The following is a 72,089-nucleotide window of genomic DNA, read 5'->3' as shown; positions in this document are numbered from 1 at the left end:
CTGAACTCTACTGTACTGTACTGTACTCCACTGTACGCTACTGACCTCTACTGTGCTGTGCTTCAATGTCCATACTTGTGAAACATAGACGTCTATGATTGGTTTAAATTTGGTCCCGTTTGGACCAACCAAATATAACTTTTGTTTGGAGGTGGAGCTCATAAAAAATAATAGCCAGTGTGTAAATAATACCTAAATATGCAAAGGAGGATAGTGCATATTTCTACCTATGTGTACCTATTTAGGATACCTCACCATGAAGAGAATGACATTCCTATCCATAATTATGCATTTCTGTGTAGTACTGTTCATAGACCCATGATGAAATTCCTTTATCGCAATTCTGTTACCGGGTGTAAAAACTTAGCATCTGCACAGTTTTCCCAGTAAATATGTTTTTGTAAGATGTTCGGAGTAAATTCTTAAAGCTGCTATTTTTTGGGGCAACCTGACCAAATTCACATAGAAATTGGAGTTATAGATCTGTCATTCTCATTGAAAGCAAGTCTATGAAGCGGTAGATCTGTTCTCTCTGCGTTATTTCTATGCTTCCCATTCTTAAGTTTAGTTTTTGCATATTTTACTTTCAGTTTTATACACCAGCTTCAAACAGCTGAAAATACAATACTTTTGGTTATGGAAAATATTTTTCACAGCGTTTTAGATGGTACAATGATTCTCTACACTATACTTTCATGTTTTGTCACAGAAACTATTAGACTATTTCTGCATAGTGCATCTTTAAAAGTAGTTATTGCGCATAGAGTTGTTTGTTAAACGTTGAAATCAATGGTTTTTGTTCGGCAAACATTTTAAGTGAGAAATCTGAGTCTCAGCATTACCATGGAATTGTCCATTCACAACTATCTCCCATTTCACACTGACCTATTTCACACTGTCTTTGAACCTGTATGCATAACGGGTTCGCTCGCCGAGTGTGTGATGGTGTGCCTCTACAGGTTTCTACCTCAAGTAACATCCACACAGGGAATATCCTGATATCTTTATTAGTCCTGGACTAGTCAATAGTGAGGCCCATCAGGTGGATTCCTTGCAGACCACAAATCACATTTCATTCCCTTTTTCAATTACCCAGCAGGCAGCAGTCAGGCAGGCAGGTCAGCCCTGGTGAGTGGCGGGCCAGTTCTGATGATGTGGTTTCCAGCTCAATCACAGACTGTTTGTAGGAGGGGAGGGAGCTCAGGCTGCCTGCATGCCAGATTAAACACATCGTAATGGCTGCCCTAATGTTATCTGTGGTTATGCTGGGGGAACGGAAAGCAAAACAATAACTATCCTTAGAGAGAGAGAGAGGGAGAGAGAGAGAGAGGGAGAGAGGGAGAGAGAGAGAGAGAGAGAGAGAGAGGGAGAGAGGGAGAGACAGGTGAGATAATGTGACTCATGGAACTCCCTCTTCCTGATTCATATAGGGAGCACCTGAAAACATCTGAATTGTCATCGCTTCAACAGCATTGTGCTGCCAATCACCCATGGCTGTACTACAAGTACTGGGAAAGCATTCACACCAAGCAAGGTTAGGTATTACTATAGTACAGCATTTATATATCATGCATTGTTATTGTTAATTGGTGCATTGTCTCAGGGTGTTAGTTGCTTTGTATAGTACCCTACCCACCATCAGCCATGGTTAGTCTCTCCATCCTTCAGACATGCAGCAGTCAAGGCCATTGTCCTTCTGCTCTCTGTAAAACGTTTTTGTCAGGTTCCACCCTCACAAGGGGCGATCGAAAAGAACATGGCATAATCAAACAATGAACAGAATGATAATTCTGACTGAGAGATGAAGGTAAAGGTCAAAGCCAAAGCCCGGGTGGGAACTATACCATGCTGGGGTCAGTTCGCTTACAGCATCATTCCACTCATGGAATATTTATCGAGGCAGATGCTTAAATCCAAAAACGTGTGTATGCTCCCTGCATCTGTGTTTGCTCTGTGTGCCATTCTCCATCCTCAAGGTAATACAAATAGATATTAACACACAACACAGGCATTGTTGGAATTCCTATGTTGTACAAAGCGCTGGTAGCCTGTGAGGAGGAATGGCTAGGTGATGTTACGGAAGTCCTGGAAGTGCATCCTAAGCTCTTTGAAATCACATAATATTTCTTGTTTTATCTTGAAACGCCAGATGGTATAGCAACGGTGCAAAAGGGAATTGAGGAACAAATGCAATTTGCCGATTTATTTCCCTTCACAAAATCCCCCACTTTTGAATGAGACGGGCACATGCATGGTGCACTCACCATAGAAATTATTAATTTAAAAACAACATTTGAATGCGTGTCACTAGTTCCACAGCTTTGCCAGGTTAACCATAAAAAACATTCCAGATTGTGTGTACTGCAATGTAAAAACACAATCAAAATCAGGGAGATGGTATCAAACATGGATGGAAGGAACCCACTGGGCACAGTTCAAAGTCTAGTTTTGATTTCGATTTACATTTGGTTCAGTTGTCAACTAATGTAAATTCAACGAGAAATCAACTAATAATGTCACCATGTCATTGGATTTAGGTTAAAAGTTGGGTGAAAAAAAATATGAAATGGCCTTACTTTGATTACTTTTTGCCAATCCAATCAGTTTTTCACATTGATTTCTTTGGTTGAAATGACGTGGAAACAACGTTAGGTCAACCAGTTTTTGCCCAGTGTGGAAGCATGGAAGAAGGAAGAAGCTAACGGGCAAACATTCATACGTTCTATTATGGTGCTTATTAACGATGGTAAAAAATGTGTCTTGGCTTTGTATGTTCATGTGGGGGTGGAGGTTTGTAAATGGATTCTATGGAGTGGAGATTTGTGTTGTGTTTTCTAATATCCTGTATTTTCAAACATTGTACTTGTAAAGTTGAAGTTGATGTAGCGACAGGTATTTGCACCGTTCAGTCCATCCAAGGAATGAATTTGTCACAACTTCATTCTAATTCTGAACCCAACATTCCAGTATACAGACAGTGTTTCTGTAATCCTGCATCTGTCACAGTGTCTTGTCGGGAATTTTCCATTACAATGTGATCTGACTACATTTCCCTGGCTGTTTACTACTGGGCCCCGAGTGCTCCTCTCATTTGAGTTTGGAGAAACAGAGAGTGGATGGAGAAAGCAGCATACTGAATTACTCATTCCTTCCTCAGGCTCGATGATGACACTGCCTTTACGTTCTCCCCAGGGAACCCCTTCATCATCCTCCTCTTGAATGTTAAACATGAACCAAAGCCTTTTCTGAATGAAAGGGTGTATGGTAGATCTCTCCATTACATGGAGATAAAGAAATGAGAGGTGGCACAGAGGGAAGACAGATACTGGTGGTGGTTAAAAAAGTACCAGGTAGAAGGTTGATTAATGAACCACCTATCAAAAGGTGTGGGCCTGTGAAAGATGTGTAATGAACTTGTATCCAGATTGAATCACTAGATTACAGTGTTTTTCCGAACATTGCAGTCACATGTCCTGTTACTTAACAATCTGTCGTGGTGATGAGGAGACGCCAGCTGTGTCTATGAGGCTCTAATAAAGCTGCAGTTTGTTACTCTAAACAAACTTTAAAAGTAACATCCCTGGGGAGCGGCTGAACTATTTACAGGGAACTTTAAAGATATGAATAGACAAGAGCAGCAGCCATATTCCCATGACAGCCAATTGTAAATAAAAGTAGGTTTTCGGTGCCTTGGACGAACTGACTTCAAACACCGAATGAGTGAGATTTCTCAGGTGGCAGGTGGTACTTTCAAACAAGGCTGATCATAATCTTAGATAAAAGCAGCCTCACTAAAAATAAATGATTAAATCCATAACTTTTTCGCAAATTCATGCTTGACAAGGCCCCTTCATTATAATTTCTTGGTAATAAAAGACTAAAGAGAGGAGTAATTAGTTGTTAAGGATGCATATATTATATTTACCACACATAGAGAGGAAAAACAGCAGTTCAAGCTGCTCTGAATATGATTACCAAAAACTTAAGGGGAAACTTTTAATGCTATTCAAAGCATTTTCTGAGTTTGAAGCAATTAAGTTATCGACACTACACGCCAGGGACCTAATTTATAACCGTTGCTTAAATTTCCCACTAAATATCTGCACGTGCCATTTTTGAAAATGAGTAGCCTGCGTTAGAATACACATATTGAGAATGGTAAACTTGGCGCAAGCTACTCATACGTACGTATGTTTCCCGTTATAAATCAGACCTGAGCGTCAGACCTCAGCATCATCACTCCGCCTGGAAAACGTCCTCCATTCACTTTTTATGGTGACAACAACGCTGTATAATTTGGAACTATTGGAATTAGGCCACAGCAGTTTCTAAAAGAAAGAGCAATGGCAAATTTTATCAAAAGTTTTTGGAGATGTTGGCAGAATCTTTTAATATTTTGCACTAACTTATGCTTGTATCTGGCAAAGGGCTGTGACAGTTTCTGTAAGAAAAAACAATAACAAATTATTGTGGACCTGTCAGCAGAACGTTTCAATTCAATGTTTTATATCGACTGCTCGCAAATTCTGAAACATTGTCTCGGCTCCTCATTTAAAAAAAAAATGACAGTACTTATAGTAGGAGCTAGCTGCAGCCTACATACTTCAATGTATAGTAGGAGCTAGCTGCAGCCTACATACTTCAATGTATAGTAGGAGCTAGCTGCAGCCTACATACTTCAATGTATAGTAGGAGCTAGCTGCAGCTTACATACTTCAATGTATAGTAGGAGCTAGCTGCAGCCTACATACTTCAATGTATAGTAGGAGCTAGCTGCAGCTTACATACTTCAATGTATAGTAGGAGCTAGCTGCAGCTTACATACTTCAATGTATAGTAGGAGCTAGCTGCAGCCTACATACTTCAATGTATAGTAGGAGCTAGCTGCAGCTTACATACTTCAATGTATAGTAGGAGCTAGCTGCAGCCTACATACTTCAATGTATAGTAGGAGCTAGCTGCAGCCTACATACTTCAATGTATAGTAGGAGCTAGCTGCAGCTTACATACTTCAATGTATAGTAGGAGCTAGCTGCAGCTTACATACTTCAATGTATAGTAGGAGCTAGCTGCAGCCTACATACTTCAATGTATAGTAGGAGCTAGCTGCAGCCTACATACTTCAATGTATAGTAGGAGCTAGCTGCAGCCTACATACTTCAATCTATAGTAGGAGCTAGCTGCAGCCTACATACTTCAATGTATAGTAGGAGATAGCTGCAGCCTACATACTTCAATGTAAAATATCAACTGTCTGTTCACCTGTTAAATTCGACTGTGTATTATAAGCGTTTCTCTATGGGATTGCATACAGCAAAACCTTAAATACATAGCCTATTTACTAGGCTACTATGCCCAGTTAAATGAGAGATGTGCATAGAAATGTGTTATGTGGCTACTTCAGGAATATTAACTGATCCCGGACAGAAAAGGGGAGGAATTTAGTCTGCAATGGTTATGAAAATAAATAGGAAAAAGATTCCCATGTCTAATTATTTTAGACACGCATTGGGGCAGGTAGCGTTCTCCTGGTATCCCCCAAACCCAGATTTGTCCGTCGGACTGCCAGATGGTGAAGAGTGATTCATCACTCCAGAGAACGCGTTTCCACTGCTCCAGAGTCCAATGCCAGCAAGCTTTACACCACTCCAGCCGATGCTTGGCATTGCACATGGTGATCTTAGGCTTGTGTGTGGCTGCTCGGCCATGGAAACCCATTTCATGAAGCTTCGACGAACAGTACTTGTGCTGACGTTGCTTCCAGAGGCAGTTTGAAGCTCGGTAGACGATATTTATGCGCTACGTGCTTCAGCACTTGGCGGCCCCATTCTGTGAGCTTGTGTGGCCAACCACTTCGCGGCTGAGCTGTTGTTGCTCCTAGACATTTCTACTTCATAATAACAGCACTTAGAGTTGACTGGGGCAGCTCTAGGGGGGCATACGTTTGACCAACTGACTTGTTGGAAAGGTGGCACCCTATAACGGTGCCACGTTGAAAGTCACTGAGCTCTTCAGTACTGGCCAATTTACTGCCAATGTTTGTCTATGGAGATGCCGGTGTGATCAATTTTATACACCTGTCAGAAACGGGTGTGGCTGAACTGGCCAAATCCACTCATTTGAAGGGTTGTCCAAATACTTTGTATATACTGTATAGTGTATATAAAATAAAATAACAATAACAAGGCTATGTACAAGGAGTACCGATACCGAGTCAATGTGCAGGGATACAAGTTAGTTGAGGTAACATGTACATGTAGGTAGGGGTAAAAGTGTCTAGGCAATCAGAATAGATAATAAACAGAGTACCAGCAGCATATGTGAAGAGTGTGAAACAGTGTGAAAGTGTGTGTATGTGTGAGTGTGTGTATGGTAACAATATGCATGTATGTGTAGGTGTTTTGTGTGTGTGAGCGTATGTAGTGTGTGTATGTGTGTGTTGGAGTGCCAGTGTCTGGGTAGAGTCCAGTGAGTGTGCATAGAGCCAGTGCAAAAGAGTCCGTACAAAAAAAGGTGGTCAATACAAATAGTCCAGGAAGCCGTTTGATAAACTAACTGTTCAGCAGTCTTATGGCGTGTGGGTAGAAGCTGTTCAGAAGCCTTTTGGTCCCAGACTAGGCACTCCAGTACAGCTTGCCATGTGGTAGCAGAGAGAACAGTTTATGACTTGGGTGGCTGGAATCGTTGGCAATTTTCAGGGCCTTCCTTTGACACCCCCTGATATAAAGGTCCTGGATGGAAGGGAGCTCGACCCCAGTGATGTACTGGGCCATACACACTACCCTCTGTAACGGCTTATGGTCGGATGCAAAGCAGTTGCCATACCAAGCGGTGATGCAGCCAGCTCTCAATGCTGCAGCTGTTGAACTTTTAGAGGATTTGAAGGCCAATGCCAAATCTTTTCGGCCTCCTGAGGGGGAAGAGGCATTGTCGTGCCCTCTTTGCGACAGTGTTCTTAGTGATTTGGACACCGAGGAAGCTCTCAACTGACTCCACTACAGACCCGTCGATGTGACAAGCACAGATGTGACAAGTGAAAACCAATTAACAAGCTAACTAGCTAGCTGGCATAATGTTACGCATGATGAGCTCACCAGTAACGTTTGTTAGACTTGAAATTGGCATGCCGATGCAGTCGTGGCCAAAAGTATTGGCACCCTTTAACTTTTTTCTAATAATGCACATTTCTTCCAGAAAACTGTTGAAATAAAAATATATTTTGGTGTCCATGAATGTATATGTATGTTTTTGGTTTGCAGTTGAACCCCACAAAAAAATCTGAATAATTTACTAAATGTTAGCTTATTCCACAAAGAAATACTAAAGTGGCCCGGACAATTTTATTGGCACCTTCTAGAAGTAGTTAGTGTCATGTGTGCTCCCTCTCCGGCCTCTAGGTCATCAGGCTGCTCGTTTATGGCGCACACCTGTCACCAGTGTTACGCACATTTGCGCATAATGACACTCACCTGAGCTCCATCACCTCCTTGATTACCTGTCCTTTATTTTTTTACATTTTTTATTTCACCTTTAACAAGTTCTCATTTACAACTGCAACCTGGCCAAGATAAAGCAAAGCAGTGTGACAAAAACAACAACACAGAGTTACACATGGGACAAACAAACGTACAGTCAATAACAACAATAGAAAATCTGCATACAGTGTGTGCAAATGAAGTAAGGAGGTAAGTCAATAAATAGGCCATAGTGGCAAAGTAATTACAATTTAGCAATTAACACTGGAGTGATATATGTGTAGATGAGGATGTGCAAGTAGAAATACTGGTGTGCAAAAGAGCAGAAAAAAATATATATATATGGGGATGAGGTAAGTAGTTGGTTCGATGGGCTATGTACAGGTAAGCTGCTCTGACAGCCGATGCTTGAAGTTAGTGAGGGAGATATAAGTCTCCAACTTCAGTGATTTTTGCAATTTGTTCCAGTCATTGGCAGCAGAGAACTGGAAGGAAAGGCGGCCAAAGAAGGTGTTGGATTTGGGGATGACCAGTGAAATATACCTGCTGGAGCGCGTGCTACAGGTGGGTGTTGCTATGGTGACAAGTGAGCTGAGATAAGGCAGAGCTTTACCTAACAAAGACTTATAGATGACCTGGAGCCAATGGGTTTGGCGACAAATATGTAGCGAGGACCAGCCAACGAAAGCATACAGGTCGCAATGGTGGGTAGTATGTTTATATGTCACTCCCTTTGGTTTCTTCCATAGTTGTCATTGCTTCTGTTCCTGAGTCATGTCTGTACGTTGCCCGTGTTTCTTATTTTGTATCATGTTGTGTTTATTTATTAAAACATTCACTCCCTGAATTTGCTTCCCGACTCTCAGTGCACATTGTTACAGAATGACGACTCAACAAAGGGAAGCATCAGGGAGTTTTTATTACATTTTTTGTGTTGGGGGGGGGATGTCGGGTCTGGGTGTTGAGGCGGAGCTACCTGGGAGGCCTCATCCGGTTTGTAGTCTCCCATGCCTCAGCGGGTTGGATTGGCTCTCATTCCTAAGCTGGATGAACAGGTTCCCATGCATCAGCTGAGGCAACGGGGGAAGTCTCAGCCGGCTCATCAGGCTCTTACTCCTCAGCCTGTTCATCAGGTTTCTGCGCTTCAGCGGAGGCGACCGGTCCGCTCCGGATTCCCGGGATCGTTCCTGTGGATGGCGCCCAGCAGCTGGAGCCGAACGCGCCGGGGAAGGGCTACTGTCATGTGTGCTCCCTTTCCGGCCTCTAGTTCACCAGGCTGCTCATTTATGGCACACACCTGTCACCAGCATTACGCGCATTTGCGCATAATGACACTCACCTGAGCTCCATCACCTCCTTGGTTACCCGCCCTTTATATGTCACTCCCTTTGGTTTCTTCCCGAGTCGTCATTGTTTCTGTTCCTGTGTCATGTCTGTGCCTTGTCCGTGTTTTTTGTTTTTTATTATGTTGTGTTTATTTATTAAAACACTCCCTCCCTGAACTCGCTTCCCGACTCTCAACGCACATCGTTACAGTTAGAAATTATTAAGCAGGTGATTCTCCTTTACTTTGCAATTGAACTCGCCTGTGGCGAGTTGAAGGTGCCTGCAATGTAAAAATGACTAATTCAACCAGTTTGAATAGCGAAAAGGACTCTGTTTTGTGTCACGACAATGAGCATGGAGAAAATAAACAAAACAAGAGAATTATCTCAGGGATACAAGTCCATCTCCATAGACCTTAATGTTCTTGTTTCCACCGTACGTAACGTTATCAAGACGTTTTAAGGCCCACGCCACTGTAGCCAAACTCACTGGACGTGTACGCAAGAGAAAACTTGATGGAAGATTGCAGAGAAGGATTGTTCGGTTGGTGGAGAAAGAACCTCGATCAACTGCCACACAGATTCAAGCTGACCTTCGGACACAGGGTATGACGGTTTCAACTCGCAGCATCCGTAGCCAACTCAATGAAAGGGGGTAAAATGGTGAGAGACCCAGGAGGACGCCACTGCTGAGAGAGTGACATAAGAAAGCCTGACGGCAATTTGCCAAAACACACCTGAACATGCCAAAATCCTTCTGGGAGAATGTCCTCTGGACATTTAAGACCAAATTTGAGCTTTTCGGTAAAGCACACCATCTCTATGTTTATAGAAAACAAAACGAAGGCTTCAAAGAAAATAACACCTTCCCTACAGTCAGTCATGGAGGATGTTCAGTGATGTTTTGGGGTTTCCTTGCTGCCTCTGGCACTGGGTGCCTTGAACCTGTGCATTGCATCATGAAATCAGGAGTGCAATTTCGGACCAAGTGTCGGAAAGCCGGGTCTCCGTGTCAGCAGGACAATGACCCAAAACACACTTAAAAAAGCACTCAGGAATGGTTCGAGACAAAACACTGGACTGTTCTGAAGTGGCCTGCAATGAGTCCAGATCTAACTCCCATTGAAAACTTGTGGGGAGATCTAAAACAGCAGTTAGGAGAAGGCACCCTTCACATATGGGAGGACTGGAGCAGTTTGCACAAGAGGAGAGTGCCAAACTGCCAGTACCGAGGTTAACAAAGCTCATCGATGGCTACATCTTCAAATAATATTTTTGCAGGAATCTCCATGTGAACGATTTTGCCGAAGATTGTATCCCCGCTGGGCTGGGCGGAGCCAAAGGCTGTGCTATCAAACAATAAGTCTTGGGTGTCAATCATTTTCTCAATGCCATTTCTGATTTAAATGGATATGAAGTTCAAAATCAAAAACAAAGGTTTTGTAATATTAACAGTGAAATAAAGAATTATGGAGACCAAATACTTAGGTCAATTTCAACTTATTTTTAGGGAAAATTGTGAGTTACTTGAAAAACGTGCAAGGGTGGCAATATTTCTGTCCACAACTGTAGTGTCCACTAACTAGCATCTAATGGAACAAAAAACAGAGTTGTGGATTGGGCACAGCAAAAGAGACATGTTTTGTTGTCCTACCAGATCCACAAGAAGGTTCTAGATAGTGTATCCCTCTGTCCTTCAACAGTTCATGGATGTGGATATCCGGTTCAAGTCCCAGGCTCCCAATGACTGTCATGATGATTTATTTATAAGTTCATTGCAATTTACTCTTTAGCACCATCTGTTCAGTATCTGATAGAACAGACCCAGAACCTGGGCATTCATTTCAACGACCCAAGACGGTCCATTTACTTAGTGCTGTGAAAACCATGTCATGAAATCCTGCAATCTCATTGCTGCAGCCCCCCCCCCACCCCCCACCCAATAGCAAGGAATGTATACTGTAGTTGGCAATGCAGTCCAAGCGCTTTTTTTACGTGTTATTTCTTACATTGGTACCCCAGGTCATCTTAGGTTTCATTACATACAGTCGAGAAGAACTACTGAATATAAGAGCAGCGTCAACTCACCATCAGTACGACCAAGAATATGACTTTCCCGGAGCGGATCCTGTGTTCTGCCTTTCACCCAGGACAACGGAGTGGATCCCAGCCTGCGGCCCAAAACAACGACGTCGTAAAAGAGGCAAGCGAAGCGGTCTTCTGGTCAGGCTCCGGAGACGGGCACATCGCGCGCCACTGCCTAGCATACTACTCGCCAATGTCCAGTCTCTTGACAACAAGGTTGATGAAATCCGAGCAAGGGTAGCATTCCAGAGGGACATCAGAGACTGTAACGTTCTTTGCTTCACGGAAACATGGCTCACTCGAGAGACGCTATCGGAGTCGGTGCAGCCAGCTGGTTTCTCCACGCATCGCGCCGACAGAAACAAACATCTTTCTGGTAAGAAGAGGGGCGAGGGCGTATGCTTTATGGATAACGAGACGTGGTGTGGTCACAACAACATACAGGAACTCAAGTCCTTCTGTCCACCTGATTTAAAATTCCTTACAATCAAATATCGACCGCATTATCTACCAAGGGAATTCTCTTCGATTATAATCACAGCCGTATATATTCCCCCCAAGCAGACACATCGATGGCTCTGAACGAACTTTATTTGACTCTTTGCTAACTGGAATCCACACATCCTGAGGCTGCATTCATTGTAGCTGGGGATTTTAACAAGGCTAATCTGAAAACAAGACTCCCTAAATTGTACCAGCATATTGATTGCGCAACCAGGGCTGGTAAAACCTTGGATCATTGCTATAACTTCCGCGATGCATATAAGGCCCTCCCCCGCCCTCCTTTCGGAAAAGCTGACCACGACTCCATTTTGTTGCTCCCTGCCTACAGACAGAAGCTAAAACAAGAAGCTCCCACGCTGAGGTCTGTTCAACGCTGGTCCGACCAATCTGATTTCACGCTCCAAGACTGCTTCCATCACGTGGACTGGGATATGTTTCGTATTGCGTCAAACAACAACATTGACGAATACGCTGATTCGGTGAGTGAGTTCATTAGAATGTGCGTTGAAGATGTCGTTCCCATAGCAACGATTAAAACATTCCCAAACTAGAAACCGTGGATTAATGGCAGCATTCGTGTGAAACTGAAAGCGCGAACCACTGCTTTTAATCAGGGCAAGGTGACCGGAAACATGACCGAATACAAACAGTGTAACTATTCTCTCCACAAGGCAATCAAACAAGCTAAGCGTCAGTATAGAGACAAAGTAGAATCACAATTCAACGGCTCAGACACAAGAGGTATGTGGCAGGGTCTACAGTCAATCATGGATTACAAAAAGAAAACCAGCCCAGTCACGGACCAGGATGCCTTGCTCCCAGGCAGACTAAATAACTTTTTTGCCCGCTTTGAGGACAATACAGTGCCACTGACACGGCCCGCAACCAAAACATGCAGACTCTCCTTCACTGCAGCCGAGGTGAGTAAAACAGTTAAACGTGTTAACCCTCGCAAGGCTGCAGGCCCAGACGGCATCCCCAGCCGCGCCCTCAGAGCATGCGCAGACCAGCTGGCTGGTGTGTTTACGGACATATTCAATCAATCCCTATCCCAGTCTTCTGTTCCCACATGCTTCAAGAGGGCCACCATTGTTCCTGTTCCCAAGAAAGCTAAGGTAACTGAGCTAAACGACTACCGCCCCGTAGCACTCACTTCCGTCATCATGAAGTGCTTTGAGAGACTAGTCAAGGACCATATCACCTCCACCCTACCTGACACCCTAGACCCACTCCAATTTGCTTACCGGCCAAATAGGTCCACAGACGATGCAATCTCAACCACACTGCACACTGCCCTAACCCATCTGGACAAGAGGAATACCTATGTGAGAATGCTGTTCATCGACTACAGCTCAGCATTTAACACCATAGTACCCTCCAAACTCGTCATCAAGCTCGAGACCCTGGGTCTCGACCCCGCCCTGTGCAACTGGGTACTGGACTTCCTGACGGGCCGCCCCCAAGTGGTGAGGGTAGGTAACAACATCTCCACCCCGCTGATCCTCAACACTGGGGCCCCACAAGTGTGCGTTCTGAGCCCTCTCCTGTACTCCCTGTTCACCCACGACTGCGTGGCCACGCACGCCTCCAACTCAATCATCAAGTTTGCGGAGACACAACAGTGGTAGACTTGATTACCAACAACGACGAGACGGCCCTCGGAGTGTGGTGTCAGGAAAATAACCCTCAACGTCAACAAAACTAAGGAGATGATTGTGGACTTCAGGAAACAGCAGAGGAAACACCCCCCTATCCACATCGATGGAACAGTAGTGGAGAGGGTAGTAAGTTTTAAGTTCCTCGGCGTACACATCACAGACAAACTGAATTGGTCCACCCACACAGACAGCATTGTGAAGAAGGCGCAGTAGCGCCTCTTCAACCTCAGGAGGCTGAAGAAATTTGGCTTGTCACTAAAAGCACTCACAAACTTCTACAGATGCACAATCGAGAGCATCCTGTCGGGCTGTATCACCGCCTGGTACGGCAACTGCTCCGCACACAACCGTAAGGCTCTCCAGAGGGTAGTGAGGTCTGCACAACGCATCACCGGAGGCAAATTACCTGCTCTCCAGGACACCTACACCACCCGATGTCACAGGAAGGCCATAAAGATCATCAAGGACAACAACCACCCGAGCCACTGCCTGTTCACCCCGCTATCATCCAGAAGGCGAGGTCAGTACAGGTGCATCAAAGCTGGGACCGAGAGACTGAAAAACAGCTTCTATCTCAAGGCCATCAGACTGTTAAACAGCCACCACTAACATTGAGTGGCTGCTGTCAACACACTGACTCAACTCCAGCCACTTTAATAATGGGAATTGATGGGAATTGATGTAAAATATATCACTGGCCACTTTAAACAATGCTACTTAATATAATGTTTACATACCCTACATTATTTATCTCATATGTATACGTATATACTGTACTCTATATCATCTACTGCATCTTTATGTAATACATGTATCACTAGCCACTTTAAACTATGCCACTTTGTTTACATACTCATCTCATATGTATATACTGTACTCGATACCATCTACTGCATCTTGCCTATGCTGCTCTGTACCATCACTCATTCATATATCTTTAGGTACATATTCTTTATCCCTTTACAGTTGTGTGTATAAGGTAGTAGTTTTGGAATTGTTAGCTAGATTACTCGTTGGTTACTACTGCATTGTCGGAACTAGAAGCACAAGCATTTAGCTACACTCGCATTAACATCTGCTAACCATGTGTATGTGACAAATAAAATTTGATTTGATTTGATTTGATAGCGGAGCAGTAGGTAACTAAGCAGCTTGTTTTGAACTATATATTTTTGAAACATTAAAATGTACAGAAATTAACCACACTTTTATGGATATTTTAAACATAATCTTTGAATGATATAATATATATTTTGATGAAAAATATATGCTAAACTTTTTTTTGACCAATCTCAAGTGGGGCACTGCCCTTAATACCCTAATGGACGAGTCGCCAATGCTTGCAATACAATACGTTAACCACTAGAAAATGTATGCACACATGGTCTAAAGTTTGAGTGGAGCTAAGGACATTCTCACTCGAAGTTCAGTTTTTATAATTGCCAACTTTTGCGGGAAAGTGGCGCATGCATGGTTTGGGGGATATTTTCTACGTACCCAATGTTTATAAATGAGGCCCCTGATCACTCATAGTTCAGGTTGTGCCCTTGTTGTTCAATGAGTTGCAAAACATAACGGATTTGTAACATGCTGCATAAGAAAGATTAATTTAGCCTGAAATTTATGAAATAAGACCAGGATATGAACCCAGATTGTCACATTTGCAACTGGTCTTTTATCAATGTCCTTTTTACAAATAGGGAATTAGAGTACATTGACGATTGAACTCACAATAAGTAGTAGGTTTGGTGTTACAACAACCATTTCGTCAAGTTTAAGAAAAATACAGTGGTGAACTGTGACTATAGGACAGGAACTAGGCATTCAGAGGAACCAGAAATCTTCCAATACCTTGTATCAAACTCAAAAATCAAGAATATAACAGAAAACATAGCATCACTGAATGCGTCTCACATTATGTCTTCTGTAGTCGGACCATTCTAGTTCTAGCGAAAAAAGAGCAATGCTTTTTGATGACATTATGAATGAATCAAACAGGCCTGGCTATGCCTCGGGCTGCCGCGCACACAGAGACAGAACCAGCATGGACACAAAGCATAAAATAGCAAAGCAAAGAACACACTGTTTAAACAACCTGTGAATCACATCAACACCAATAGCAACAACAACCGTGTCACCTCAAAGGTGACAGGCTCATGGTGCTGAAAGGACAACGACCGTAAAACCTGTACACTCCATGGCGCTGAAGGAGAGACAGATAAACAGGCGACAGCAGTCACACACAGCATCAAATAATGTTAAAGATAAGCAGCCCATTCACTCTAGTAGGTCAAAATGAAATGAACAAATCAGCTGTTACTTCCCATTGCAAATATATTTTATAATGTTCATTCCACTCAACTGTGATCTAACGTTTAAATGCAACAATGTTACATTACTTTCAAAGGGATAGCTAACAGCATGCGAGCTGCAAAAAACAAACAGTGCCACTCACCAAATGATGATCATTTGTAAACTACATTTGAGAGAAGTGTGAGAGTTAATCGTGGAAAGGGTGATGCTAACAAATTAGCAACAGCATCCACCTTGAAGTTGATAACAGCTGTTGCAGCCGCCATCACCACGGTTACACTAGTACAACACAAGCTAACTAACATTGTCACACTACTACAACATAAGCTAGCTAAAGTTACTAGCTCAGGAAATCTACCGCTCGAGCCACTGATTATTTTATCTTGCGCTGTCAGTGTTGAATGGCAGAGGCCTTTTTTTCCAGCCTCTGAAGGCCTAGTCAATGGCTGGCTGAACTAGCTAGATTTTTCTACCGAAAGACCCCCAAAGAAAATCCTGATTGGATATTTTTTCCAGTATTAACCCTTCTCTTTCCAACACAAACTGGAGAAACGAAATCAGAAGATCATAGCAATTATTTGTAAAGATGAAATAGAAATACAAAAAATATATTTTTTTTAAATCATAAATCCTTAGACGTCGGAAGGCCTAGAAGGCCCTCGCGGTTCCCCGCTGGAAAAATGTAGTAATGGACAGAGCCTGGAGAAAAACTCTTGGTAAGGTAATGGGAGAGGAAGATGATAACTGTTATCTTATTATGCCCCTGGTTTCTATGGCAATATATGTACTCAATGATCTCCCATAGTGACTCTCAAGTACCACTTGAAGTATCTCATTGACCCGGCCGTTGCCCATGACATCCCCGCATCAACCTGAATAATAAGGTGCTATAGTAGCCTACTGTTATCTTGGGAAGTCATGTCACAGCTCCACAGCAGTTGTTTACAAACCCATTACAAAGTAATGAAACCGTCCTAAAATATCATTTTGTGTCCAACTGCTATGAGGATGATACACCCAAAGCCCTAGTAATGATAGTTACACCCAAAAGTCCTCGATTCTGATAGTTACACAATGATAGTGTAACTATCAGAATTCCATCGGTATCCTATTGGACTACTTTTTTCTTATTGGAAATCAAAAGAGATCCTATTGGATCCTGTAGGATTCTCGCAGTCCTATAGGGAGACTTAAGTTATTTGATTTGATTCTTATTCAGGCAACGTCTTGTCTTTGAATTAGACATTACAATATAACATCAAATACTACATACAATGTTATAATAACACAACATTTTGAATGCACAGCATCTATACAGTGCTTATATGCAAATAAAAACTAGAAGGAAATGACATTTTTAGGTACATTAACACAAAGATAATAGCATTTCTGTCATTTCATGTATAATAGTCAGCTTTGCATACAAAAAACAGAATGTTCCCTTTACCTTCTTTATGTTGGGAAAAGTAGAGGACAAGAACAACCTGAAGATAATGAGACCCCCCAACTCCTTCCTCCCAGGGTTGTACCACCCCCTGTCCCTCCCTACCTGCCTCCCTCCCCTCCGTTCCTCCCTCTCTCCCTTCCTCCCAGGGTTGTACCACCCCCTGTCCCTTCCTACCTGCCTCCCTCCCTCCCCTCCATTCCTCCCCTCTCCCTTCCTCCCAGGGTTGTACCACCCCCTGTCCCTCCCTACCTGCCTCCCTACCCTCCGTTCCTCCCTCTCTCCCTTCCTCCCAGGGTTGTACCACCCCCTGTCCCTCCCTACCTGCCTCCCTCCCCTCCATTCCTCCCTCTCTCCCTTCCTCCCAGGGTTGTACCACCCCCTGTCCCTCCCTACCTGCCTCCCTCCCTCCCCTCCGTTCCTCCCTCTCTCCCTTCCTCCCAGGGTTGTACCACCCCCTCTCCCTCCCTACCTGCCTAGCTCCCTCCCCTCCGTTCCTCCCTCTCTCCCTTCCTCCCAGGGTTGTACCACCCCCTGTCCCTCCCTGCCTACCTGCCTCCCTCCCTCCCCTCCGTTCCTCCATCTCTCCCTTTCTCCCAGGGTTGTACCCCTCCCCGCATCCTTCCCTCCCCCCAGAACTGTCCCCCCACCCTCCCTCCATCCCTGGGAAGGTGCTCCCTCCCTAGCTTCCCTATCTCCCTCCTGGATGTAACTACCAGTTCCAATCTAGTGACCTCTTGTCACACCTGATCCAGATATTGTGAACAATGTAAATATGATGACCTGTGCAAAATTAAGATGACATCAAATTGTTAGGGGCACAATTTTGTGAATGCATTTGATTTGTATGACTGTACAGGGGTGGAAAAAGTACCAAATTGTCATACTTGAGTAAAAATAAAGATAAATTAATAGAAAATGACTAAATGAAAATGACTAAAATAGTATTGAGTAAAAAGTCTAAAAGTATTTGGTCTTAAATATACTTAAGTCTCAAAACTAAATGTAATTGCTCAAATATACTTAAGTATCAAAAGTCAAATTAAAAGTATAAATAATTTCAAATTCCTTATTATTAACCCTTGTGTAGTCTTAACATTCTGTATTACTCCCCTTGTCCTGAGGTTCAAAAATGACCCACCTTCACTAACCCCCTAAAATAATGCAGCTTGATTGAATTTTAAACCCCAAATCTGTTTTGCATAAAGAAACAACCTGTCATTCATCACAAACTTTGTGAATATCTGGGTTTTCCCTCTTCACAATGCAGAAAGTGCATTTAATCAGTGGACACCACTCGTTTTTATTACAACACACCTGTCATAATTGTTTTCTTTACTAAAGTAGAGGTTTATTATTATTATTATTGCTAAAGGTACTGCATAGGGGTAAACCCACATTTTTTAGCAAAAGATAGCACTTCTATAGCCTAAGAAAGTAGCAGAAATGTGCAGAAAGTAGTTTTGAATGAATTTTATTGAAGGGAAACTTTTTGGGCAACATAGTAATATGTTCTTATATACTGCACAATGAGAAATTCAACTACAAAATATGAGTCTTCGTCCATTTATTTGAACCATTGCCCCCACCGACAAGGTGTATAAACATCAACAATAAATAAGAATAAAATAAGATAATAGATCCAAAGAAAATGTGAAGAACATAAATCAATCAACTCTAATTAGCACATGTAGGACAGTATGCAAGTGTGTGTGCATGGACTTTGCAGATGTATTTCTCACATGTGCAGCACATAGTATTTGTTTTACATTCCTTCTTTGGCGGCATAATTGGCATCTCCTCCTCTTGCCTGCCCCAGCTGCAGCCTCAGGTGGATCAGGACAAAATTCAGCCCCTGAACAGCTTTCACAAGTGCTGCAGAGGCTGCTGTGCTGGGGCGACACTCCCTTCTTTGAATATGTGGGGTTACCAGTGCCATTCCTAGCTTCTCCAGGAACACCCTCCTCTTGTTCCACTTATCAGGCATCCAGGTAGGGTTGATCTTGTTCCATATCATGAAGGCATTGTAAGAGGACACATCAATGATGTTTTGGAAGATGACCAAGGGCCAGCGGGTAGTCATCCTCCTGCAGCTGTAAGTTCCAATCAACTTGTCCAGGTTGTCCTTGCCTCCTATGTTGTGGTTGTAGTCCAGGATGATGGCAGGCTTCCTCTCCTCACGATCACTCATCTCAGCCGTTTTGTGCAGTGTGCTCAAGAGGACTACATTCTTGTTCCTCTTTGGGAGGTAAGAAACTAAAGTGGTGGTGGGGGTGAATGCAAACTTTGATGTGAAGGCTTCTCTCCCCCTTGTTGCAAGGAGTGCAGGAGGAGCTCAGGCTTGTTCTTTCTAACTGTGCCAACCATGGTGATCTTCCTCTTCAGGAGCTGCTGGCTGAGTTCATAAGAGGTGAAGAAATTGTCACGTGACATTGTGCCCCCTCAGTTCATCTGTCATATCAAGCACAACCCTCATCCCCTGGTTCTTCCCCGAGCCTTCACTGGTTGGCTTCCCTGTGTAGACTTGCATCTTCCAAGCGTAGCAGGATTGTGCATCACAGGCCACCCATATCTTGATGCCATACTTTGCTGGCTTGCTGGGCATATACTGCCGGAAAAGACAGCGACCTTTTGACAAAAGAGATCAGTAGTTAGTATCAGTGTCACAGAAAACAATCACATAAATCAATGATATTACAACAATACATAATAAAATTAACAGTGAAAATCACTTACATTACAGATATGAAAATATAAAATGTACCTCTGAATGGAACCAGTTGCTCATCCACTGTTACTTCAGGCCCAGGGTTGTAGAGGTATGGCAGACGCTCCACTCACTCCACTCCCAGACTTCTCCCAGACCTCCCAGTTTGTCTCTCACATGTTTTGCAGGTCTTGACTCGCGGTTATCAAATTGTAGCATTCTTGAGAAAGTGTGAAAGACTTTGAGTGGCATCGTGGCACAGAACATTGCCCTTCCACTCTCTGCATCCCAGAGACTACATGTAGCCTCGCCTCGGGACCTATACACGCCCGCTAAGATTAGCAGCCCTATGTAGGCACGCAGGTCAATCTCATCCATCCTTTTCCAGTTGTTACCATATTTACAGAAACCCTCCAAATTTGTAATCTACAGGATGATTGTTTTCGATGGCTGGTGTGATGAACATGTAGAATGTTGAGGCAATGTCCTGGGCATGGGCAACTGCATGTCTAATGGGCCTTGGGGTCATCTTTATGACATTTTGTGCTGCCATCCTGCCCTGTTTGTCACATGGTGACAAGGACCATGTTATTTTGCTGTTCTTTGACAAAAATGTCTCTCTTTCAGCTTTGGGGATTTCCTCTTCATCTGAAGATGATGTATCATGCTCTGGGTTGTATTCTTCCCCATCTTCTTCTTCAGATACCTCCTCTTCTAAATCATTGTTCTCTTGTTCCTCCTGGACAACTGAAAAAATCTGATTTTTATTTTGTTTGTGAACTTCAGTCATGTGTGGAGTCGTGGAGGGGAGATGCTGCACATGCACAAGAACGTTTTAGTTTTGTCTGAGTTCAATCAGTAGCACACATCTCAATTTCTCATTGTGTGTGTGTGTGTGTGTAGGTGTGTGTTTGTGGTTTTTGCGGCGTGTAAATGATTTTATAACTGCTGGGTCAAAAATGACCCTAAGACAATCTTTATACCCTGGTGGTGTACAGTGTTCATGGAAATATGAACAAAGGCGATGTTTCACTTTTTCTCATGTTGGGGAAAAGTCATCAAATTTCCAGTTGAAAAAATATAATTTAGGGGGTTTTCTCTGCTGTTAAACATCGTGGCGAGTCATTTTTTACCCTTAAGACAACACAAGGGTTAAGCAAACCAGACAGCACCATTTTCTCGTTTTTTTTTTTCTTCAATTTACGGATATTCAGGGGCACACTCCAACACTCAGACATCATTTACAAATTAAGTGTTTAGTGAGTCCGCCAGATTAGAGGCAGTTCACTTAATAAGTCTGTGAATTTGACCATTTTCCTGTCCTGCTAAGCGTGCAAAATGTAACAAATACTTTTGCGTGTCAGAGAAAATGTATGAAGTACAAAAGTGCATTATTTTCTTTAGGAATTGAGAGAAGTAAAAGTAGTCAAAAATATAAATAGTAAAGCAAAGTACAGATACCAGAAAAAACAATGCAAGTATTTAAAGTATTTTTACTTAAAAACTTTACACCACTGGATTTTGAAATGCTGAATGTACTGTATCTCCCCTGATTGTACCACACACAAAATAGCGTGACCATGCAATTATTTATTTAGGACTGTGAGTGTTGAAACTTCTGAAGCACATCTACCTAGTCAAAAACTCCTATTGGATTCCAATCAAATAAAAACTATTGGAACCACTCCAAATGGACCCCTATAGGATTCTATAGGAATAAAATCCTATAGGATAGGTTCTACATTTTTCTATTGGAATCCTATAGGATTTTTTTGACTAGGGAGTTGTTCTCAATAATCAAGCGCTTTAGAGGTTTCAACACCCACAGTTAAAAGTCTTACAGAAATAATAATATGATCATGCCCTTTTGTGTGTGGTACAATCAAGGGATATACATTCAGAATTCCAAAATGTACAGGTATACAAATCAAATGCATTAGTCAGACGAATTGTATTGATTATGTATATTTTATCACCTGAAATGACAAAACAGTTGCTTGGCCTATAGGCTCTTTTCATAGCTGTGGCCTATTGAACAATACATAATGAAACAAATAGGGTGCGATATATTGGCCACAAATAGCAGTCAAATACAACATGCATGAAATCCCATTTGACTTGCCAGCAACATTGCAAATCTATCATTTCAATGCACCCTGCGACTTTATAGGCATATAAAGAAAAAACAATTCGGACAGTATTGTAGTGTCTGAATACAGTATATCTTTTTTTCTGTAGCCTGCAGTAGGCTACTATGAAAAAATTGAAATCTGAGCATGAGTATGTTGTTCTGTATAAAAACAGATTGCATACATGTCTCTCTCCCACCTACCACAAGTGTCTCCACCTCCTTTTTCTTCCTCACTCGTTCGGTAATTGGTTCGGTAATATTTCCACTGCCTGGAGTGAACTAACAATAAAGACTCCGACAGTCACCGGAGGATGTCTGTGGCGCAGCGCAGAGAAATGATTTAAACCTATTCAAGATACCTGTAGCAACTGTAAAAGTGTTGTTGTCGCATCAGTTTTTTGTTGTTGTAAGCAATTGGAACAGATATAACTTTTACACAAATTGCCATACAACATCACCGTGCGCTGATGGACAATTACGCGCAGAAGTTGCGTTGCGTAATCATGATAATCATCGCGGATGGCTGTGTTTCATGTTCTTGGATTATGCGTACAAGCTTGTTATGATACCTGGTCATCGCCTTTCCTTCGTCTACAGTGGAGAAGAAAAGTAACAAAGGGACGCACATGATGAGAAGCGCGGGGTTGTTGCTTGGCTACTTTTTGGTGAAAGTTCTTGTATGCGACGCGGAGGGGGAGCCAGGGCAGAAGCTGGACGGCTTTATTATGGTACCAACGGGTACCAACGAGTCAAAATTGAACAGAGAGAATAGCGTTTCGGAGAGTCCGCATACAGAAGACAGGTGCCGGGGTTATTACGATGTGATGGGCCAGTGGGATCCGCCGTTTGTGTGCCAGACGGGCAGTTACCTGTACTGCTGCGGGACCTGTGGCTTCAGATTCTGCTGTGAGTTTACAAGCTCGCGGCTGGACCAGACCACCTGCAAAAACTATGACACGCCGCCGTGGATGATGACAGGCAGACCTCCGCCTAAGAAAAAAGACCCCACTCACGATCCCACAAAGGATAAGACAAACTTAATTGTGTATATAATATGTGGAGTTGTTGCCATAATGGCCCTCGTTGGGATTTTCACAAAACTTGGACTTGAAAAGGCGCACCGTCCACACAGAGAAAACATGTCAAGGTGTGTGTACAGTAAACAACATCAGCAGTCCCTGTGCGCAATGCAGTAACAACTTTGGATAGCCTAAATGAATGCAGGAATTTAACTTTTATTTGGGTGTCAGAAGTTTCCTTAAATATTTCGATGCATTAAATATTCTGTTTTGTTAAACTAGGTGATAACCCACTGGACACAGAAGTCCGTTCAATTTCTAGTTTCTATTTACATTTGATTGAAATCAACAACAAAAATCAACAAAACATTTCAGTTAAAAGTTGGGTGAAATAAATACGAAATGTCCTTACCTTGATGACCTTTTTCAAATTCAATTAGTTTTCCCATATCACATATATTTGTTGGTTGAAATAAAATAAAATTAGATTAGATTTTATTGGTCACATACACATGGAAACAACATTGATTCATGATCCAACCAATTTTTGACCAGTGGGAAGTGTTAAAATATAGAATAAATATACATGCTCAGTCAGTTCTACTGACCACAATTTGATTGGCAATCATAGGCAATGCCATATTTTCTTTGTGAGTGACTGTGAATACCTGTCCAATTGCGTTGATGTCTTGAGCCATGCTCACTATGTCCTGGTAAAACCAGATGTGTTGTAGGTAGTAGTGTGTGATGAGCCATGCTCACTACGTCCTGGTAAAACCAGATGTGTTGTAGGTAATAGTGTGTGATGAGCCATGCTCACTACATCCTGGTAAAACCAGATGTGTTGTAGGTAATAGTGTGTGATGAGCCATGCTCACTACATCCTGGTAAAACCAGATGTGTTGTAGGTAATAGTGTGTGATGAGCCATGCTCACTACATCCTGGTAAAACCAGATGTGTTGTAGGTAATAGTGTGTGATGAGCCATGCTCACTACGTCCTGGTAAAACCAGATGTGTTGTAGGTAATAGTGTGTGATGAGCCATGCTCACTACATCCTGGTAAAACCAGATGTGTTGTAGGTAGTAGTGTGTGATGAGCCATGCTCACTACGTCCTGGTAAAACCAGATGTGTTGTAGGTAGTAGTGTGTGATGAGCCATGCTCACTACGTCCTGGTAAAACCAGATGTGTTGTAGGTAATAGTGTGTGATGAGCCATGCTCACTACATCCTGGTAAAACCAGATGTGTTGTAGGTAATAGTGTGTGATGAGCCATGCTCACTACATCCTGGTAAAACCAGATGTGTTGTAGGTAATAGTGTGTGATGAGCCATGCTCTCATCTCCCTTGATGTCATCTCCCAACATGGTGCCATTAAAAGCCACTTTTTTACTCCATTACACCTGCAATTGTTTTTAAATATCTCACTGCCCTAGATTTCATCATTTGAATTAGATTCGTTGTTCTTTTTAAAGGGAAAGCAAACCTAAGGTTCACTTCCTCAAAAAACTGGTTGATTCAATGTTGTTTCCACGTCATTTCAACAGAAAGATTCAATGTGATGACTTTAATTTCACGTTGAACTCACGTTAGTGGACAACTCAACCAAAAGTAAATCAAAACTAGACGTTGAACTGACGTCTGTGCTCAGTGGGTTTCCTCTGTCTCAACATGCCTTGTGATCCCTATTGTGATTTGTCATAATTCTCAACTATATTATCAATGCACAAAGGAAGGTGATCCCACTAACCCAATATAGCATAAATGGTACTGTGCATATCAAACGAAAACCCTTTGAGCATATGATAATTGGTCATTCGTAGTTCATCTACAAGCATGAGAATAATTGATTTGATTTAATCTACATTATTCAAACATTAAGACCTGTAAGGATTTCCGATAAATATTGAGGTTTACAGCGTTTGAGGTCCTGTCATTTTGCTCGATTTCATAGCCATTTTGATTTCCTTGCCACGTTTTATTATTGAGTGAACCAGCTGATTGAGGTGTTTGTGTTTTTTGTCAGGGCTCTAGCCCAGGTGATGCGCCAGCCTGGTCCAGGAGAACACTCAGAAGACATTGGAGTGCATGGACAGCACTATGACAACATGCAAGCCAACAGGGTACCTGCGAACAGTCTCCGTAAGTAGGCCTCTTCCATCCAATGTGTCATGTCATAGAGAGTAGCCACTACAACAACAGTTTGACACACATTGGAAAGTACAACCAGTGGTAAGATGCATAGTGTATTATGTGAAGCTCTGCAATGCATTGGGTATGGTCATGATTGAGATACAGAGATGGTATAAACAGGATGCCATCTGCAGAAGACTGAGGGTCTGCCTGCTGTGATCAGACCAATCATGCACAATCTTTACCTCTGTACACACACACACACACACAATGTTTCTAAACAGCCACTAGCAGTAAACCTTATCACGCAAGAGAATGTTGACATTTTCATTTTCATCAATTCTATGCTGGAGTCCTATTGAAGTGCCCAACAGTCTCCGATTGGTCTTTGTGGTTGTAGTGAGGCAGCTGTGAAATTCAAAAGGCTTTCTTCGCCACCACCCTTTGCCTTCCTGGCTCGCCTGATTTAGCTGCTCCAGATACGAGAGTTGTGAAAGAAGTCCATTTTGGAGAGTCCTGTGAGCTGCTGAAGCAATTACTCACAGCCTCAGTAATCATTTAACACACTGGGATAATTATCATCATCAACCGCTGCTGACTAACAGTAGTATAAGTCTTGCGCTGCTCCCCATCGCTTACAACTGGCTCTTTCTTTCTCATCCCTCTCTTTTTAGTCTCTCCCAAACAGGCCGGCACACATCTATACACAGACCCGCAAGAATTCACTCGCTCGCTCACTCACTCACTCACTCACTCACTCACTCACTCACTCACTCACTCACTCACTCGCTCACATGGATGATGCAGGATGTATTATTTTGTTATGCATCGCATGTCTCAGACTGCCGGTTGCAATCACACAGGCTTTAGCAACTAATGGCAATGGACAGACTTTTCCCCATTTGCTTGTTTGGAAGTGATTGTAACGCATGCCGTCTGTTGTTGGAGAGAAGTAAAATGACATGTTTACTTATGGCAGTGCATTTTTCCTGCTGAAAAGGAGTGTCAATGTTTGACATGAAAAACAAGCTGTTTGTTTGTGTGAGACGGACAAATCCAACTTGGAGAGAATAATAATGGGAATACTAGTTTTATGTTGACGGCATAAGCATATGGCAGCAGTGTGTTTTTTGTTTGTTGTCAAAAACTGACGTGGATGAGGCAGCCCTGGGTCAAGAGCCTTCACTTTGATTCTTGAGTGTAGCTTCCACCGATAATTGAAGCTTGTAGCTTGTATTCGCGTGAAGATCTGGAATATTTCTCTCGCATCCCTTGGGTAGGAATTACCAAAGGGATTGGAGACCCAGTTCTGCCATCAGGTGGTCTGCATGGACACACATTGGCATTGTCTCTCCTCACAGTAAAGGGAAGGATCCATACGTTTTCACACAATAGCACTGTGGATTGGAGAGGGTAGATGAGTGGAGACGTGGGTTCTGGGTAATCTCTTCCTTTGTCAGTGGCCCTCCCACCTCCTCCACACACAACACTATCTCTCTTAGTCCGTCACATCAAGTTGAAGCAACAAGGACCTCTTCAATCTCCACTGTGTCGGCTCACAAAAGGGATGTGTCATTTAGTGTGACAGAGCTTTTCAGGTGTCCCTAGAAGGCCAGGGATTGGGTGAAAGCAGTGTGTGATTCCACTAGAATTCAACACGCTGTTTTTTATTGGTTTGGTATAATGTGGGCATTATAGAATCAGAAGGAGCAGTTTGTCACTATTAAGGTGTGTGCTGTATTGGAACAGAGGTAGTGTTGTTTAGTTATGCTAACTGGAACCCTTGTTCAATAAAGTGGGATGACAGCACAGGTTTCTTTGAGCAGCTATTCACACTCGTTCCCACACTGACTGTTCTCTTGTAAAAAGTCACACAGGCAGAGCTGTGTCTTGCTGTTTCATGAGAAGACGTGATGGGTTATTGTATCCGTGTGAATAGCCTCACCCAGTGAGCTCCCTGTTGAAGATGTGGAGAGGCGCAGGGAGGTGTGCGAGAGGAGACACCCAGGTGTTGTGCTGTTAAAGAGCTGACTCCATGCAGGCTGAGCGGTAATAACCCAGAGAGTGGGGTGTGTGACTGTGCTGGGAGCAGGGCCATTTCATAGAGCACTGGGACTAAAAAAAAACTTTACATTACTGAGGTTCTCCAGTCTGAAATGCCATTAAAGTGCTTAAAGCCGCGAGTGCTGAGACTGACTGGCAGTCACATACTCTCAGTCAGCAACACAGTGTGTGATTGTTTTGAATTAGGTAACCCACTGGGTACAGCTTAGTAGACAGACATCAAGACAGGAAGTTGACAGGGCTTTTTATGGTAGCATGGTACCTCAGCCAGAATAGTAAGAAACCTCAGCCACTAGACTGGAGAGCATAATCAGGGTTGCTATAGTGGTGTAAAAAAATAAAAATAAAAAGACAATCAGAACAAGGGAAATACAGCATCAACAGAATCGGAATGGAATGAAACCCTTTAGGCTGAGGTGCCTGAAGAGTGTTATTCTGGTGAATGAATCTCATTATCACACATGTAAAGCAAGCACACTGCGCTAGCAGAAGCTCTCACTTAGACAGGCTATTCCACTAGATGTGAATTATGCAGGGTATCTAATCTAGTGAGGCTGATGTCCATGTATGTGACACCCCATGGCATACATTGACTGCCAAAGAGGACTGTCTGTGTGTGAACTGTGTCTTGTGAGAGAGTAGCGCTCTGAAGAGGTGGCAGCACAAGTAATTAGGTTAATGTGAGGCTGCATGTGTTTGAGTAACATCACCTCCTGGGTTTTCAATCTGATGTTATATTACACTGAACACTTGCTGCATTGAGGATTCAATTGAAAGAGCTTACTTGTGTCAATATCAAGGTATCTATTAATTAAAAATAATGTGTTTTTTCTTGATGTTGTTATCTGCATATTGTGCTTTTTTGTAATTGCAACCAACTTAGCAAAAATGGGTTGATTCAACGTTGTTTCCAAGTCATTTCAACCCCAAAACTCAAATGTGATGACATTGAATCAGCGTGGAAAACTGATTGGATTTGCAAAAAGTCATCAACGTCAGGGAATTTAGTCTTTTTTTCAATTAACTTTTAACCTAAATCCAATGACAGGATGACATTTTTGGTTTATTTCACATGTAATTCAAGTTAGTCGATAACTCAACCAAATGTAAATCAAAATCAGACGTTGCACTGATGTCTGTGCCCAGTGGGAAAGCTTTCTCCCATTGCAATGGCCGTAGACCCAATACATTCAGTACTCAGTACATTCAAGTAATGAGGCCTTTGTCTCAAAGACCAATTTTGAAATGTTCATTAACCCTCGTCAGACCTTTAATTGATTATGAAAGAACTGTGTTATGATTAGACCATGGCTATGATTTTTTTTAAAGCGCTTTGACATTCACAATACAAAAAGTCCCCTCTTTTATACAAGAAGAGTCAGTGGTTTCCAGTGCTTCAGATCATACATGCTATACAGACCCTTCAGAAAGCCCATAATGACAAACTGAAAACATGTTTTTAGACATTCTTGCAAATGTTTTTAAAATGAAATACAGAAATATCTCATTTACATAGGTATTCACACCCCTGAGACAATACATGTTAGAATGACCTTTGGCAGCGATTACAGCTGTCAGTCTTTCTGGGTAAGTCTCTAAGAACTTTGCACACCAGGATTGTACAATATTTGCACATTATTCAGCTCTGTCGAGTTGGTTGTTGAACATGGCTAGACTGAAATGTTCAAGTCTTGCCATAGATTTTCAAGCCGATTAAAGTCAAAACTGTAATTAGGCGCCTCAGGAAATTCAATGTCATATTGGTAAGTAACTCCAGTGTATATTTGGCCTTGTGTTTTAGGTTATTGTCCTGCTCAAAGGTGAATTTTTCTCCCAGTGTCTTTTGGAAAGCAGACTGAACCAGGTTTTCCTCTAGGACTTTGCCTGTGCTTAGTTCTATTCCATGTATTTTTATCCCCAAAAACTCCCTTGTCTTTACCGATTACAAGCATACTCATAACATAATGCAGCCTCCACCATGCTTGAAAATATGAAGAGTGGTACTCAGTGATGTGTTGGATTTGCCCCAAGCATAACACTTTGTATTCAGGACATAAAGTACATTTCATAGTGAAATCCCTGAGTGGTTTCTTTCCTCTTCGTCAACTGAGTTAGGAAGGACACCTGTATCTTTGTAGTGACTGGGTACATTGATACACCATACAAAGTGTAATTAATATATCAAATAAAATATTAATTTAATCCATTTTAAATTCAGGATGTAACACAACAAAATGTGGAAAAAGTCAAGGGGTGTGAACGCTTTCTGAAGACACTGTATATGGCTCAGGTGGTTTCCATTCTGATTCCCTTATGTCACATGATGGTACTAATACATATGGTGCCAATATGCATGACATCTCCATGGAAACGAAGGTATGACGACCAAGTGGCATGTCCATGGATTTTTGCTGTTGTAGATCAAATAGACAGGAGCAGAAAAAAGGGATTGTTGTTGAATTACACTAATTTAAGAGGCAGAATACATTATATCTGACTGAATTCATTTCCCCACAGTGGCAAAAGGACCCTGATTATACACTTGCAGTTTGCTGTTACACTGTCAACTCCTATAGGATTGTGCATGCCTGTATCCTTGGCAATCTCACACAATTGTGCCGACACTGATTTTTCTCTGCTCCTTTCAACTTCAGACTGAACTGATAAAAAAATACTTTTATCTAGGTGAAATTCCCCTGAGGAAAACCATACATATAGACATTTAAGGCACCCTTAAATATCATAATAATCATTCTTTGAGGGAAATACTAATAATGAATGAACATTCCTAATAGGCAGCTTAGTTCTTTGTTTTCATCACATCAACTGTAGAATAAGCATTTTCTTTGGTTAATGCTGCCACTTTCTCCTCTTACATCGAAACGCACCAAAGTAGAGTACGGAAATGTGTGGACAAGTTAGTATCTTTCAGAAAACGTCTGCCTGGTTGTCACAGGCATATAGTGCCCTGAACATCAAGCCTACTGTACCTCAAGGTATGCCTACGAGATGAGTTTTCTCCTTCAGCTGAAATGATTATTATTCACTTTAATGAATTCAGGCGTTCTTGGTGCTGCCATGACAGGCGAATAATTAATCATTCTTTAAACAGAGACCCCTTTTTTTCTTCCGTGCCCCCTCCTGGAATAATGATCCGTTCATTACCAGCCAGCCGACATGTTGACAGGTAGGTGGTGGACTGCCTAATGGCATTTTTGAGTAGTTCAATAACATGGGGGGTTACTGCAGATACCTTAGATCACTTGTTCTGAATATCCTCACACTACTCAGGATACTCTGCCTCCCTGCTGGCTGGTGATTGGGAAATTACACAGAGGGCCTGTTGGGTGTTCTAACACATCCAATGTAATGTAATATTAATGTCCACTGAGAATGGTCACAGCTTCAAAGGGGGCTTTCTTCACTTACTCCTTAAAGAGGGTTCTTTGGTCATCTTGTCTTTGTTGGCTAGTGTTGGCAAGCCCCTCTTAAGTGGTAAGTGTTTAAGTTTACTCCCAGCTAAATGATGAATATCATAGTATCCACAATCTACAATACTATAGGAAACACATCACTCTGAAAAATATATTGCTGTTTTTGACCATACAATGCTTGTCATAGTGGTTGTGAATATTACTGTTCTTCCATTACTCTTTTGTAATTATTACTAGGTCAGCAAAGACAGAGGTAGTTCATGTCAACAGACGACCAGACGTTTCTTGTAACAAATGGATGCTTTAGGGGAAAGAAATGGTCATTGTCAGAAGAGAAACCCAAACAATCACAACCATGCATCTTACAACCTCAAAACCACCAGACTTTATTAGTCCAGGAGACCATGATTTCAGGAGCAGCACTTTGAGTTCAGGAGCAGCATAGTAATACCCAGTCAACCTTCAGTCATTGTAGTACAGTAGCATTACATCTCTACTGGGTCTGGTAGTTCTCTCTTTGTAGATAATGCCTCAGTTGTACAACAACATACCTCCCATGTTATTTCAATTTTCATGGCAGGTTGGCATCTGGTTGCAACTAAATGGGTTGTGCTCTGTTTTTTGCCCACAGGAAAATCTATCACCGTCTCTGTCGTTTTGATGTATTTGAGGACATCAAGGTGTGGCTTTCATATATGCGTGCGCGCACGCGCGCACACACACACACACACACACACACACACACACACACACACACACACACACACAGAGAGACTATATTGTTACGAGATAAACAAAGACACAAGTATCTAATTTTGTGAACTGGAGATGAGAGGTAAATAATTGCACCGGCAGCAACAGCAGCACTAGCTATGTGACTGAGCCCTCTTCAGTTGGTTGGTAAGCGTTCAGGAGATTAATCCCCTTGTTCGGCTGCAGTAGTATGTGAGATTCAGGAAAACAGGGCAGCACAGATGGATTTGTAACATTAGATCAACTAGCTACAACGGACAGATATTACAATAGAACAACTAAGCCTGTTAGCATACAAAGTGTCCTTTCTCCCAATCAACAGAAAAAGCCTTCAGAAACACATGACAAAATCCTGTACCCTGTATACAGAATATAGTCTGCTATATCCCTGAGATTATAGCCTTGAGAATACATTGTCGGGAGACAACGCTTTGTGCTTCTTTCCCATATGTGTTGAGGACTGCTGTTGTTTTGACTGCACAACAGCTCCACTAAAATGGTTATTTTCTCCCTGGCGTTTTGCTTCTGTCTCTTTGACTCACTTCTGGGCAGGGGGTAGAGTGGTGTGTCTATGGGGCACAGTCCTGCGCCTGTTCCCCTCCTCGTCCCCTAGCCATGTCTGGCACTGTCAAGTGTACCCATGCCTGGGCTGCCTCCCTAGGATAGATACTGCCTCTATGGCAGGGGTTGTGGGTGCCTGGTTGGCACTGAGTGAAATGGTCCAGAGAGAGTTCTCACATGTGTCAGCGTCACAGATGACACAATCCTCTCAGACAGACAGGGCTTTGTTCTAGTTCCCTCTCCTCTAGTTGCCTCTCCTCTGGGTGGGTGGCTGGCTGGCTGGCGGCTAGGCTACACTCCACTTCTGTCCTGTGTGCTGCTGGGGCCATCTTGGCCACACGCACTGTCCTGTCCCTCTCCTCTAGGCCTGCCTGTGTGAGCAAGGGGCACCTGTGGCCACTTGGCCTCTTTTCTCTCTAGGCAGCCAGCCGAAGAGAAGAAAGTTCTCCCTTGCTGCCAACACACACGGCCGGACGGTCTGGCAGGCCCTTTCCCCACAAGACAGTGTCACAGGAAACTGTATTTAAATGGATTACTACTACCTACAATGAATGGAAAACGGTTACAAATCAACACCTTTCTTTCCAGTTACATGCCTGTTTTTTAACAGGGCATTTTGTATCTCTTTCTTTTTATATCTGCCTTGCTGAATGGTTTTAGACAAAAGAATGCTGTGATCATTTTGAGACACTTTAGTTAAGCTTCCGCCTAAGGGCCAAACCTTTAAAAGTACTGGTGCTGCATACTAATACTGTAGTTCTATATCTTTGTTGGTACCTGACATGAATGATAACACCTTGTCAAGCTCGCAGGTTGAGAAGAGAAGCTTGATACAACAAGGTTGAAAAGTGAGATGAGGGTTTACTCCCACTAATGGAATACAAATTAAGTTCTCTCTCGTCTAAATTAAATGATTTAATGTACCATAAGTAGCACATGGCATTATGCAAGCACTTGGATGAGCAGATAGTGATTAGCTTTTGCATTGCTGTGGGCATATTATTTATTGTGTAGAAGTCACATTTGTGTCTGTACTATAGACGAATGAAACACACACTTGCACACCATGCACAGACAACTTTGACCCAGCTGGTGGCATGGAGAGTACCATTATCACAAATACCATCATGTAGGGTTTTAAGTAGTTCACCCAGACCACAGCACACACATCTTAATGCACAAAATAGTGAATATGTTGTATCTATATTTAATGTACCTTTTGCAAATCGTTATTCTGTGCTTGTATTTTTACCTAACTGTTTACTGAATTATCCATTCATAAAGCACACACAATGGTGCCACTGTAATGAACAAGTTTGACAAAATAACTGTGTTGTCCATCTAATATACTCTTAGCATAGGGGAACGTCAATTTCATTCAGTAATACAACAAGACAAAGCTTATACATTAGATTTACTTAGTGCCTGAATATAAATTCATTAAATGTTAATTTCATGCCGGCTTTTTATGTGAGTGCAGCAGAGCCTGTTCTCCCTCAGCAGATAAATAATGGGAGTATGAACTGTTGCTCATGTGGGTGTTGCCAACTGGTTAATGTATGAACTATGGAGACAGGCCATTGTAAGTTGGAGTTTCCATTACTTAGTTGGCGTAGTCAAACTTGCCTCCGGAGAGAAACCTGTTCACCTAGTTTGCCAATCAAGCCATAAACATCAACATTTACATAGTGAAGTGTTGCCCTCAATAACACTCCTGAGTCTGGAAGCGTCGGCTACATTTCAGAGGTGAGCTGATGAATGCGTATGAATTTAAGGTAATGGAAGCAGGTAGAGCACAGAGAAGGAGTGAACAATGCTCCGAGAGAGGAGAAGAGAGGAGGCGGTATTGATTCTTCTGCTGCTTTACCTCACAGTGAGCTCCACCTGTCAGATTGGATTACACAGACAATGGCTTTCCTCAGTCTGTAGGAATTCAGATACTGTTTTTATGCCATCGTCTGCACCCAGATCGGTTATGTTCCATCCCTGCATATGCCTATTTTATGTAAATTACAACTGAGGAAATTCAACCTATAAAATGACCTGTCAAGTCATATTTTACCCTGGTGAGTCAAAGGTTTTTCTCATCAATCTTCAAGGCCTGGCTATTAATCGCTCAGCTTGTCCAACCTTTGAGTATAAAGAAGAAAAGCCAAGGGCTAGACACACATTTACATGGAATATAGACTTCTTCCATCAGGGCAAATAAGAGTGACTGACTGACTTTCTTCTTGCACACTGTCTAATACCCTGTAAATCCGTCTAGCAGAGGTAGGTTTCTGCGAGAGGCTCAGTGTTAAATGTCACACTGACTATTCTAGACAAATTCATTTGTGAAAATCAACATCAAATACTGACAAACTGTGCAAAGCATTGAAATCTCATTCCTTGCAGTAGGTATATTATTTTCTGTACATGCTTATTGAATCTGAAATGTTTCAATGCAACAAAGCAATGCCAAATCATCTGATGAAACTACAAGCGTGCATCAAATATGATGAAGTATTGCTAATAAATTATACAGTACATGTTATTGGAGGTCTTAGGACAAAATCCTTCTGCAGACTTTCACTCCCCAATTGGAAATAACCTATGAATGAGAGTGCCCTTCCCATTGTAGCATCCAGCTCCCAAAATAAACTCTTGCATTTTTTATGAGTTCTTGGAAGGTATCTGTATCTGTAGTGTTGATTCACTTCTCCAGCAACAACCTTTGAGTCTTTAACCTTACAAAAGTTTTCACAAATGGACCACTTCTAACCAGTGGCAGACAGTTGGAAAGTGAATTGAAGTGGGACTCCAGTAATTTAGAAGGAACTGTGTGTAAAGAGGACCAATGTCTGGCAGATTAAATGGGATTTTATCCATTGTACACAGACAATGGATTGACAGATGTATTACTCCTTAAATTAGCAGCTCAATGCCAAAGTAACAGCTTGTACTTCAGATTTCCACATTTCCAGAGGTGGGGTAATTTCAGGGAACAATGATTCTTGAAAATCACTCATTGTTTTCACCTAGTCACAGAGCCATACCTGAGCCGCTATTAGCAGGTGTAGTGAAAGAGCTGTAAAGCTTCCCTGTATGTCTTTTAATGAGACAACACAGATCATTTCATGCTCCTTTACAAAGTAATTAGCACAGCACAGAAACATCTATTTGACCGGTGGGAAATTAGCTTCTAATTAGCCTATTTCACTATTATTATATTTTTTATTATCATGGAGAGGCTGCACCATGGCATAGTGGATTCTAAAAGTTGATACTTGTTAAAACTTGTACCATCTCTTATTTTTCAGTGGCAGAGGAGAGTACATTAGTCCCTTTGAAGTGGTGCTGACAGTTGTTTCATGTTTGGTTCACGCCTCCTGTCCCTGACCTTATCCTCCCACTTTTGAACTCTTGCTACACTATCCTCTTTCATATTAATTGGACTCGCTAAGGAAAATAAACACCTTCCCTATTCTTCATTCAAAAGCATCTTCTCCTCTCTTTAAAGTACATTGTAGTTCTGTGCAATGGTCTCTTCCTCTTTAAACCCTTGTCTTTTCCCACAGAAAACACTGGAACGTTTCAACAATCATCATTCATTCATGCTGGGGTCCCTCCAGACCTCTGTTGAAAGCTCTACTCCCCTGTTGTTCCGAACCATCTCCTATTGGAGCGTATCTATTGGGACCACTGTGCAGCCGGGGGAATATGTTTCCAGGAGGCAGTGCAGTATTTCATAAGAATTTCCAACAATTTCTGATTATCATAGTCAGTAACCCTCATGGAACCTTTAGGTCCAAATCTGGTGGGCAAGTTGCTAGGGTAGTTTCTTTTCCCGTTCTTCACATTTATTCCCCTGTGGATAAGCATGAAATAAACATAGAGGATCGATTTCATCATTTATTTTTATGAAAACAAAAGTTGATTTTGAACTGCAATTTTATTTTGCAGTTGATGCTGTTTTTTCTGGGGATACGTTGATTTCATGCCGTCCATTCCTGCATTTTGGTTCTGAACTTCTGAAAGATCATGCAACTTTTCTTATCGTGAAACATATTTCTCTTTCCTCTCCAACCAAAATGGATTAATGCACCTGCTGTTGGCTACAGCAATCTTGGCCCGGCTGTCAGACTAGTCAGACTAGACATCTTTGCTTACATCGCTGCTGCCTTCAGCCTTTCGGACCTGTAGATCCAGCGATGATTGTGTTCATCATCTGGAGAAGAGAAACCTTCCAGTGGCTACTGCTGAGTCATGAGCCAGGAAGCATGCGTAACTAAAGCTGGCATATTCATTAAGTAACTGTCTGGGAAAAATAGACTAGAATCCAATCAAATCGCCTGCCAGCCAGGAAGACGAGGAGAACAAAAGCTCTGCTGACATTTCAGCGATAGCTGACATCTCTTCCCTGACGAATGGTCATTGCTACCAAGACCCGGTTTCAAATCAGAACATCTATTTCAGTCCACTTGGCATCAGTCTTTTCCCAGACAGAACCATTTTTGCCTAGATTTGATTTGATCCATTTCTTTCACGGCTCATTGTCCGCTGTCCAAAGCAGATGGTCGTGTTCAGCTAAATGTGTAAATGCAAATGTATTTAGGATATTAGTTGTGGAGCTAATTAGAATGGAATATTGTGCACTAGTTGCCGCACTGGCAAACAGGGTTCCACGTCCACTGACCTCCTTATCGAATAACTAACATGAAACCGAGCAAAAGAGGCTCTTTGCTTTTCACACTGTGGTGTGCGTGCCTGATTAGATGTTGCATGGCAACAATAAAATTAGGTATTATAATGCAACAGATCTTCCAGATAAGACATTTTTATTTGATTGAACCTGTATTTTATCATCACAATCATTACAAACATTGACGTTGACTACTCAGCGATCGTCATGTCTGTATTCTCCCCTCATCCCATGAGTGCAGCAGAGAGATGCATGTGTACAGTAGCATACAGTTCAATCAAGATGTAAATCCTATAATGCGAACTGCTTGGTAAGATTTGGGGCATAAGTAATGGGGATTGTATGTCCTTTTCACCTTATTATCCTCCCTTTGGCAATCTACCGAAGTGTAAACTTGCCAGAGAAATCTGCTCTCAGAACATGTTGACCTGTTGACTTGCAAACGAGTCGTTAAGTTGTTAATTGGCCTCAGTGTGCCTCCGCAAATATGCCATTCATCACAGCCAGTTATTATGTATGACATACAAGTTGACAGCCTGTTTTGATCATCATGATTGGGGAAGCAAAGGAGGGTGGTCACACTGCAGATATGATTGAATTCTGGCCATAATTATTGTTAAGTATATGTGATACTACTATACAGCATTTATCATAGGTACGACTGTATGTTGTTATTGTGGAACCTAGAGCATTGATACTAATTGAGTACTGCGCCTGCGCATGAACACACTGTGCTCGAACTTGAGTTTGAACGAGAAAGTCATGTCAACGTTATCTCTGTTTCGAGTATAATTTATTACGGTTTGTGTCGTAGTAAGAACACAACAACTATATATCAAAAAAGCATTCACACTGGAGTAAATGTTGCCAGTTCCTCTACTACTGAACGTTCATATCTGTGAGATGAGTAACGAACTGGAGGTTCTCATCTCTATTTCCTAAAGCAGACGTTTATAGTTCGTCATTTATCTCAGTCTCAAAAGGTACAGCCAAGGTAACTCCTTATTCATGTACTCTTTTTAATGAATACTTGTTCACTATAAATAATATCTGAATGACCTGTCTTTTGATTAATCATAATAATAATAAACAGTTACTTAATATTGTTTGTATATTACTGTTACGAATCCCTTTTGGCCCGACAGTCTAGGGGGGGGGGGGATGATAACGAGACCCGTAACATAACTCATGCAAATTATGATAGTGAAAAAGTAAGAGTGAGAACCAAATAACCACAGACAACTAAATTACCGTAAAACACTCATGGTTTATTTGAAAACACACGGTAATGGGGGGAGCAGGAAAAGGGGCTGCGCTGGACCCAAGGAAAGAAATAATAAGTATCCAAAAACACCCCTAAGCTAGACTAGCCTATTTCAACAACAGCTAACTAACTAACCAAAAATACAGTGGGTGGTCCGCCCAGTTCTAACTAGTGTTTTTATACAAAGTATTCCTACGGGTAATGTATGCCCATGTATGTCTTGGTTCCCCCTTTTCCCACCATCAAACACCATAACAAAAACAATCATCACAGGTGGGGACAAGGTGATATGGAGGTGCTAAAACAAACAAGAGCACTACCGAGAGAATGTATGAAATAGAGAGATTTGACAGAGAGATTGAGCTCTAGAGGAAACATGGGACAGGGTTTTTAAACCAGGAAAAGGGGATGTGATAGGGTAATGGCAATAGGAGGCGTGTCTTCTGATTGATGATTGATTGGTGACTGATTGGGGAGTGATGATTGCCACCTGTGAGTGGAGAAGGAGAGAAAAGAACACAGAATACACACACACACACACACAGGATACCTAAGAATAACACACACAGGATACCTAAGAATAACACACACAGGGCCCATAAGAAGTCAGATCATTATTTTCCATTTTTCTAACCGGTGTTATTTACAATTTGTAGTAGCCTTCAAATGAATCCAGAACTTCAAGCAGTGCTGGACCATTCTATTTTACTTGTTGAATGTGTGGTCATACATAGGAAGCTATTGTTACGAACAGCATTTCGTGCCATAGGTTCAATCTGCTGCTCAACAGATTGCTTGTACTTTGAAAACTCATTAGTGTTCTCAACATGCCCAAGCAGCAGTTTATGGGCACTTACAATGTCTACTACAATGACTCTACTCTCTCAAGGTCCTGGTATTGTTCCTCACATTGGGCTGTGGACATCAGTCATGGAAGAGAGTTCTGTTTACATGTGCAACATGAATACGAATTACAACTGAATGGATGTACAGTATTACCTTGACTAATCAGTAACTGCTACAGCCAAACTGGGGGAATGCATTTGATGGAACTCTGCTATTACACACAATATCAATATTGAGCTATTAGTTAACTTTACATTATTGATATTCTACTGTAGATAGCTACTGTAGTATTCCTGGAGTTATTAAGGTTCACCGTCCCCCAAACTGACACCTGGGCGTGGGTGCAGTCTGCTGTCTCCTGATCTCCTTTGGGTCCTGCGGGGCCAGTTGAAAATGATGCCCACAACATCTGGTTGCTCTGCCATGCCAGCAGGCAGGGGGCCAGCCAATTTGCCATGGTTCCATGCTCTCCTCAATTAAGCAGATGTCTGCATGCTGGATGCTGGATTAGTACCATTTTATAAAGAGCAGTCATCACACACTCTCTCTCCAGCTGAGTCCCCAGGGAGGGCCAACCAGCACAGGGTGCAATGTTACCAAGGATCTGAAACAAGTACCTCTGTCCATTCTTATCCATCCGTCAAATTGATTTCTATCAGTCCTATTGAGAGACATATCAGCTGGGGGCTGAGCTACGCTGCTGTTGGTTTTGGCTGAGACTTGGTTGGAGGAAACCAAAGCAATTCTATTGGGAGAGGATTAGCACAGTGAGCTGGCTAGAGGGCCATCTAGCTCGGAGCGATGGACGGTTAATGATTTGTATCCCGGGGCTAACATGAAGAGAATATAACAATTGTGTTGGCAGGTCAATGAGATAGACCCCACGTAGGCAGCTTACACTATCAGGTCTTGACTTCCACAGCTTTCTTGGGAGACACCAGCTCTTACATCTCACCACTGACAGGAAGGAAGAATCACTGATTTCAAAAATTCTGCTGATAGCCCTTTCATGCAGCCAAATTAGCTAGTGGCCTCATGGGTGGAATGTTATTAATATTTTTCATAATTTCAAAATCTCTATAAAAAAATAATAATTAAGTAACCAAAAATCTGGTGTTTCTAGGTCAATGGTCTTATGTGATGTATATAAAGTGTAATATTGGGATGCCAACTCAAAATGTAATCTCAATCACTCAGATGGAACATCAATATTTAATGACATGTTTTACTTTTTCTGCCAGACTGACATCTCTCTCTCTGCCATCTTTCTCTTTCTCTCCCTACAGAGGCTAACCAGATGAACAGCGTGGGTCCAGGATCATCACTAATGCCAGGCTTAGGGTCTCCTCCCCACCCCTACCCTTCCCTGGGACAGATCCCTAGCCCCTATGAGCAACAGCAACCTGGGAAAGAGCTCAATAAGTACGCCTCCCTCAAGGCTGTCGGTAAGAGACACACTTATTGCTCATTCTAAGATCTGCGGATATGGGAATACAGGAATAAGCGCTGAGCTGCTTCTCTGATTAACTTCATAATCAAAATAGCTAATCAGATTTCATCAGCTAATCAAAAGGGGTAATATATAATTTAATCATAATTTCAAATCTAATGAAATGCATATATTTCACAGTACAATATAAGAACCAGTGAAACCTTTGGAGACACCTACTGATTTAAGGGATTTCCTTTAAAAAAAACTATTTTCTATATTGTAGAATAATAGTGAAGACCTCAAAACTAGGAAGTAACACATGGAATCATGTAGTAATCAAAAAAGTTTTAAACAAATCAAAATATATTTTATATTTGAGATTCTTCAAACCCTTTGCCTTGATGACATTTTTTCACACTCTTGGCATTCTCTCAACCAGCTTCATGAGGTAGTCACCTGGAATGCATTTCAATTAACAGGTGTGCCTTGTTAAAAGTTAATTTGTGGAATTTCTTTCCTTAATGTATTTGAGCCAATTAGTTGTGTTGTGACAAGGTAGGGGTGATATACAGATGATAGCCCTATTTGGTAAAATACCATATGGCAAGAACAGCTCAAGTAAGCAAAGAGAAACGACAGTCCATCATTACAATTTAAAACATGAAGGTAAGTCAATCTGGAAAATTTGAAGAACTTTGAAAGTTTCTTCAAGTGCAGTCGCAAAAACCATCAAGTGCTATGATGAAACTGGCTCTCATGTGGACCGCCACAGGAAAGGAAGACCCAGTGTTAAACTAATGCTCTGCAGCAGAGGTATTAGACTTAACTGCACCTCAGTTTGCAGCCCAAATAAATGCTTCACAGAGTTCAAGTAACAGACACGTCTCAACATCAACTGTTCAGAGGAGACTGCGTGAATCAGGCCTTCATGGTCGAATTGCTGCAAAGAAACCACTACTAAAGGACACCAATAATAAGAAGAGACTTGCTTGGGCCAAGAAACACGAGCAATGGACATTAGACCAGTCGAAATCTGTCCTTTGGTCTGATGAGTCCAAATGTGAGATTTTTGATTCCAACCGCCATGTATTTGTGATACGCAGAGTAGGTGATGATCTCCGCCTGTGTGGTTCCCACCGTGAAGCATGGAGGAGGAGGAGGAGGAGTGATGGTGTGGGGTGCTTTGCTGGTGACACTGTCTGTGATTTATTTAAAATTCAATGCACACTTAACCAGCATGGCGACCACAGAATTCTACAGCGATACGCCATCCCATCTGGTTTGCGCTTAGTGGGACTATCATTTGTTTTTCAACAGGACAATGACCCAAAACAGACCTCCAGGCTGTGTAAGGGCTATTTGACCAAGGAGAGTGATGGAGTGCTGCATCAGATGACCTGGCCTCCACAATCACCCGACCTCAACCCAATTTAGACGGTTTGGGATGACTTGGACCGCAGAGTGAAGGAAAAGCAGACAACAAGTGCTCAGCATATGTGGGAACTTCTTCAAGACTGTTGGAAAATAATTCCTCATTAAGCTGGTTGAGAGAATGCCAAGCGTGTGCAAAGCTGTCATCAAGACAAAGGGTGGCTGCTTTGAAGAATTCTAAAATCTAAAATCTATTTTGATTTGTTTAACACTTTTCAAATCAAATCTAATGAATTTTATTTGTCACATGCGCCGAATACAACAGGTCTACACCTTAGAGTGAAATGCTTAAAAACAAACAAAATAGCACGGTTGGTTAAGAGCCAATAAAAAGGCAGCCATCCTCTCAGGCGCCATTCTTATTTGTTTGGTTACTACCTGATTCATGTGTTATTTCATAGTTTTGATGTCTTCACTATTATTCTACAATGTAGAAAATAGTCAAAAATAATGGTACAGTATTTATTTGGCCATCTGTTAAATTGAAGGCATCTCTCTCATAAAAGAGGACGTGAGGATTATAAATATCAGCCGAGATCTCAAATGAGCATACGCCTCTGAAGTGTCGAACTTCCATGTAATCACACTCAAATGACATGATTAAATGTGGGCTAATTAACACAATGGAGATCTCAAATGATGAGCAAAAAAAAAAACAAGCAGCTAGTGTAGATATGTTCTGCTGCCTGCTGGAATGATCAGTTAGCCTGGTCTCCGTCTCCATGCTAGCATGCTGTATGGTTACTTACTGAGAGACACTGTTTATGTGACACTTTCCGTTTAAAGACCTCAAAGAAAGAGAGGCCCTCAACCAAAATATTTACACTGTGTAAACGTTTTATTTCAAATTAGACAGGATAACAGATGTGGAATTTTGCCTTTCAGAAAGGGAGGACAATAGCCTACCTTTTAGGAAAATTACTGTAAGTGAATTTGTCTCTCAAATTTCATGTCTCAAGGCTTGTCCATTGTTTTGCCTTTGTTGCTCTTAGGCGGCAATGAAAACCGTTTAAAAAGAAAGAAAGTTCTGTATCACCTATAGTTTTGCTGCTGCAAATCATGAATGAGGAACCTTGTGAAATGTTGGACAGTCACTGTTACAGTACCAAAATCAACTAGTGAAGGTCTACATTGAGAGTCAGATCGTATTGACCACAGAACTGATATTAGGATCATGAAACCATGTCTCTTCAGTTATCCTTCAACATTATATTGGAAAATAGATTTTCTATAACATTTTGAGAGGGAAACTATAATAAATTAAACATCACTGCTTGACCCACCCCTTGCACCGGGGAAAAGCATTATTTACTGCAATGTGTCTTATGCCTCACCTCTCAATTCCCTGAGTGCTAAATCCAAGGTTTGGGAAATGATCAACCAAAACCTAGCAATCAATTATTCTCTCCCGCTGTCCCCCCCAGTGATTTTGTAAGGTCACAGAATTGGATTTCTCACAGACATTTACAATCTGAACTGGCTAACTTATAAAGGAGCGGGAGCCCCATCAGGGAGGTGTCTGAAGACATTTTGGATCTGCCTGCCGCTCTTCTGGCTGTAAACACTAGGCTAATTATTTCTCATGCCATTCTCCAAGAAAGCTGTAATTATAATTGAGTTGAACATGACAATTCTGCAAGCAGCCTTCTCTTTGATGCATTCATTTAGGATACAAGTCTACATGAAGATCTCTGCAAGTTCAGTATTGTGTGTATGCCATAGACAGTGAATTAGATTGGGATTCTAATTTATGTATGGCTGTCGTGTGCCAGGGGATATTGTTGATTTCCTCGTCATGTAGTTATGTCAGTGACATTCCCTGTTATCTTTGCCTCTCCATTTGAAGCTAAATGCCATGGTGCTGAACTAATGCCTCTGAAATTTAGAAAAAGGGAATGATTAATTAGGCTCACAGGAAAGCAATGTCTAAGCATGTTGACTTTATCTCTAAGGTTTTTTTTTACACTGATTGATGCTCAAACAGTCAGTCGTTTTCTCCGTAGACCAATAGGAGAAACAGGCGCGTGAGCTAGCAGAGCTGATAAACGCTCTATTTAATAAACCAGAGAGACAGGCATCAGAAACCAGCTCTGCTTCTGATGGGGAATTAAAAGAAGTGATGGAGACATATTTGATAGTGTTTATCACCCTAATTAAACAGGGGTCTCTTTATGGATTCGGCCCGATTCAACTAAAGGAACTTCAAAGCCCCTCGCCATAAATGGGGCTGGATGAGATGGCAGCTGTCAGAGTTGCAGAGGCACAATCCCACAGAGGATGGTGTGGCGGCGGGCATGTGGAACATTCACCAGATTCTCTCTGTGACATCATAGACAATCAGATGAAACTTCTCTGACTGCTGCTAATCTAGTGAAGAGGCGTCAAGCTGCAGACGGATCATTAGGGGATACAAAGACTGTGGTGAAACATACACTACCGTTCAATAGATTGGGGTCACTTAGAAATGTCCTTGTTTTTGAAAGAAAAGCACATCATTTGTCATTAGGAAACCCTTTTGCAATTATAGCACAGCTGGAAACTGTTGTCCTGATTAAAGAAGCAATAAAACTGGCCTTCTTTAGACTAGTTGAGTATATCTGGAGCATCAGCATTTGTGAGTTCGATTACAGGCTCAAAATGGCAGCATCATTAAATAGTACCCGCAAAACACCAGACTCAATGTCAACAGTGAAGAGGCGACTCTGAGATGCTGGCCTTCTAGGCAGAGTTGCAAAGAAAAAGCCATATCTCACACTGGCCAATAAAAATAAAAGATTAAGATGGGCAAAAGAACATAGACACTGGACAGAGGAACTCTGCCTAGAAGGCCAGCATCCCGGAGTCGCCTTTTCACTGTTGACGTTGAGACTGGTGTTTTTTGCGGGTACTATTTAATGAAGCTACCAGTTGAGGACTTGTGAGGCGTCTGTTTCTCAAACTAGACACTCTAATGTACTCCTCTTGCTCAGTTGTGCACCGGGGCCTCCCACTCCTCTTTCTATTCTGGTTAGAGACAGTTTGCGCTGTTCTGTGAAGGGAGTAGTACACAGCGTTGTACGAGATCTTCAGTTTCTTGGCAATTTCTCACATGGAATAGCCTTCATTTCTCAGAACAAGAATAGACTGACGAATTTCAGAAGAAAGCTCTTTGTTTCTGTCCATTTTGAGCCTGTAATTGAACCCACAAATGCTGATGCTCCAGATACTCAACTAGTCTAAAGAAGGCCAGTTTTATTGCTTCTTTAATCAGAACAACAGTTTTCAGCTGTGCTAACATAATTGCAAAAGGGTTTCCTAATGATCAATTAGCCTTTTTAAAGTAATAAACTTGGATTAGCAAACAAAACGTGCCATTGGATCACAGTAGTGATGGTTGCTGACAATGGGCCTCTGTATGCCTATGTAGATATTCCATAAAAAATCTGCCGTTTCCAGCTACAATAGTCATTTACAACATTAGCAATGTCTACACTGTATTTCTGATCAATTTTATGTTATTTTAATGGACAGAAAGTGTGCTTTTCTTTCAAAAATAAGGACATTTCTAAGTGACCCCAAACTTTTGTATCTAATGAGAGCTGCCCGGTGACTAGGGGATGGGAGGGAGAACAGAGGAATGAGTGCCTGTGGGGAAACTTATTAAACTGTTTGGGTTGAGTCTATATGAACCAATGTGGTCCCCTCCCTGCTCTCTGATTCTCTGATGTGTATTAAGCTGTGGGCCATTGATGTGTACGCTATGAAAGCACATTGTGCAGAGGGAGCTCTGTACTGCTCCTCTCTTGTTTGAGACGAGTCTCACTCTAATATGGCGTTGTCCGATCCAGAACATTGAGGCTGAGGCCGTTTGCCTCTCCCTCCGCCCACCAGGGTATCATAACAGATTAAAGGTCACCGGCAGGACATTTAATTAGAAAGTCTGAAATGTCACACAGGGAAATGACTAACGCTGTAGAGTATGGCGTTGCTCCACAATTAGTGACGGGATAATGTTTTCAGAACAGGTCTGCACCAGACTGGACATGTCAAATGACACCAAGTAACAATGTCAGTGGCTGTTATGGGCAAATTATGTCCGATAGTTAAAGGATATATTAAATATACTATAGAAATCAAGTAAACATTCCAGAATGCTCAGGGACATATTCATTTGCATATTACAATACAACTGTGCACACAGCCAGCTTTGAAAAGAGCAAACTCCCCAACCAGTCTGGAGGGGGTTGTTTACTATTAGCCAAAGCCTGCATGTTTCCAGATGATAATGGCATTGTTGGGAAAATCATTTACATTTATATTCAAATGGCATGATGATATACAAGACATATCAACAACATTCAACACGGCTCAGGCAAAATGTACTATTCACCTCAGTATCCTTTAAAAAACCTTTAGCTACCATGTTCTCAACTGTTCCTCACCCCACATGACAATATGTAATCTATACCAGTTTAGGATTATTATGTCATGTACATAAATATAGATTTGGAAACAGTCCAAAATCCTCAAATACTTCAATATCTCAACTAATCTAAATAAATCTCACCAAAGCAAAGACCTGAACATTTGCTATTGTCTGTGCATGACATTAACAAAATGGCTGTCATTCCAATATTTTTTCATTGATGTTTTTTTTTGCTCGTGTATGTGTGTATGTCTGTTTCCAGCGGAGAAGGTTAATGACAACTTCTACACCAACCGGCGGCACATGGTAGAGATGGCAGCCAAGGGCAGTCTCCCTATGCACCCGATGCATCGCATAGAGCAGGAGCCCAGCAACCCCTACAGCCCTCCCTTACAGCCTTCCCTAAAGCAGAACGGACACAAGTCCAAAAGCACCAAGGGCCACAGCAGCCACAGCAGCAGCTCCCATACCCTGGCCTATGGCTCCAACACCATCGCCAACCCGGGGATGCAGAAGAACTGGGACGGCTCAGAGACGGTGGGCCGCCGGCAGAGCCACGGCACTAAGAAACACTGCACCATAGAGCAGGTGAACGAGATGCACAGCACCTCGCGCAGCCAGCACTACATGCCCCCGCAGCCCTACTTTGTCAGCAACAGCAAGACAGAAGTGACTGTCTGATCTGAGAGCCCACCCCACCACCATAACCACTATAACCCCAGCTGCAAGAAAGAGAGAGAGCGCGAGAGCGAGAGAGAGAGCGCGAGAGTTGGTCAGAAGGTTGCTGTAGAGGCTGAAGTAGAACAGCGGTCCTGGATTGAGTGCCCCTCTCTAGGGATGCTGTGTGTCAACTAATGCGTGTGGCTGACTGTGCATGTGACAGGCATGTGTGGGACTCCTGCCAGTGGGGGGAGAGTGACCACAACAACATACTCCAAACCTCCAAGGTTTCGGTCATCACTGTATTGGTGATTATATTGCAACTTATAGAAACAAATCATATACTGCAAGTCAGACTAACATCAGTGAGCAAAGCATAGTAATGATTGACCTCTGATGGGACAGATTAGCCAGGATGAGCCTGGAGCCATGCCGCGGTGGAAGAGACTGGAACTGGACAAAAGCCCAGTGGCAATAGACTTTTCCTATTGTCAGTATTAACTGAGATCTCAAAGGGCCTGAAAATGTGTATCATCTCATGTAGTTTCCATTGAATCCGCCGCGGATAAGCCAGTAGGTTTAGATCTAGACGCAGTGGAGCAGAGGAGTGTAAAGGGATACATTGTTCTCCTCAACATTGATTAACATTTCCTCAGATGTTGTGTAGTGTATATACTGTGGGGGGGACTTGTTGGTAATGCTCATGCTCGGGAACCTCAGGCTCATGATTACATCTATCGGGAAACAGTGACAATTTCAGATTTGGACTGTATATTCTCCTTCAGAAACTACAGGGCATGAGGTGGATGAGACCAAACCAGTTCTGTAGCCACAACATTACACACACCCTACTCTGCTCTCTCTGATGTTAGGGCTGTGCCTTTCTCTGAGAAAACTATGAAATACTGTTCAAATCAAAGAGCTCGTCTTATAAACCATTGTCTAAGGTGTGGAATTTACTTAAATGTCTTCATCTTGCAAACAGGTCTACAACTGTCAGTTGAAAACGGTTACATCTATCATTTCACATTCTTTATTTCTGTTTCCATTCGACAATGCATTGTGTGTGCGTTTACCTTGGTACATTAGAACAATGATAGAGAAAACACAGAAGGAATTGTGTCCTTTCCATACATGTAACGTCACTGCCAATACATTTGTGAATATATTGCCTATATATTTATGATAACTCCCAAATTGATTAGCATGGGATTAATGTTGTGCAGTGGTGCCTGTTTCTCACCCACCTCCATCAATACTACCAAATCTTTACATGGCCTAGAGCCAGGCCCCCCATCTCAGACTGTTGTGGCAGTAGAAAACTACTGAGGGCTCCTTTACGGCTACCCAGAGAGATGTTAAAGGGTAGTAGATGTTCCTGAAACAGCCATAAAAAGGTACAGCCTGAGTAAATAGAGTGGATGGATTTAATTTAGTATGAGATCAAGCCCTGAATTAAAACAGAGAAGGTCCTCTGAAATCACCATGAGTTGATGTCATTGCATGCACAAATCAAACTAGCTTTCTGTAAAAGAGAAATTGCAATACGTTATGTACTAATAATTGTTTTTAAAAAATGGTTTCCCTATTTTTCTTATTATTATTTAAAAAAAATAAAATCTACAGTTTCATCAACTTTATAAGATATACACATAAAAATAAAATGTGTTCATTTTGAATATCTGGAGTAGCCTACTAAAACATCTGAGAGTACCCATGTACAAACACACAGGTCAAGATGTGCCTGTCTTTTCCATTGGGCTAGTTGTGCGTCATCAGATGAAAAATAGTACATTTTTCTCCCAACACTCCATTCTTGGGAGCCCACACGAGCGGCACAGTGCATTAGCATGCCACACTTACCAAAAAAAGTGTTTTAAATAAAGGGCTTCTGATGCAATTTGCCATGTGTTGCGTTTGTCACTGCCCACTGATTCAAGAGCAGCCCACACTTTGTCCGCATGTCTTAATCATGCCTCTCAACTTTCCATGGCTTTCAACTGTCCATTAGTCTGTCTGCCAGTGACAAAGTGGCTCTAATGGCTGGAGGAGTGACAGCCAGCAGCTTGTCGTTCATTCTCTTACTCACCACATGAGATCTGGTAAGAATAGCCGTGAGTCACATTCCCTACTTTTAGAACTTTGGAAAGCATTAGAGGTGGACAAAAAGTATTTTTATTTTGTGGTTGGTACAGTACGAAAAACTAGACTATGGGAACAATCCTCAATACTGATTTGCTAAGGCCTACTATACAATACGTGCTTGTATTTTTAACCACATTTGAACCAGATACTGTATGTATTGTATAGTCAGGCACACAACTATATGTTTTGAGTGTGTTATCACATTGTCAGTGAATCGTAATGCACCAATACTGTAGATTGCTGCAATATGCTAACAACCAACGCACCATCTCATTTCTCATAATAAATATGTTCAAACCTTTATTTTGCTATTGCATGACGAAACTCACAGTCACACAAACTGCAACACGTCGTATTGTTGTTTCATCACACAAGACACTTGTATGGAGAATTTTCTAGACTAGACTCGTCATATATGCTGTTTTTGGCATATATGCAACGCATATCAGTTCAACATTTGCACCAATAATACAGAAGACTTCAGAATACTAATGATGTGATGCAAAAAAATGGATGCATATTTGTGTATTACATTTTGTCTATACAAAACAATATCCAACAATGAAAATGGTAAGGAAAAATACTGCAAATTTGCATTGATTGCAAAAGGGCTGATTCTTTAGGTCATAAATATAGGGACATATTTAGTATGGCTGTACAGTACATAGTTAAGGTGATGTTTTGGTAGGGCCATAGAATAAGTCTGTGCCTTGTGTCCAAAAGAAATGTGCACCTGATTAATTGTCCAAATACTGACTGGTCTAGGAACAGATTGATGCCTAATATTATTACCGTATAGCATGATATGAAATCACTGTTCCACTTCAAAGGATCCTCTCAATATCAATATCATATCCAACAAGAGTTCATTTAAAAAAAAGTATAATCACCAGTATCTGGTTTCTCAGTGTTAAAACGTGCAGAATTCCACCGCTCCATTGATTGTAGATAGAGTGCACCTATTATACTGTTCCAGTCATGGAGGGAACCTAGAGTAACACTTATATGTGTAGTAGTGAAGTAGAACTCCCTCACTCAAATAGCTTCCACTGATATAATAGCATAAAACATGTACATGACGTGTAGATTAACATTCCAGCTGACTGGTCATCATGCTACATAATGGCATACTGTAAAGTAATAGCACAATGGCCATTGACTCTAAATCATGTCCTATGAAATTATTTAACTATACATGCAAACCTTGCTAATTTCTCAATCTAAATAAAAACATTCTCCACCTAATCCTCATTGAACTAAATTGTGCCCCTGGCTGAGGCTGAATTGCATGCATGATGCAGCTAGTGGTCTTGGTTCCAACCTTTAGGAGTGGGAAGACGATGGTGCTCTTTGTCAGTGGATCATGTTATTCGTGAAGCACAACTGATTTTGTATCCTAACAAAATGAAATATTACTTGTCATAAATGTATGTGCAAGTTGGGAAGCGCAAACTCCATTGTATTGTACACATCTAAAATCATATTTACAATAAATCTGTTTCTTCTCAAGATTTTTTTGTGGTGAGGTACAGTATATCCATGGTTGCATTATTTGAATGTTGCATTTCTCTTGATCTTACTATGATTAGGCTTTAGCTTAGAGGGCTAACACTTGTGTCACCCGACGCAAAGGAGACCCAGGTTAGAACCCAATCGGTCATTCATCCAGTCAGCATTTCTAGTGAACATACAAGAGGCTGCATAGATCATCGTAAACTTGCAGAAATTCCTTTGAACAGCATCCACTTGCAGCCATTCAGTCTAGACTGATTCTGTTCCCATTCATTCAATTTAGCTAATAAAACCCCAATCCCTTGTTCCCTGCAGTCAGAGTTAACCTGGCTGTCTAGCGTGATCATTTAGCAGCCCTGTTAGCTCATCTATCAGCCGGAGAAGAGCCCTGCCTTTCTCTTCATGTTGAGATGGCTCTTCATTAAAGCCCAATCTGTCCCTGGACGTTTTTATTGACACACAAAACTCTGCTGCCCTTTCTATGGAGATTGTTCTCCTTCGACACCATCCATCAGCAGCGAGGCGATGGTGTCAGCGCCACATTAAATGTTTTCTCAAACAGAAGGTCTTTACAGGTACTTTAGAGGTACTATCGGGACCCTCAGCTACATTCTTTTCCATCTTCAAATTGGCCATTGAGTGGGGCAAGTTAAGAAACAGAGGATTTATTTTCTTCTACCGGTTTTAACCCACTTTATCTAGCTAATCAGATTAAATATGACTTTTTACAATAAAGTTATTTGAGTAAAGTTTAGATTTTGTAAAACATTTTCTAAGACAGTGAGCAACATTTTGAGACGTTTAAGAGATGATTTTCAAAACAGTTGCCAGACTTAACGTCGCTGATTGAGTCATTACCATTGGCTGTAGGAGCCTCTTAATAAATTCTCCACCATCCAGCCAGTCGTATAGGAGATTAGCCAATATTGACGTGCTGACTGCGGTCTTATTACAGATGGAGATGGCAGCTGTTGAAGTGCCTATGTCACTCTCATGTGAAGTGGTCAGTACGAGCTAATCTCCTGCTTCAGCTTGGATAAATAGAGAACAGGAATCGTTCCTGTGGCTCCCAGCAGACAATGAGCCTGTGGATGTCACAATGTATTTTATATTTGATTTCACCTTTATTTAACCAGGTAGGCTAGTTGAGAACAAGTTCTCATTTGCAACTGCGACCTGGCCAAGATAAAGCATAGCAGTGTGAACAGACAACAACATAGAGTTACACATGGAGTAAACAATAAACAATAAACAAGTCAATAACATAGTAGAAAAAAAAGAATCTATATACACTGTGTGCAAAAGGCATGAGGAGGTAGGCAATAAATAGGCCATAGGAGTGAATAATTACAATTTAGCAGATTAACACTGGAGTGATAAATGATCAGATGAACGAACATGTGCAGGTAGAGATACTGGTGTGCAAAAGAGCAGAAAAGTAAATAAACTAAAAACTGTATGGGGATGAGGTAGGTAAATTGGATGGACTACAGTATATACCGAAGGACTATGTATAGCTGCAGCAATCGGTTAGCTGCTCAGATAGCAGATGTTTAAAGTTGGTGTAGTTAAAGTTGGTGTAGTTGTTTAAATGGCTGGATCTGAGTGTGACTGACTAGCGCACCTAGTCGGCACCTGGACAGCAATTAGTCAAAGAAAATCTTTCCATGTCTTATCTTGTGCAGGACAGGACTCCCAGTAACTATTAGCAGTTGGTGGCAGTGGCTAGGTAAACAAACCCATAGCGTGGATTCTTTTGCAGTCCCTCTTTGTCCGTAGACTCCTTTCAAAGTAAGAAAACAAATATGAAATTTCATAATTTGGCTGAAATATCCCTTTAACACCCATATGTTGGAAGAGGCTCGCTGAGACTAGCAAGTTGTTGCACAGTGATTCTAATGCTATGAGTGGTTGTGTTCTGAGACCATCTGGAATACCTTGTTTTGCTATCTGTGCTTATGAAACAAGGACATCTGCTCAAGAAGCATTATCTGGTCTCAGCAAGACCACAGATGCTGCCAACAGAGACCCGACTCAGACTAATCCAGACTGCTCATCTGATTAATCATGTCGCAATGAAACTTCACTGTTCACAGAACTACTTTGGCATCCATGACTCATGTCCAGACATCTATGCTCAATTTTAGAGTTTGGCCCCTTTGTTTGTCATCCCTTTTAGTTTAAATGTCTGCTGCTGACAAACGTCACTCTAAGGTCAGGTGTAATTTGCTGAGAGGTGTTAAGGGTCCTAAAGGGTATTGAGGCTGTGTCATTGATCCTTATTAGGTGAATGAACTACATTCAACGAACCGACCTTGCTCAAAAGCTAAGCAAATAGGGTTTCAATATGTAAAGGTTATTTTTGTCCTAAAGCCATGCTATTTTCATTTCATTTTGCAGAACACTTGAGTATTAACCTAGAAACCCAGTAAGACATTGTATATCAAATCAAATCAAATCAAATCAAATCAAATTTTATTTGTCACATACACATGGTTAGCAGATGTTAATGCGAGTGTAGCGAAATGCTTGTGCTTCTAGTTCCGACAATGCAGTAATAACGAGCAAGTAATCTAACTAACAATTCCAAAAAAAAACTACTGTCTTATACACAGTGTAAGGGATAAAGAATATGTACATAAGGATATATAAATGAGTGATGGTACAGAGCAGCATAGGCAAGATACAGTAGATGATATCGAGTACAGTATATACATATGAGATAAGTATGTAAACCAAGTGGCATAGTTAAAGTGGCTAGTGATACATGTATTACATAAGGATGCAGTCGATGATATAGAGTACAGTATCAACGTATGCATATGAGATGAACAATGTAGGGTAAGTAACATTATATAAGGTAGCATTGTTTAAAGTGGCTAGTGATATATTTACATAATTTCCCATCAATTCCCATGATTAAAGTGGCTGGAGTAGAGTCAGTGTCATTGACAGTGTGTTGGCAGTAGCCACTCAATGTTGGTGGTGGCTGTTTAACAGTCTGATGGCCTTGAGATAGAAGCTGTTTTTCAGTCTCTCGGTCCCAGCTTTGATGCACCTGTACTGACCTCGCCTTCTGGATGACAGCGGGGTGAACAGGCAGTGGCTCGGGTGGTTGATGTCCTTGATGATCTTTATGGCCTTCCTGTAGCATCGGGTTGTGTAGGTGTCCTGGAGGGCAGGTAGTTTGCCCCCGGTGATGCGTTGTGCAGACCTCACTACCCTCTGGAGAGCCTTACGGTTGAGGGCGGTGCAGTTGCCATACCAGGCGGTGATACAGCCCGCCAGGATGCTCTCGATTGTGCATCTGTAGAAGTTTGTGAGTGCTTTTGGTGACAAGCCGAATTTCTTCAGCCTCCTGAGGTTGAAGAGGCGCTGCTGCGCCTTCCTCACGATGCTGTCTGTGTGAGTGGACCAATTCAGTTTGTCTGTGATGTGTATGCCGAGGAACTTAAAACTTGCTACCCTCTCCACTACTGTTCCATCGATGTGGATGGGGGGTGTTCCCTCTGCTGTTTCCTGAAGTCCACAATCATCTCCTTAGTTTTGTTGACGTTGAGTGTGAGGTTATTTTCCTGACACCACACTCCGAGGGCCCTCACCTCCTCCCTGTAGGCCGTCTCGTCGTTGTTGGTAATCAAGCCTACCACTGTTGTGTCGTCCGCAAACTTGATGATTGTATATTGTATATCAACAGATTGTATATCAACAGTGTGACAGCCTGTTATCATTTTTACACGAACCCTCTTTAATGACAATGGCGCGACACCAGACAACCTTCCAACTGCCACTGTCTCACCTGCTATGGGCTTGGCCTAATTACTACAGTTAATGTTCTAGTAATTAAGGCCACACTGAAGCAGGAGTTACTGTATTATAATGTACTGCTTCTGTTGTGATGCTGACACCCAGGCTTCCCATAAGGAGCATTGTATTTCACATCTTCTAGCCTCGGAGTGAAGATACTGGGGAAAAAACTGGTTGAATCAACATTATGTCCATGTCATTTCAAACAAAAAAGTAAATGTGATAACATTGAGTCAACATGGAAAACTAATTGGATTTGATAAAAGAACGTAAGGGAATTTAGTTTTTTTTCCACCCAATGTTTAACCTAAATCCAATGACATTGTGATTTTATGATTGTTGATTTCACGTTGAATTCACAACGAAATGTAAATCAAAACTAGATGTTGAACTGACGTCCATGCCCAAAGAGTAGGTTATAGGTTCACTGACCAAAACTGAGGTTCCAACTTTGGATTAAACTTCATAGAGTTTAAAATATCTCCTGCTATATAACATTCCAAAAACAACCACAGCACAGACATCTTATTATTGATCTTGTTAAAGTATTCAACTTTTTCTGCTAGAACTATCTGCTCCAAAGAATAAAAATATGTCGTTCTGGAAAAAGAAAGGAAGTGCATCTCTGTGGTTGTTTGTTCATTGATCTCAGGCTCTGCAGGTGCAGGATAACCTTCATGACATCTCACTTCAGAAGTGGAAGAAAGACTGATGTGTTTCATTTGACTGCAGAGAGAGCAAGAGAAAGAGAGAGAGAGAGAGAGAGCACCATTAGCACTGAGAGAGAGAAAAAAAATATTCTTGAAATCATATAGTGACCCAGCACAAACGTGTGTGTGTGTCTGTGTATGCTTGAATGTACTGTATGTAGGCCTAAGCAGCATTCCAGATCTGAACTTCCAGTCTAATAAAAGGACAACCTTTCAGTGAGAGGAAGTGGGCCACTCACTATTTTGGACAGAAAACTGTTCAAACAAAAGCACCTACGTTCTGATGGATTCAACAGAAAGTTCATTTAAATAGGCCAATGTAATTCATAACAGCTAACGGTCTAAGGTTTGCACTCCCAGGAGGCTGTCAAAGAAAAGCAATTTACTCCACTTTCCAACATTTAGCATAATTTCCTTTGTATGGCAAAAAGTACAAATAGAACTTGGCCAGCCTGCAGAGGGAAAGTCCAAGTGGATGCTACACTGCAACTCATTCTCCATCATGAGTCGTTTTAAGATTACAGACTTCAAAGTCAAGTCCCTGTTTGCTCTTAGAAAGACGGAGCCGGAGAGGATGTCTGCCATTTTATTGGTTCTTAACCAACCGTGCTATTTTGTTTCGTTTTTTCGCATTGTTTGTAACTTATTGTGTACATAATGTTACTGCTACTGTCTCTTTTGACCGAAAAGAGCTTCTGGACATCAGAACAGCGATTACTCACCTCGAATTGGACAAATATTTTTTCTTTAATGAGATGGACGGGAAGGATATACTGCAAACACACGAACAGGCCCTCATTCCCGTCAGTCGCTGGAGAAACAAACGGAGATTTGGCGGAAAGAGATCGTGGTGCCTTGTGAGGATCAGGCGACGAGTGCCTAATCTCCCTGTGCCATCCGTACTGTTAACTAACGTTCAATAGCTGGAAAATAAATGGGACAAACTGAACATTAAAAACTGTAATATCTTATGTTTCACCAAGTCGTGGCTGAATGACGATATTAAAAACATACAGCTGGCGGGTTTTACACTATATCGGCAGGTTTGAACAACAGCCTCTGGTAAGACACGGGGCGGGGGCCTATGTATATTTGTAAACAACAGTTGGTGCATGATATCTCAGGAAGTCTCGAGGTTTTGCTCGCCTGAGGTTAGAGTATCTCATGATAAGCTGTAGACCACACTATCTACCTAGAGAGTTTTCATCTGTATTTTTCGTAGCTGTCTATATACCACCACAGACTGATGCTGGCACGAAAGCCGCACTAAAGGAGCTGTATACCGCCATAAGCAAACAGGAAAACACTCATCCGGAGGCGGCTCTCCTAGTGGCCCGGGACATTAATGCAGGGAAACTAAAGTCAGTTTTAACCCTAACCCTAACCCTAACCCGAACCCAAACAGAGGGAAAAACACTCTAGACTACCTTTACTTCACACACAGAGACGTGAACAAAGCTTTCCCTCGTTCTCCGTTTGGCAAATCTGACCATGATTCTATCGTACTGATTCCTGCTTACAAGCTACATTTAAAGCAGGAAGCACCAGTTACTCAGTCTATAAAATAGTGGTCAGATGAAGCAGATGCTAAACTACAGGATTGTTTTGCTTGCACAGACAGGAATATGTTCCGGGATTATTCCGATGGCATTGTGGAGTACACCACATCAGTCACTGGCTTCATCAATAAGTGCATTGATGACGTCGTCCCCACAGTGACTGTATGTACATACCCCAACCAGAAACCATGGGTTACAGGCAACATTCGCACTGAGCTAAAGGGTAGAGCTGCTGCTTTCAAGGAGTGTGACTCTAACCCGGAAGCTTATAAGAAATCACACTATGCCCTCCAAAGAACCATCAAACAGGCAAAGCGTCAATGCAGGACTAAGATTGAAATGTACTACACCGGTTCCGACACTTGTCGGATGTGGCAGGGCTTGCAAACTATTACAGACTACAAAGGGAAGCACAGCTGAGAGCTACCCAGTGACACAAGCCTACCAGACGAGCTAACTAACTTCTATGCTCGCTTTGAGGCAAGCAACACTGAAACATACATGAGAGCATCAGCTGTTCCGGACAACTGTGTGATCACGCTCTTCACAACCAATGTGAGTAAGACCTTTAAATAGGTCAACATTCACAAGGCCATTCACGCCAGACGGATTACCAGGACGTGTACTCTGAGCATGCGCTGACCAACTGGCAACTGTCTTCACTGACATTTTCAATCTCTCCCTGTCTGAGTCTATAATACCAACATGTTTCAAGCAGACCACCATAGTCCCTGTGCCCAAGAACACTAAGGTAACCTGCCTAAATGACTACCAACCCGTAGCACTCACGTCTATAGCCATAAAAATGCTTTGAAAGGCTGGTCATGGCTCACATCAACACCATTGTCCCAGAAACCCCAGATCCACAGATGATGCAATCTCATTGCACTCCACACTGTACATTCACACCTGGACAAAAGGAACACATATGTGAGAATACTATTCATTGACTACAGCTCAGCGTTCAACACCATAGTGCTCTCAAAGCTCATCACTAAAATAAGGACCCTGAGACTAAACACCTCCCTCTGCAACTTAATCCTGGACTTCCTGATGGGCCACCCCCAGGTGGTGAGGGTAGGTAACAACACATCCGTCATGCTGATCCTCAACACGGGTGGCCCCTCAGTGGTGCGTGCTCAGTCCCCTCCTCTACTTCCTGTTCACTCATGACTGCACGGCCAGGCACAACTCCAAGACCATCATTAAGTTTGCTGATGACACAACAGTGGTAGTAGGCCTGATCACCGACAACAATGAGACAGTCTATAGGGAGGAGGTGAGAGACCTGACCGTGTGGTGCAAGGACAACAACCTCTCCCTCAATGTGATCAAGACAAAGGAGATAATTGTGGACTACAGGAAAAGGAGGACCGAGCAAGCCCCCATTTTCATCGACGGGGCTGTAGTGGAGCAGGTTGAGAGTTTCAAGTTCCTTGGCGTCCACATCACCAACAACCTAACATGGTCCAAGCACACCAAGACCGTCGTGAAGAGGGCACAAGAAAGCCTATTCCCCCTCAGGAGACTGAAAAGATTTGGCATGGCAACTGCTCGGCCTCTGACCGCAAGGCACTACAGAGGGTAGTGCATACGGCCCAGTACATCACAGGGGCCAAGCTTCCTGTCATCCAGGACCTCCATACCAGGCGTTGTCAGAGGAAGGCCCAACAAATTGTCAAAGATTCCAGCCACCCTAGTCATAGAGTGTTCTCTCTGCTACCGCAAGGCAAGCGGTACCAGAGCGCCAAGCCTAGGTCGAAGAGGCTTCTAAACAGCTTCTACCCCCAAGCCATAAGACTCCTGAACATCTAATGAAATGGCTACCCAGACTATATGCATTGCCCCCCCCCCGTCTTCTAAGATGCTGCTACTCTCTGTTATTATCTATGCATAGTCACTTTAATAACTCTACCTAGATGTACATATTACCTCAATTACCTCGACACTGGTGCCCCCGTACATTGACTCTGTACCGGCACCCCCTTTATATAACCCCGCTATTGTTATTTACTGCTGTTCTGTAATTATTTGTTATTCTTATCTCTTACTTTTTTTAGGTATTTTCTTAAAACTGCATTGTTGGTTAAGCATTTCACTGTATTCGGCACATGTGAAAAATATAATTTGATTTGAAGTGTGCTACAATGTAGATGACTGAGATATGATATTGTTGAATAGCAGCAGAGTAAAGATGCAGACTAATGTGTGACACCTCCTTGGGGATGTACTGTGCAGTTTACATTGAGGGGCTGTGAAGTAGAGGACTTCTCGGGTCCAAAAAGTTGGACCTGGACCCAAACAGACCAGAGGATAATCAGATCCAGATCCGATCCCAATAGAAAATATGAATTTCAGACCCGAACCCGTGAAGAACTCTACTGGGGAGCAATTTTGAAATGATAGAATTTCTATTGTCTCACTCACACACAGGGCCTTTGGAGATGTCATTTGATTGGAACATCCTAATCCCTGAAATGACAAGCAATTTCATCTGTGGATCAGGATGATTTACAGAAAAAAGCTGCATGGAAGTGGATTTCCTGGAATTGATTAAAATTGGCAGTTTCCTGCCTTCTGAAAGCCAGCTTTTCATCCATCTATTTTTAAATCAATATTTTCTGCAGTTACACAATTAGAGCTAAATCCAGACTAATGAAGTAAAATGGAAGATGTACTGTATCTGAGAGGAACAAACAGGTATTCTGTGGGAGATTGAAGGTCAGGTTATATGGAGAGTCGCATTCAGATCGAGAGCGTGATCCCCCTGGCAAGCTAGTTCTGTCAAATCATGTGCACTGAGAATTAATGGTGCTTTGGACTTAGTGAACATCGGAGTGTGAGCCGTCTGTCTGTCAGCATGAGGCAGCGGTTGTAGTTATATCTGCTATGTTAACATTGGACAATGTGTTCACAAGCTGATGTTCTGACAGCAGGTTCTTTAATTTAAACCTGAGTGACTTCTACATGCTTATTGTATGTGTAGGTGCACTTGATTGAGCTCACCCATTAATGTTCCGGGGTGGGTGGAGTTTGAACCTCGGGATCAATGGAATTGGTTTCCTACCGAAGATCATCAGGGCTTTGATTTACTGACCTTACGTTAAACAAGTGCACATCCTGGTGGATTCCAGTCTTCTTTGATCATCCTACCTTCATGAAATGTCGCATGCATGCATTATTATATATCTTTTTAAAATTATTATTTTACCCCTTATTTCTCCCTAATTTCATGGTATCCAATTGGTAGTAGTTACAGTCTTGTCTCATCACTGCAACCCCCGTACAGACTCGGGAGAGGCGAAGGTCGAGAGCCATGCATCCTCCGAAACACAACCCAACCAAGCCGCACTGCTTCTTGACAGAATGCACATCCAACCCGTAAGCCAGCCACACCAATGTGTCGGAGGAAACACCGTACACCTGGCAAACTGGTCAGCGTGCACTGCGCCCGGCCCGCCACAGGAGTTGCTAGTGCGCAATGAGACAAGGATATCCCTGCCGTCCAAACCCTCCCTAACCCAGACGACGCTGGGCCAATTGTGCACCGCCCCATAGGCCTCCCGGTCACGGCCGGCTGCGACAGAGCCTGGGCTCGAACCCAGAATCTCTGGTGGCACAGCTAGCACTGCGATGCAGTGCCTTAGACCACTGCGCCACCCAGGAGGCCCAAGCATGCATTATTGACAAGATTTTTTCTCTCTCATTTCGTAAGTTGTCTCAGCCACACATTAGATGAGTAACTATGCTCTTGTACATTTAGTTGGGAATGTTCTGAAAGTTATAGTTAGTAAGAGAAAGTCTGTCCAATAGAATGGAAGTTACCATATACACTGGATTCAACTGATATTCTGGTTCTGATCTGATTGCTCTTAAGTTAGTCAAAACTTTACAACACAACTAGGAAACAGACAGAATAGAACAACACAAAACATCTAAGAAGCCAGGCCTGTTCTTCAAGGCGGATTTTGAAAAGGCCTTTGATACAGTCAGACTGGATTATTTATATAAATCAATTTCAGTGAGTCTCTTACTCAATGGCGAAATGCAATGTATAGCAACCCCAGGTGTAAAATAGTAAATAGCAGCTACTTTTCAGAGAGTTTTGAACAGTCAAGAGGAGTTAAACAAGGGTATCCGCTGTCACCATATCTATTCGCAATGGCCATCGAAATGCTAGCTATTAAAATTTGATCAAATAACAACATTAGAGGATTAGAAATGTCCATGTATGGCAATGACTCAAGTTTTATATTAAGTCGGAATTCTAGGTCCATTTTATTTTTTTATTTTACCTTTATTTTACTAGGCAAGTCAGTTAAGAACAAATTCTTATTTTCAATAACAGCCTAGGAACAGTGGGTTAACTGCCTGTTCAGGGGCAGAACGACAGATTTGGATTCGAACTTGCAACCTTTCGGTTACTAGTCCAACGCTCTAACCACTAGGCTACCCTGCCGCCCCATGCAATGGCTCTCGACTAAAACATAAAACATGTATAAGTATATAGAACGTATATATCTTTAAAAAACACAACTTTTACATTACCCTGCAGTTTACCTAAAAAATGGGCTAATGGTGAAGTAGACATACTTGGTATTCATATCACAAAATATATAAATGAGCTCTCCACAATGAATTCCAATAGAAAACTAGAAACATTTAGCTTTATCTGGGATGCTAAAACAGACAAGATAAAGTGTGCCTATCTATTTAATGAATATGAACTGGTTCGACTGAGATTATTAAATATTAAAGCACTAACCCTCTCTCTAAAAGCTTCACGAATAAAAAGGTTTTACTTGAACCCAAAATGGTTTTCAAGTAGATTACTAAGAAAAGCTCATCCCTTGTTAAAAATGGCATTTTTGCCTTTGTGCAGATTTCCATGTCTCATTTTCAATTAATTGAACATTTAAACCTTGTTCAAAGTATCTCTGTTTTTCAAACTAGCATGGCAGAGCTGGTTACAATTGTAATTTCATCCCCAGAAAATATATTACAACAAATATTATGGTTGAACTCAAATGTGCTGGTTGATAAAAGACCGGTATTTCGGTAAAATAAAAGGGTATTTTCTTTTGAAATTATATTGTAAATTGTAATGGTAAAATTACGTCCTTTATGGGGCTATTGGAATTGTATGGGAAGGTCTACTCAATACAATATTACAACCAACTGATTATAGCATTACCCCAAAAATGGAGGAGGCAGGTGGCAGCGGGAGGAGGTAGGAAACTGGTCTGTCTGCCCAATATAAAGGACCAAAACTGTCAGAGGAACAAAAATTGCATAAATAGGAAAGTATACCAGATTAATTTAAGGACCAGGAGGTTGGCACCTGAGCAGCTGTGCAAAACAGCTGGTAAGAGATTTTTGATGTACCGATTCCATGGCACAAGGTGTTTGAGCTGATATATAAAATTACACAAGATTCAAGACTTCGTGCCTTTCGGCTAAAATTATTGTACAGAATTCTTGCCACCAAAAAAATATTGAATATCGGTGACATACAATCATCACAGCTCTTCATATTTTATCGTGAGATAACATGAATCAATAGACCATTTGTTCTGGTATTTCCCTCAGGTAGCCTGTTTCTGGTCTCAGGTTCAGGAATGGCTGAAAAAGCATACCATTAATCTAAAATTGACCCTAGAAATAGCATTGTTGGCAGATCTGGAGAGACCTGCTCAGTCAATTACTAATATACGAATACTCTTAGTAAAAGTATTTATCTATCTTCAACTCACAATCTGTGGATTGTATTTGATTAGATACAATTTGAATCTATGTTAATTACAGCATAGTTGAAAGATATATGGCGTGTGGTTCGGGTTCCCGATTTGACTTGGTCGGAGATCTGTCGATGTGCTCTTGGGCGGGGCGCTAGGTTGCTCCTGTGGGTCGCTCTGGATGGGAGTGTCTGCTAGATGACTGAATGCAATGTAAATGTTGAGCAGGTAGACTGTATGTTTTAATATTCAATTAAAAATATATATCTATTTGAATAAAATGCTTAGAGCAACAGTTTCCTCATCCTCAGTTAGGACCCATAGGGAATTCACCACCACCATAGAGTGCCTGTTTGTACAGTGACATCAAGAGAACAGTATGACACTCTCATGTCAATGTAAAGCTTGTGTTTCCGTGAGAAGGAACACAGTGTAGTGTTGCGGACCTGCCTGGTCGACCTGGTCCTGCTGTCTGCCTGGAGGAGCGGGCCGGTGGCCAGCACACAGATGGCAGGGTGGGAGGACAAGCTGCTACTTCTGGGTTAAATTAATTTAAAAAATGTGCTCTCAGCCCTTTAGCCATGTTTTGCTAGGCTCCCATTTATTTTGGAAACTTGTTGACTGGACATTCTGGATTCAGGATTCACCCCCATTACTAGGAAAAATAGTTTCATCATCGACTGAAGAACCTTTGGGGAATATAAGCTCCATGTTCTCATTAAAGATTGGTGGTGGAGAGAGCGGTATGATTGAATAGGACATTATAATAACAGATATTACTAGGGTCATTATATGATCACAGTCATTTCACGTATTCCTGTATGGACTTGAGATGAGACCATCCCATTAATGGTTTCATTGAGGCACCCAAGATCCGTTGCCTGAACTTTTAGGTCTACTCAAGTTTTATGTATTGTCTTTTAATATTTGCTTCCCCCTCTAGTACTCTTCATCATCCTCTTCCCCCAGAGAGCCATTTAGATGGAGTGTAATAGCTGCAGCCAGCAAGGAAAGACCTGAGTTTCTGTTGTCCCTCTCCAAGGAGTTCCCATAATGGCGCTATCATCAGTGTGAACACTGTTCATTTTTCAGGCCCACTGACTACCCAGCCATGCAGAAACACATTTCACAAATGACCAGCACTTTATACAAAAAAACTAAAAAAATATGTTTTAGTGTCACGTACACTGGTGCAGTGAAATGTGTTGCTATATAGGGTCAGCTATAGTAGGTTCTTTGCGTGACCCAAAGCCCTTTAAATATCAATGTATCTGTGTGTGTGTGTTTGAGTGTGACGTGTCATTATGTATATTTTCTTTTATTGGCTAGAATTGCTTAAGGTGGACGCACACAGCAGGTAGCCTAGTGGTTAAGAGAGTTGGGCCAGTAACCGAAAGGTTGCTGATTCGAATCCCCAAGCTGATTAGGTGAACAATCTGTCCATGTGCTCTTGAGCAAGGCACTTAACCCGAATAGCTACTGTATGCCGCTCTTGATAAGAGTGTCTGCCAAAATGTGAAACACTTTTCCATCATATGTTACTTTATATACAGTTGAAGTCGGAAGTTTACATACATTTAGGTTGGAGTCATTAAAACTTGTTTTCAACCACTCCACACATTTCTTGTGAACAAACTGTAGTTTTGGCAAGTCGGTTAGGACATCTACTTTGTGCATGACACAAGTAATGTTTCCAACAATTGTTTACAGACAGATTATTTCACTTATAATTCATTGTATCACAATTCCAGTGGGTCAGAAGTTTACATACACTAAGATGACTGCGCCTTTAAACAGCTTGGAAATGTCCAGAAAATGATGTCATGGCTTTAGACGCCTCTGAGGCTGAGGCTAATTGACATCATTTGAGTCAATTGGAGGTGTACCTGTGGATGTATTCCAAGGCATACCTTCAAATTCAGTGTCTCTTTGCTTGACATCATGGGAAAATCAAAAGAAATCAGCCATAACCTCAGAACAAAAATTGTAGACCTCCAGAAGTCTGGTTCATCCTTTGGAGCAATTTCCAAACGCCTGAAGGTACCACGTTCATCTGTACAAACAATAGTACGCAAGTATAAACACCATGGGACCACGCAGCTGTTATACCGCTCAGGAAGGAGACGCATTCTGTCTCCTAGACATGAACGTACTTTGGTGCGAAAAGTGCAAATCAATCCCAGAACAACAGCAAAGGACCTTGTGAAGATGCTGAGGACACAGGTACAAAGTATCTTCATCCACAGTAAAACGAGTCCTATATCGACATAACCTGAAAGGCTGCTCATTAAGGAAGAAGCCACTGCTCCAAGACCGCCATAAAAAAACAGACTACGGTTTGCAACTGCACATGGGGACAAAGATCATACTTTTTGGATAAATGTCCTCTGGTCTGATGAAACAAAAATAAAACTGTTTGGACATAATGACCATCATTATGTTTGGAGGAAAAAGGGGGATGCTTGCAAGCCGAAGAATAACATCCCAACCGTGAAGCACGGGGGTGGCAGCATCATGTTGTGGGGGTGCTTTGCTGCAGGAGGGCCTGGTGCACTTCACAAAATAGATGGCATCATGAGGGAGGAATATTATTTGGATATATTGAAGCAACATCTCAAGACATCAGTCAGGCAGTTAAAGCTTGCTCGCAAATGGGTCTTCCAAACGGACAATGACCCCAAGCATATTTCCAAAGTTGTGGCAAAATGGCTTAAGGGCAACAAAGTCAAAGTCTTGGAGTGGCCATCACAACACCCTGACCTCAATAGAACATTTGTGGGCAGAACTGAAAGTGTGCGAGCGAGGAGGTCAACAAACCTGACTCAGTTACACCAGCTCTGTCAGGAGGAATGGGCAAACATTCACCGAACTTATTGTGGGAAGCTTGTGGAAGGCTACCCAAAATGTTTGACCCAAGTTACACAATTTAAAGGCTATTTAAAGGCTATGCTACCAAATACTAATTGAGTGTATGTACTTCTGACCCAACTGGGAATGTGATGAAAGAAATAAAAGCTGAAATAAATCATTCTCTCTACTATCATCCTGACATTTCACATTCTTAAAATAAAGTGGTGATCCTAACTGACCTAAGACAGGGAATTTTTGCTAGGATTTAATGTCAGGAATTGTGAAAAACGGAGTTTAAATGTATTTGGCTAAGGTGTATGTAAACTTCCGACTTCAACTGTATATATATACACTGCTCAAAAAAATAAAGGGAACACTTAAACAACACAATTTAACTCCAAGTCAATCACACTTCTGTGAAATCAAACTGTCCACTTAGGAAGCAACACTGATTGACAATACATTTCACATGCTGTTGTGCAAATGGAATAGACAACAGGTGGAAATTATAGGCAATTAGCAAGACCCCCAATAAAGGAGTGGTTCTGCAGGTGGTGACCAGACCACTTCTCAGTTCCTATGCTTCCTGGCTGATGTTTTGGTCACTTTTGAATGCTGGCGGTGCTTTCACTCTAGTGGTAGCATGAGACGGAGTCTACAACCCACACAAGTGGCTCAGGTAGTGCAGCTCATCGAGGATGGCACATCAATGCGAGCTGTGGCAAGAAGGTTTGCTGTGTCTGTCAGCGTAGTGTCCAGAGCATGGAGGCGCTACCAGGAGACAAGCCAGTACATCAGGAGACGTGGAGGAGGCCGTAGGAGGGCAACAACCCAGCAGCAGGACCGCTACCTCCGCCTTTGTGCAAGGAGGAGCACTGCCAGAGCCCTGCAAAATGACCTCCAGCAGGCCACAAATGTGCATGGGTCTGCTCAAACGGTCAGAAACAGACTCCATGAGGGTGGTATGAGGGCCCGACATCCACAGGTGGGGGTTATGCTTACAGCCCAACACTGTGCAGAACGTTTGGCATTTGCCAGAGAACACCAAGATTGGCAAATTCGCCACTGGCCCCCTGTGCTCTTCACAGATGAAAGCAGGTTCACACCGAACACATGTGACAGACGTGACAGTCTGGAGACGCCGTGGAGAACGTTCTGCTGCCTGCAACATCCTCCAGCATGACCGGTTTGGCGGTGGGTCAGTAATGGTGTGGGGTGGCATTTCTTTGGGGGCCGCACAGTCCTCCATGTGCTCGCCAGAGGTAGCCTGACTGCCATTAGGTACCGAGATGAGATCCTCAGACCCCTTGTGAGAACATATGCTGGTGCGGTTGGCCCTGGATTCCTCTTAATGCAAGACAATGCTAGAACTCATGTGGCTGGAGTGTGTCAGCAGTTCCTGCAAGAGGAAGGCATTGATGCTATGGACTGGCCCGCCCGTTCCCCAGACCTGAATCCAATTGAGCACATCTGGGACATCATGTCTCGCTCCATCCACAGACTGTCCAGGAGTTGGCGGATGCTTTAGTCCAGGTCTGGGAGGAGATCCCTCAGGAGACCATCCGCCACCTCATCAGGAGCATGCCGAGGCGTTGTAGGGAGGTCATACAGGTACGTGGAGGCCGCACACACTACTGAGCCTCATTTTGACTTGTTTTAAGGACATTACATCAAAGTTGGATCAGCCTGTAGTGTGGTTTTCCACTTTAATTTTGAGTGTGACTCCAAATCCAGACCTCCATGGGTTGATACATTTGATTTCCATTGATAATTCTTGTGTGATTTTGTTGTCAGCACATTCAACTATGTAAAGAAAAAAGTATTTAATAAGAATATTTCATTCATTCAGATCTAGGATGTGTTATTTTAGTGTTCGCTTTATTTTTTTGAGCAGTGTGTATATTTTGTTACCCCTTTTTCTCTCCAACTGGTAGTTACAGTCTTGTACCATAGCTGCAAATCCCGTACGGACTCGGGAGAGGTGAAGTCTGAGAGCCATGCGTTCTCTGAAACACGACCCGCCAACCACACTGCTTCTTGACACACTGCTCGCTTAATCCAGAAGCCAGAAGCACCAATGTGTCGGAGGAAACACCATACACCTGGCAACCGTGTCCACCTGCATGTGCCCGACCCGCCACAGTAGTCACTAGAGCGCGATGGAACACAGAAATCCCGGCCGGCCAAACCCACACCTAACCCGGACGGCGCTGGGCCAATTGTTCGCCGCCTCATGGGTCTCCCGGTCGCAACACAGCCCGGAATCGAACCCGGATATGTAGTGAACCTGCTAACACTGCAATATAAATATACTTTGTCTTTGCCCACTAAAAGACAGTGTAATACAGTCAAATTAGAATTAGTTATGTGCCAAAGCAAGCATAAACATGGGGGGTGGGGGTTCTCCAATGCATAACAGTGCAAGACCCTGTGAAATCCAAAATTACTGCTACCTAATGGGGTGACAACATGTGAAGAAATGTTTGAAAGGTCTTTCAAAGACCTTATTATCAAGGGAGGCAGTAGCCATTCTCCCCACACCAGGCTAGCTCATTCCATCTGGGCAGGGGGGTCTCTCTGGACCTTCAATCAGACCACTCAGCATTTCACCAGTCCTCTCAGACACGGGACAGCAGGTCAGTGAAAGGGAGCTAAACTGCACATCAGGAATAGTACAACACGAAGCCCTTGCTTTACTGAATCAACTGCAGGTGAATTTAAGGGTAGTCACCATGGAGATTCGTTCCATGGTCATATTGTCACAGAACAATAGATAGCACAATACAACTTCAAAAAATACAAAACAGAGAGAATATGTTCAGTTTTATTAGAGGAATGCATGTCCAGACATGTAAACAGTATTGACAAGGGCTGGTCACTTCAGCATCTCATTTGTCAGATGTAATATAAATCTTCCACTCTATATCAAAGACAGGCAACGAGTGCTGCAACATTATTTAGGAAAATCACAGCGTTTACAAACATCCAGAAAGAAGAAATAGTTAAAGTTCCCCCAAAAAGTGGTAAAACGAAATAATTCAAGATCCATTCAATTTTTTTGCTCAGTTAAAGATTGGACAATAGCAATGATGCCGGCAAGGTAGGCTGTGCAAATAGAATGACTCGCTCTATCTTCCATTGAACATATACATATGGTAATGTGCTTTTGGGGGAATGGGATAAAGCCATCACTGACAGTAGGAGACCGTATCAGGATGTTGAATACGAAGAACATAATAGGCTTTCTGCCTGAAATAAGCACTTTCTGTCCAGGTACAGAACAAATTGAGGCTCAGAAAATACTGTTGCAGAAAAAGGAAGAGAAACAGCTATTTCACTGGTCAAGGCTCCAAAATGAACTTTCACAAAAGCCTTTCAATCTGTAATGCTCTTTGCTGTAGCCTAACATGCTGTACAAGTAACCAAAATGTCCTTGGCTATTTTATCAGTAGTCTCTGCAGTAGTCAGATGTTCTTGAGGAATACCATTCAATAATTAGCACAGCATTTTCAATTAACTGAGAGAAAATGAAGCTCACTGTATGAATAACACATGTATGGGTACATCATATATGGATGTATTACAAATCTTTCCCTTCAAGTGAATGGGAAATTCAGTTATACAGCTTGTAAAATTAGTGCTAGGTTTTTCGCTTTGTACAGTACCAGTCAAAAGTTTGGACACACCGACTCATTCCAGGATTTTTCTTTATTTTGACTATTTTCTACACTGTAGAATAATAGTGAAGACATCAAAACTAGGAAACAACACATCTGGAATCACCTAGTAACAAAAAAAGTGTTAAACAAATCAGAGTATGTTCTACATTTGAGATTCTTCAAAGTAGCCACCCTTCGCCATGATGACAGCTTTGCACACTCTTGGAATTCTCTTAACCAGCTTCACCTGGAATGCTTTTCTTGAAGCATATGCTGAGCAATTGTTGGCTATTTTTCCTTCACGCTGTGGTAGCCATGCTGGTTAAGTGTGCCTTCAATTCTAAATAAATCACAGACTGTCACCAGCAAAGCAGCCCCACACAACCACACCTCCTCCTCCATGCTTCACAGTGGGAACCACCACACATGAGGAGATTATCCATTCACCTACTTTACGTCTCACAAAGGCATGGCGGTTTGGAACCAAAAATCTCAAATTTGGACTAATCAGACCAAAGGACAGATTTCCACCAGTCTATTGTCCATTGCTTGTGTTTCTTGGCTATGCAAGTCTCTTCTTCTTATTGGTGTCCTTTAGTAGTGGTTTCTTTGCAGAAATTTGACTAAGAAGGCCTGATTCAAGCAGTCTCCTCTGAGCAGTTGATGTTGAGATGTGTCCGCTACTTGAACTCTGTGAAGCATTTATTTGGGCTGCAATCTGAGGTGCAATATAGTCTAATGAACTTATCCTCTGTAGCAGAGGTAACTCTGAGTCTTCCTTTCCTGTGGCTGTCCTCATGAGAGCTCGTTTCATCATAGCACTTCATGGTTTTTGTGACTGCACTTTAAGAAAATGTCAAAGGAGAGTGATGGAGTGCTGCATCAGATGACCTGGCCTCCACAATCACCCGACTTCAATCCAATTGAGATGGTTTGGGATTAGTTGGAGTGCAAAGTGAAATAAAAGCAGTAAACAAGTGCTCAGCACATGTGGGGACTCCTTGAAGACTGTTAGAAAAGCATTCCAGGTGAAGCTGGTTGAGAGAATGCCAAGAGTGTGCAAAGCTGTCATCAAGGCAAAGGGTGGCCTTAAAAATAAAGAAAAACCCTTGAATGAGTAGGTGTGTCCAAACCTTTGACTGGTACTGTATGTTGGTCTTCAAAACATTGATTTGGTCAAATCCACCTTCCTGCCCTCTGTGCCCTATTACAGCAACAGAAGGCAATTGAAAAATGGAGGTGTACAAGACAAGACAGGAGCTATGAAAGCACAAGACCCCTCACATTTCCCATGTCCCAACCATGTAAAACATACACAATTTGGTTTTACTCTCTCTTAAACAAACACATACACAAACATTTACATATGCGAGCACGTACGCACGCACGCACACACAAACACACTAAAATGTCACACTAACGCACTAAAGCATGAACTCTGTGCTGGCATACAGCTGGGACCTCCAGACCATATGCTCTGTGATGGAGCCAGGCAGATGTGTCAGCAAAATACCTTAGCTCTCAACTCAAAATCCAAACCATATTTTTTTAAGCAGTTTCCCCTTGCCTGATTAAAATGGCCCCCCATTTCAAGATGACCCAAAAACTACAAAAATATACACATAAAATGAATGTTCAAATATATTTTGCTGTCGGCCTAGCTACTTGGTATTCCACTCATGGTTGTATGCAGAGATGACTAATTATCTTCAGCATAAGTATTTTTAAGGATTACTTGTCATCTTTCTGATTTTCCCCTTGTCAGAGCATCCTCACTGTGTTGCAGGGGTTTGAATGGCACATCAGTAGCTCTGCTGACAGCCGGGAAATAATGTACTTTGTTTACCATCCTGTTCTGCATTTAACTACAGACGTTTATTTATTTTTTTAAACTGGGTTAAATATTTTCATTTAACCTTTATTTAACCAGGCAAGTCGGTTAAAGAACAAATTCTTATTTCCAATGACGGCCTACTTTATGCACTTGATAGTTCAATAATTCATTATCATAATTTCCCTTATATTCTGTATTCGGTTGATGTCAAAGCAAATGGTGCTTATTCTGATTATTGTAATATCCTCGTTTGTCTGTTTCATTGCAATTATGAACTGATCATATTAGTGTGATTTATCATAAAGTACTGTATGTACAGGTTAACCTAGTGTGGTCTTTACCAAATAGACAGCGGCTGTACATAAACACAACACTGGAGAAACTAATGAGCATATAACAACTAACTTTCTGTAATTTCCACAGAGTTTACTCATGATTATGGACATACTTTGTGCCTTCATTTAAACCTCTAGCTTTAAAAAGCTATTGCAGTTATTGTAATGTCCCTGAAAAGGACAGGAGAGATTATTGTTAATTGGCAAATCATGTTTTTTCCCCCCACTGGGGTGGTTCCCTCTGGAAATGAAATCAGCTCAATAACCTAATTCTGTCATACTTTAGTAAATGACCATGCCCTCACTGTGTATGATAAATCATATCGCTGACAGAATGGCATATTCAGAATAAGCATCATTAATGCATTTTTGAATAAATCACAAATATTATGGTATTTGCAGTCAGGTCCTGTAGGTTGCTAAGCACCAGATTTCTCAAGTGTACTGTCTCTGGATGATTTTTCTGCTTGGCATTTGATTGATGAACGACCAAAAAAGGAGTGCATCTGGCCTGATATCGCTGCTGTCGTAGAATTACATTTGTAGACTCCAGGCTGGAGAGTAGCGATGAACATTTTTTCACTGTCTCACAGGCCTGTCTTGAGAATCCACAGGAGACTGTAGGCTGCATCAGATGAGACCACTTCGTGTCAAGTTCATGTCACTTCCCACTGGGCGTCTTCACGACATCCTTTTGTTTTTACTGTGGTCCACAGATAGCATCGCTAGCTCCTATCTCTCTAGCCTGGGTAGTTATAGAGGAGTACCTGGCCACAGCCTGCACCAGAGACCCATTATCCCTGTGTCACATGAAGAGGTGGAATTGATCAAGCTCTAGTGAGACTAAAATGTAAATGAGACAACGGATTGAGAGGAGTCTGTGTTTCTCTGCTGGAGGAGTCTGGGTTTCTCTAGTGGAGGACTCTGGGTTTCTCTAGTGCAGGACTCTGGGTTTCTCTAGTGGAGGACTCTGGGGGAGGACTCTGGGTTTCTCTAGTGGAGGACTCTGGGTTTCTCTGCTGGAGGAGTCTGGGTGCTGGAGGAGTCTGGGTTTCTCTGCTGGAGGAGTCTGGGCTTCTCTAGTGGAGGAGTCTGGGCTACTCTGCTGGAGGAGTCTGGGCTACTCTGCTGGAGGAGTCTGGGCTACTCTGCTGGAGGAGTCTGGGCTACTCTGCTGGAGGAGTCTGGGCTACTCTGCTGGTTTCTTTTTATAGAATATTTTACTATGAAACTACCCATTGCATTCCTGACCTTATCTGGCACAGACATATTATGGAGTGTTGAAGATTAATACATCCTCATATCTTAGTTTAATGTGGGATACAAGTTGTACAGTGATGCCTCGCAATGAGTTTACACCCTAAACCCATTGCTTATCCGTGTCCCTCAGAGATGGGTATGGTAGGCCTACATACTTATATGAGTGACACAGAGAGACACAGAGTGACACTGAGAGACAGAGATGAGCTATGGGATGGGTGGGTCTTTGGCTGGGTCCCAAGTGGCCACTCGTCGGCTCTGCCGTGGTGCACTCAGGGGATGGACGTTCTGCTCCATTTAGCACATATGCTGAGGATCCACTCTCCTGTAATTGGCATCCCTGACTGACATCTATC

The 72,089-nt window shown here is 42.2% G+C and overlaps 1 protein-coding gene across 1 annotated transcript; it reads left to right on the top strand.

Moving 5' to 3' along the window:
- Positions 1 to 21,910: 21,910 nt before the first annotated feature.
- Positions 21,911 to 49,985, top strand: shisa9b (shisa family member 9b). Its single transcript, XM_024390279.2, has 4 exons — positions 21,911 to 22,789; positions 24,690 to 24,805; positions 39,686 to 39,844; positions 45,930 to 49,985. Exons 1-4 carry the CDS (start codon positions 22,269 to 22,271, stop codon positions 46,346 to 46,348), a joined length of 1,215 nt encoding a protein of 404 aa, XP_024246047.1. The 5' UTR covers positions 21,911 to 22,268; the 3' UTR covers positions 46,349 to 49,985.
- The last annotated feature ends 22,104 nt before the right edge of the window (positions 49,986 to 72,089 follow it).

This window comes from Oncorhynchus tshawytscha, linkage group LG27, assembly GCF_018296145.1.
Source record: "Oncorhynchus tshawytscha isolate Ot180627B linkage group LG27, Otsh_v2.0, whole genome shotgun sequence".
Taxonomy (NCBI): domain Eukaryota; kingdom Metazoa; phylum Chordata; class Actinopteri; order Salmoniformes; family Salmonidae; genus Oncorhynchus; species Oncorhynchus tshawytscha.
Note: the sequence above shows the minus strand (reverse complement) of the source record. Positions and strands in the feature narration are given on the sequence as shown.

What these genes read in the sequence shown, in the direction of transcription:
- shisa9b (XM_024390279.2), top strand. Translation starts at nt 22,269, where the DNA reads ATGATGAGAAGCGCGGGGTTGTTGCTTGGCTACTTTTTGGTGAAAGTT. An exon ending in CACAGAGAAAACATGTCAAG is followed by an intron (nt 22,790 to 24,689) that starts GTGTGTGTACAG and finishes GTTTTTTGTCAG; the next exon opens with GGCTCTAGCCCAGGTGATGC. An exon ending in CGCCTCCCTCAAGGCTGTCG is followed by an intron (nt 39,845 to 45,929) that starts GTAAGAGACACA and finishes GTCTGTTTCCAG; the next exon opens with CGGAGAAGGTTAATGACAAC.